A 72,089-nucleotide genomic window follows, 5' to 3' on the forward strand; every position below is an offset into this window, starting at 1 on the left:
CAAATGTCTCCTCTTCCGCTGCGTAGCAGTCATCTCCGTGGAAAATAACTGTCTGAATGTTCTTTAGCTAGTCATGCAGACCAACTACTGACCACGTTTTACACTCTTGTTTTGTAAAAATAAGCTGACAAAGTCCTAGCAAATCATATTATGTACATTTTTACTGTCAAGTAACCTAGTGCAATACGTTGGGAGCCTACAAGTCAGGACTAGTTGGCTAATTCCACACACAAAATGGGACTCCTTAGATTATGTTCCATGAGTTGCACTTTTTTAAAGAATTAGATGCATGACGGAAAATCCTGTGTGATAAAGTCACATGCTTGCTATCATTTCCTGGCCCGGACATGCAGCTTCTTTTTATGCATAATGTGCATAATATTTGCAGCTCCATAAAAAAAGGTGAGCTTGCTAACATATCCAGAGTGGCTCCTTGAGTTGCAGGAACCTCAGGTTCGAGGCCTTGCTGCGCCATAGTCAGCTGTCAGTCTGTCAGCTCTGCTGTGGGAAGAGCAGCCCGTCGGACCCTGGGGAAATAAGGGCAGGCCTTGCACCTCAGGCCGCACTCTGTCTGTGGTGTGCTGTTCACACTTCTTATTGGTTGCTTCAGATTGCTCTATCAGAGAAACAAAACAGGGCAAGGTGGCCATGCTCACCTTGAGACCATGTGGCCATATCCTGTGAGTCTGCTTAGGCGGCTACACTGACATGACGATGGAAATGTGAAATGCCATAACCAGTCAAACGTGTGGCATTTACAATATATCCACAACGCATGCATTGCTGTGGTTTTACGCACAGGTCAGATGCAAGCCAACCAAGACAGAGGGCCATTTGGCTGCTCCCCTTTCCTTGCGGTGCAGCCAGAGCTGGTCTTTCGAGTCCACCATAAAGACATTCCATGTGCCTCTATGCGTGTGCCACCAAGACATTCCATGTGCCTCTCTGCGTGTGATGCCCTCGGCAATCATCTAACGGGCACCTATTGTGGCATGGGCCATTGTTATGGGCATGTCTTATACTGAAGTGTGGTATGTCACATTGCTTTAATGTTCTTTATTAAACATCCAACATCCTAAATTCAAAGTGTAAAGTATCCGAGTGTTACAGATAAGTGATTTCATCAGAAAACAATATGAATATTACTCCAATGTGGGTAGACTTCCCATCCCCAACGGTGCCAAGCCCCTTTTAAGTTTGTCATCCATACCTCTCTTGATACTTTCCCCAGACCTTTTTCAGAAGTGTTTAGATCACCTCTTCCTGAGTAGCTTACACTTTCCATGTTAGCCCCTGCCCTTCCCCATTCCCCCTCTCTCTCTGCACTTACACGCTCTGAATGCTCACAAGGCCTAGTAGGACCGCTTCTTTCTTTCTCTTTATTGTTATTATATTTGCCTTTCATTCCCAGGTTCCCTCCCCGTTGTCCTGTTGGCGCTTTGAAACACACATTGGGCCTCATTACGACTTTGGCGGTAGCCATGCCATTAATAAGGGCATGGCTGCCACCAAAGCCGGGTCCGGGTTCCCTGAATGGGGAATTACCAGGCCATTCCAAGTTTGGAGGGCCCGGTAATTCCTCCTTCAGGCAACCCGGCCCCGGACCTTCCCCATTCCCATTTGAGCCCCCATAGGGCTCAATGGGAATGGGTGCAGGGAGCTAACAACGGGCTGATTACGACGGGCCCATTGTTAGCTCCCTGGTCCCCTCGCGGGACTCGGTAAGGATGCCTGGTTTTACCGGGTCCCGCGAGGGGACCTCGTAATCAGGCCGGATGGGTTTAACTGGTCCGCATCCATTTGCGACACCCGTTAACCCATTCCGCCAGGGTCGTAATGAGGCCCATTATCTGATGTAGAAGTGCCTTACACATGCACAATAAATAAATAAAATAAATATAAACATATTAGTCCATTTACTCATGTCTTAAAGCCATTCCTTCACATGGGGCGTACTGGTCCTCTTCCACTGCCTGTGGATTGGTATCCAACATCTAAAAGGAAAGGCACGTCATTGTTTCATAAAATACAAAAAGGATGCAATTTGCACAATGTTTGCCTGGACATTGTGAGCAGAGTTCGGCTTGTCGCTGTAATTGCACACAGCAACATTATAAATGACCCAAAGGTAGCACATATGTGCCTCTCACCTCCAGTACAGCCCAAGTCGAGGGACTTTCCCCCAGTAGCTTAGGAATACATAATCACTGGAAGGACTGGGAGGGCTCTGCCCCCTGCTCCAAAGTAGGTGGAAGGGGGTTCTTTAGTAGGAAGGCTAGTGGGAGGAAAAAAACCTGTGTGCCTCTGGAAAACAGCACTGTGGGGATGTGGGATGTTTGGAGTACTGGGGCAGTATAGTGTTGGGGTGTCTGGCTACCTATAATCAATGGCCCGCATATATTGTATCTGGGCTGCTTGGATGTCTGGGATGGATATCTCAGCTGGTGTCCCTTCAAATATAAGTGGACAAAAAGGGTTCCACAACTATAAAAGATGCGTGTGCCTCAATTGTATATTTTGTTATGATTGTATTCCCTAACAGTGTTTCTCCTAGCAAATCGGAAATATTACACATCTGTATTGTGTATACACTGCAGTGATAATCATTGTGCCCAAATGTAATATGAAATAATCTGATTAACTGTAAGAAAAAGCGAGTGAGTATAGCAAGCGAGCTGCCAGAAATGTGAGTACATTGGGCCAGCAGTGTTTTTTCACTGCATTGGCTAACCAGCTAGAGAATTGTGACACTTATGACGGGGAGCTAATGCTTCAATTCAGTACTTTAACATGCAGCACAGAAGCCTGTTTCTACCGCAGGAAAGAATGTCATGGATGTACCCATCGAATCCTTCTGCTTTGCAGTAGGCAGCCTGGGACAGAGCAGCAGAGCAAGCATGGCAAACACCACTGCAGAGGTACAAGTGTTCAGCCCTGGGTTCAAAATAAGTACCAGAGCTGAGCACCTGACGGTTCCGGCACACATTAAACACTGGATTATTGTCTGTCTAGGGGCAATATTCACAGTTGACTTGCCATTCGATTCCCATTGTCCCAGCCTGAATAGACATCATAACATTATTAAGAAAATGACTGTACAGGCATGAAGGCAATAGGCAGATTAGTGGAATGGATTTCTACCACAAATGGGTGAGTGTGCACATTCCTGCCTACAATGTCCTCTCAGATCTATAGACCACCTTCTTCTATGATGGCAGTGGACATGGCACTTCTTCACAGTAATCTTCCCCTCCACCTGTATGGGAGGGATGGGGGGGGCACATGACATCGGAGCTGTTGGATTAATTGTAGGAAGGGATAGCCCATTGATTGCTCTTCTCTCTCTGAATGTGCGGTCGCAGCATAGCTCCTCTTTATAGTTGCACTGTCTCAGTGGCTGCTTGCCATGTCATCAGATGTGCCTGGTGCTTCAGTCCAGAGGTAATCTGGCTGACATATTTTACATTGCCTTCATAGCACTATAAGGCCTTTGGGGAGTGCCCCACCACCCATTAAATGCTTTTAAGGGGTCTTACCGTAGTTGCATGTGCGGCGGGATGTGTTGATACCATGTTGTGCTTTTCAATCAGAGTGTACATCAGTTCTTTTATTGATCTGGTCCCCTGCGATTACATGTGAAAGGTGATATGTCATAGAGAGGAGGGTTCTGGTGAAACATGGACTGCACTGCTTACAGGGGAACCACCCCATGCTTAATGCCCAGCAACCCAAAAAGAAGAATATATTGTCCTATTTCACTAACCCTTACTTTCAAATTCAAATATCAATTCCACAACAGTACACAAAGTGTCTAAACAAGTACACAGACAGTGGTTGAAGTGTATGAAAGGAAGTAGTGAAACTATGATCTGTGAGGGGTCAGTAATGCAATGCGGACAACTGTTTGATGATTTATCAAAACATGCCATTTTATTCTCAAAACAAATATGACCAAAAATACCTCACTATCCCTACTCCGCTGAGGATTTCCCTGCCTATCCAAAGCTAAGAGGAAACACTCTATTACAGGATAAATGCCCTCACACTAAGCAATAAATACACAAAGAAAATATATGGCAGTACAACATGACTTGAACACAACATTCACAGTTTCTGAATAACCTACTAATGCCATGTGCAGTTTCTCTTCCCAAGGATTCAAAGCCAATTTTGTTAAGGTTCAACCAAAGAAAGACATGTCTAAAATTAGTTCTTGATGTTTCAAAGTAAAAGTCAAAGTTTGTTAACCAAAGTTCCAATGGTAGCAAATCTCTTCTCCTTGGTGATATATCCACTTTCCACTTCCACCAAAGAGCATCAATGGTAATTCCAGCCACACTGCTTTGTCACCCCTTCAAGAAGATTTGCCACAGTTCAAAAGAAATGCAGTATTCACACCGGTATAGTTCTTGATTAACAGTTAGTATTTCCTTAGTTACAGTTTTAGAATTCACAATGGTATATTTGTCAGGTTGGCTTCTCAGTGTTGCTGCTTCCACTTCAACAACTTCACTTCTACATGATTTACCATGTGAAGAGTCACCTCTGTCTCACAGTACTCCACCTTGGTTAGATTACTACAATATTGCATCTACTAACAACCAGAAATACCACTACAGCTTAAATATTTTCTACTACTACCACAACTTCAGTAATTTGGACTTCTAGACAGGCTTCGTCAAGATATACTTTAAAGTACTTCAGCCTCTTCAGGTGAATATCTCTCTTCAAAAGGGGCAGCCTCTTTGCCTCTCTTATCTGCCTGTCACAATAACAACATTGGTTTGCCTTTAAGACACACTTCTCTCTTTCTTCCACAGTCTCTGGCACTACAGGTTGTGTCCACTTCAAAAATAGTCTTTACAAGCAGCCAGTTTCCCTTCCCCAACTTTACCTGCACCTTTCTGCCAGTTATCAGCCCAAGTAATTATCCAGAAGTCTTGGTGCCACTCTCTTCGCATCCGGTAATGCATGCACACCTCTATTTTAGGCCAATTGAACTGTTATCAACTGCAAAGTAACAGTTAGATTGCTTTTTAACTTTGAGAAAGTTTGATTTCACCACTACTATGGGGAGACTCTTGGCGTGGGTAATGCTTGTGCACTTCTTCGATAATAAATACACTTTAACTTCTTATATATACAAGGTATGCTGTGTTAAAGTAAAGAATACAGTTCAGTCTTTCTTTAGGAATCACAATTTGGCACACACGACCACTCCTTGATGTAGTTTTTAGAGTTTATAGAGTGGTATTAAATTGTATTCCTGTATGAAAGTGAAGGATAGAGTTCAGTCCTCCTTTGGCAATCATAATTATGCACACACAACCACTTCTTGATGTAGTTTTCAGAAGTTAAAGGTTTCAACAATTGTGTTATCAAGGTTACGTTAATGTTCACTCTTTCAAATTAGTGACATGCAACCACTCCTTCAGGCAGTGACATTCTTTTAAGGGTTGAACAATGTAAAAGGATTTTAATTTTATACACGAATGCTACATTTTCATTGTTCCGGCATTACACCTACAACAAGCAACTTCTACTTGCTTTAAACCATACGCGAGTGAATAGGGAACTGGATTTAGTTGCCGACAATGCTCGTGAAAGGTATTCCAACGCTGTGTTTCATTCACCCGCTTCTTTAACAATTGCTTTGCAGGTCGCACTGCTTCCATTACTTCTGCCACAATGTCTGCTGCTTTTGGCTTCTTAAGGACCCACACCCTTCCTCTGTGAAGGTGTCTCTGGTCCGGCCACATGTTTATGGAGTCCCTCTTGCTCCTGCGACCCACGGCGTGACAACTGCTCCTCACCTCGGTCTCCAGCACATTCTCTGCTCTGCAACCACAGCAATCAGGCTCACATGGGGAAAACAGCTCTCCTGAATGCCTTCTGCTGCGCAACCTCTGCACTTGAGAGTTTAGGGGAACAGGAACCTCTCAGAACAAGCAGGTGAAATCTGCTGTCTTCCACATTCTGGCATCACTCGTGTTCTCCCACTTCTGCTTGGTTTGCCAGCCTTGTGCCTTCTTCCTTCTGCTACAGCCTGCAGTCCAGTCACAGTTCCAGCTCCTTCCTCTCCTTCCAATTGCCTGAACCTGAGTGGCCATTGTATGCCTCCCAGGTTCCTTCAGGTGTGTGCTGTTAGGCTTAATTGCATGACTACTGCAATTGCATGACCCTGCATCCCTTTTCTTCATCCCAGTACTCATGGGATAATGGGACTTGTAGCCCCCTTCAACAAAGTATTTTTTTTAACAATTTTTATTAATTTTAACAAACAAAACAACCAAAAAAATACCTTACAGCGAACATCAGTCATAGCTTCCAAATATTATATACAGTATCATATTATATCTACCGCTGTCCCATTTCCCTCCCCCCTTCCTGAGCTTACACCACCCCACCATCTTCCACCGCTTTAACTGGGGGTGCCCTCCCCTCTGCACCCTCCGAGGAATCATCGTCTTCTAGGCTAGTCAGGGCAGACTCAGACAGTGTGGCCACTAAGTGCATCCAGGCCATCAATGTCACTGCTTCTTCATCCCCCCCTCTATTAACTGCTTCACTCCACACCACCGCTTCCACATCCACCATTTATGAAGGTTGCGCCACCAAAGTTCTGCCTTTGGTTCATTGCTTGCTTTCCAACCCATGGCGATCCTGCGCTTGGCGAGTATGTAAGCCAGGTCATTGAGTTTGCTCTGTGTGCTAGTTTACGTGGCTTAGAATACCCCCCACCATGCATGCCCACAGCAAGTCCGCCTCCAGCTTAATCCCCTTCTCAGTCAAAAGGTGGGCCACCTCCCCCCAGAATCCCCTTATTTCCGGGCACACCCAGAACATGTGTATCATTCCTGCAGTCACCTCCCCACATTTAGGACATGTTAGTGGTCCAGCATTCTTGAATCGTGCAATCCTCTGAGGGGTCATAAAAGCCCTATGGGTAATATATAAATGGATTTGTTGCAACCTCGTATTCCTGGACACTGTTTTGTGGTATCTCTGCACCCTTACCCACAGCCCGTCACTCATAGCTTCCCTGGCTTCCTCCTCCCAATCCCTTCTCAGTTGGAGCACTTCCTTCCCCACCTTTGACATCAGCAGTTCGTAAATTTGGGAGACCTCATGACCTCCATCCGATAAGTCGTTAAATGTTTCTATGGCCGCGTCAGGAGGACCCTCCAGCTCTATTTCTGACCAAGTGTCTTTTATTTTCCGCATCAGTGTAGTATAGGTGGTATACTGTGCCCGGTGCAGACTGGTGTCTTCCACCAGTGTGTCAAACTCCACTGCCTTCCCTTCTTGCCAGACGTCCCCCAGCATTGCTATACCAATCGGTTCCCAATGCCTCAGAATAATCCTCCTCAATTGCTCATCCACTCCATTCAGTGCCACTAGCGCATGATCCGACAAACCCTCCGTCAAATCTCCCACCCCAGTTCTAGCATTATTGTCCTCCCTACTTGCTGTAATTTTGGCAACCATATCCACTCTTTAAAAAAAAGGGACACATTCAGCCCTCAACAATCTGGACTCTGATGTGGAGTCTTCTGATAACCACCTAACTACATATTGTAGCTCGCTAACCAGATAGTAAATCTCAAAGTTGGGCAATTTAATGCCCCCTTGGTCATACGTGTTTTGCAGTTTCCATAGTGCTTATCTGTTTCTAATGTTGTGCCATACGAGCCCTCTGCATATACTCTGGAGTTTAACAAAGAATCGCTTAGGTATCATATATGGTATATTCGCAAAGAAGTGCAATAACCTAGGCAGCACTACCATCTTCAACAATGCTACTCTCCTCATCATAGTCAAAGGGAGCTTGGCCCAGAACCTCATACTGTTTTCAATGTTAGCCACCGCCCTCTCTGTGTTATGTCTACATTCAGCCTCTACCGTGTGATATACATCGATTCCCAGGGGTATCTAAATGTCTTGGTCTCCCATTGTATTTGTAATACCGGCAATTCCTCCCGCGGCATCCCTTTATATCTACCCTGCGGAAATATGCATGATTCCTTGGGATTCACTGTTATCCCAGACACCACCGCATACCTCCCCAGTACTTCCAAAATATATTGTAGGTTCTCCTCAGGATATCTTAAATATAGCAGCATGTCGTCAGCATACATTGATATCAGGTGTTGCCCGTGCTAATCCCCACCTCTCCATATTGTTGCCTCCGGTATATCGCCAGGGGTTCTAGTGCTAAAATAAACAGAAATGGGGACCACGGGCATCCTTGTCTAGTACCTCTGCTGAGCTGCCATCGATCTGAGATGGTCGCTCCCGTCTTAACTCGGGCTAGTGGTGCGTTGTACAGCAGTTGCACCCACCGCAGGTACGTGGGCCCAACCCCATATTCCTTCAAGCCCGCCATCAGCCAAGGCCATTTGACAGAGTTGAAGGCCTTCACTGCATCTAGTAAAATTATTGCAACCTCCTGTGGGTCCGTTTCTGTTTGTTCTATAATGTAATGGAGCCTTCTAAGATTGTCCGATATGTTCCTGCATGGAACATACCCAATCTGGTCGGGGTGTATAAGTTTATTGATAACTGGTCTCAGCCTATTTGCCAACACCGCCGTGAGTATCTTGCTATCTTGATTAAGCATGGATAGTGGTCTATATGACCCACAGTCCGTGCACAGTTTGTTAGGCGTAAGAAGTGGGATAATGATCGCCTCCCTTAGAGATTCCGGCAGCATCCCTCTCTCCAGCGCTTCATTCAGCATTGCCAACAGCGGGGGGAGCAACTCCGCCTTGTACGTTTTATAAAACTTGCTAGGGAGACCGTCCGCCCCTAGAGCCTTACTAGCAGGGAAAAGCTTGATCACTGCTTCTAGTTCCTCTACCGTAATCAGAGCCTCTAGGCTCTCTCTCTCCGCAGTCCCCAGTTTAGGAAGGCCAGTCTCTTCCAGTGTGTCTATCACATCAATCTCCTCGCCCTCTCACACATCCCTGTACAGTTGCTGATAAAACTCTAGAAAGTCTTTGTTCACTCCTTCTTGAGTATCTGGTATTTGTCCATCCATTCCCCCTATGGCTCTAATTGTTTGCCTGGGTGTCCCACTCTTATATAACTAGGCTAACAGCCTGCCCTATTTATCTCCCCCCGCATGCTGTCGTTTCACATATCTTTTATAGTTCAGGTTACATAGTCTCTCCCAATACTTCCCACAATCCTGTTGCAATTATCTCATAGCACCAGCCTCCTCAGGGGAATGCCTTCTCCTACGCATAAGTGTCTCTAGTTTCTTTTCTGCTGCGTGTAGCTCATGTACTATTCCACCCTGCAGACCTTTGGATTTAGATATTGCTGCTCCCCTTACTACTAACTTAAATGCCACCCATAACGTGCCAGCCGAATCTACACTCCCAGTGTTATGTTCAAAGTATTCCACTATTTCTTTTTTCAATCCTCCCGAAACACTGTATCTTTCAAAGAATCGGCCCTAAGTTTCCATGTCGTGATCCGTGTTCTGGGTGGTGTGTATTGCTATGTTATAACCAGTGGCGAGTGGTCAGAGAGGACTCTCGCTTTATATTCCGACCTCACTAGTTCCCCTGTCAACTCCGGTGCAGCAAATATGTAATCTAAACGCGAGTATAGGTTATGTGGGGCTGAGTAGTGAGAATAGTGCCTGTCTTGTGGGTGGTGCATCCTCCATACATCCACCAGATTTAAATCTCTCACAAGAGTCCTTAGGGCTTTGGCTTGCATCTTGGTTTGGGGTGTACGTGTTAATAATACTCAGCTCTCTATTTTCCACTAATCCCTTTATTAGCACCATCCTCCCATCTGGCTCTATGGTAGACTGTAACAGCTTAAAGGGGATGTGTGGTGCTATTCACGTAATGACCGCTCTGGCGTATGCTGAATATGTTGCTCCGATGGTGGTCCCTCTCAATTTCCTCCCCACAACTTCTTGTTTTTCTTTAGTTAGATGAGTTTCTTGTAACAAAGCAATGTCAATTATCTGTCTCTTCAAAAACATCATGACCTTATTCCTCATCAACTAACTATTGAGGCCCCTGACATTCCAGGTCACTATCTTAAGATCCCCCATCTTATCCATACCCTGTTCCACCTCTCTCCTACCTTGCCTTACGCCCCATGTGCGGTGATGTATAGGTGTAAGCTCGCTCCCTACCTCTTAACGCCTCTTCAAACTCCCCCACTCCCTGTTTCTCAGTGCTGCCGCTCTGATGCAGCTCCTATATCTCCTGCTTAAAGCTTACATTTTACCACTCAGCCATCTTTTTCTTTTTGTGTTCGGCTATATTCCAGTCCCAGAGTCAACATTTCCCACGCCCACCCAATCCCAGCAACCGCAGGTTCACTTATCCTTCACACTCTCCGTCTGGTCATCCGCTCCCGCCGGGCAGTTCTGTACATCTAACCATTCCGCTGCATTCTCCGGAGTCTCAAAAAATAGGGCCCTGCCCTTATGAGACATCTTCAGTTTTGCTGGATACACCAACATGGATTTGTAGCTCGCTCCGCGTAGCCTCCTCTTAATTGTCCCATAGTGCCGTCGCTGACTCTGTACCTGGAAGGTATATTCCGGGTAAGCTGTTATGGACGCAGATGCTCTCTGTATTGTTCCCCCTTTTCGGAAATGCTCCAGAATCTTCTCCCTGTCCCTGTAATTCAATATTTTGGCAATTATCGGCCTTGGTGGGGCTCCGGGTGACGGCTTCTGCACTTGTGCTCTGTGTGCTCTCTCTACTGCGAACCCTTGAGTGAGCTCTCCTCCTGTAATTTCTGTAGCAGCATAGTCTCAACATAGTTAGTTGGGTCCAATCCTTCTGCACCCTCCGGGAGCCCCACGATTCGTATGTTGTTCCTGCGCACCTGCCCTTCTGCTTCCTCCACCCGTTTCTCCAGGTTGCGCACCTGCTGTTGTAGTGCGTGTACTTCTTTGGAGTTCATCGTGCACGTAACCATGTTGGCTTTCACCTCTTCTTCCAGTCTGCTAGTGCAGTCTGCTAGCGCTCTCACATCTTGCCGCAGCAGATTGACATCCACTTGCACCGCGTCAATCTTAAACTCCAGTAAAGCCTTTAGTTCAGTCACCGCAGCATCTAGTTTACCTTCCCCCTGATGTCTTCAGGTCTGCTATTGCTTTCAGGAACTTCTGATCGCTCCTCAGCAGGGCTGACTCACTTTGTCCCTTAATTCGCACCACTTCTGCTGTTTGTGGGGATTTATCAAACTCCTCCATCATTGACTGCTACCCTTCCCTTTCGCCAGTTTAGTGGTCATTGCCGGTACAGGGAGGGTGTGTCGTGCCACCTTGACACTGTTCTGCGTGACACTCTGATCTGCTTCAGTTTATACTCTTTGGTAGGGTTCGTGGCTGTAGCGAGGCTGCACGAGTGTGTCGAGTTCCGTCCCTTAATTGTGCCTCCCTCCACCTCTGGTGCCAAAGCTGCAGGTCACAACCTTCTTCTGTGGGCAGCGGCTATTATCCGTCCTCATTGGTGCCCGACTTTGTCTCTTCCGGCTAATCAGTTTTCCAAGTGTCCTACTCGTTTCCACCCATGTCCAGGGTGTTGTTGTGCTTCGCTACCCCAGTCTAGCGGCCTCTTCTGTGTCTCCAGATCACCCACAGCCACTCCTGCAATCACTGTGCTTTCCTTGCTGCATTAGAGCCAGCACCGGAGTATTTCAAATGTCAGACCTATGTTGATCGTTTAATGCATCGTTGGGCTCACTCCGGGCTGACCGACCAAGTACTCGATGGGTCGGGGTCTGTACACTTTCGTTTATTGTTTATTAAGTTTCAACCAGCTTTTGCTTCGGGTCGCTGTAACGTTTCTCTGCTGTTAATGTAGCCTTTAACATTCAAGCATGTTTGCAGTTCTTTCTCATGCAATTTGTGCCTGTCAGCGCATCTTTGTTATGGGTGAGGCATATCTCCTAATATAAATGTTCTGGTTGCCTGCCTGATGCTGCGACTCACATCATGTTCCAGGTGCCCACCATTTCTCTTCAGCAATCCCCACTGCCTGCACTAGGCACCTTGGCGTACCCTCCGTGCGTCATGCCACCATCCCAGCCATCAGTCTCATTAAGGGTGTTCTACACCGTTGCGCGCGGGGTACCATGACCCAGCGTAGTTGTCAGGGCTACCTTCTTTCTGATGCTCTCCCGTATTCCTTCACTGCAGTATCAGTGGTCCTGCCCCTGTCTGTCCCATAATGCTGTACCCATGGCCACTGATCAATATGGTGTGGTACAGCGTCGTGGTGTGCTTCGTTTCAAGTGGTCCTTTTGTGTGCAGGCTCATTATCCGTGCAACGGGTGCATCATTCCATTTCTTATCTCACGAGCTTTGTGTGAGCTGCCTTTGTCTCCGTCGACTTTATATGTCGGAGGGCTCCTCACGTGGCTCTGCTCAGAGTTACTTGCAGTCCGCGCCTGCTGAGCACTATCAGTGCTTGAACTTCTCCTCTTTGCTCACTTCGTTACTGTGATTGTAGTGCCGTGGCGCTCCGTTTCGTTTCTCCTGTGCGGGTCTCTTGCAGTTAACGTCTGAATCGCTGCATATAGAGTGCGATTGGCATGCCGCTCAGAACCGGAGGGGTCCTTTGCTCATTGTCTTTCAGTAGCTCTTATCGCCCACTGTAGTAGCACTGTGTTACCTCTGCAAAGCGTCTTTGTCCGGTTTCGTCAGTGTCCCGCGGATGCTTTCTATTGTTCGGCGCCGATCGACATTTTGTTGTGTGCCTTAACGAGGTCACCCAGCTTCCATCCTCGTAACTCCCGTTACACGTTACGGTTCATTGAGATCGTTGAGAACAAGCGAGCCCAGCATTCCACACACTTTCCCATTGCAGGGTCTTTAGCACATCTTTATGGGCACGGTCTCCATCACTCATATACGGCCGGATTAGTCAGGATCAGTGGGAGCTCTAGGGAAACACGTACTATCCCATGGCCCTCAAGCCACGCCCCCTCCCCTTCAACAAAGTTAGTTCTTTTTGGTATCTGCTTGTCTTTGAGGGTAGATTCACTTCCCTCAAAGTCATTTAAAACTTAATTGTTAGAATTAGATGTTACAGAGGAAGGTAATTTATTTAAGACAACATTTCCAGCTTCCTTTACATTATACCCTTAGGAGTAAGGAGGGTGTTTAGCTTGGAATACCCAAAAGGATATTTTCATTGGTCAGGCTTGTTCAGATTTTATAATACCTGTGTCCATAACCTTAGATCTTATATGTGGGTCAGGGAGATTATAATGACAATAAGCCATTACCTCTTTTGCTAACCTAGAAAGGTTTTTCTGTCCAGAGGAAAAATACTGTGTCTCATCCCACGGAATCTCCTCACCACACTGGGCCGATACCAGGTAATAATGTCCCCATACATAATGTTGCTGGGAAAATCCATTGGTGACATTATATATATGATGATTATGTATGGGGCCAGGTTGCTGGGATGCCCCCTGCACCCCTTGTAAAAAACAAAATTCAGGGGTTGCTGCAGTGTCCCCTGCATGTTCAATGTAATAATGTCTCTGCAAAAAACAGCAACTTTTTTGTCAGTAGACATTTTTGCGGGGACATTGTTAAAATGGAACCCCTGGGCCTTGTCTCCTCCCAGGTGATCCTCCCACAGTACACCCCCCCCCAATGTTAGGATCAGGAAGCGTCTGACTTTTCCTGGCCACCTGTGAGGAGACTTTAGGCAGAGTTTCTGTGAAGGGATCCATAGGATTGTTCACAGTTCCCTGTTGCCCTGCCCCAGCTCCCCACAAATCCAATTGGCGTGCCCCTCCCATGCGCATTCCAAACCCCCAAACAAACTTGTCTGCTGTTTAAGGGAACATTCAGTGCAGTGCACTGAAGTGCAAGTTTCAACTTCTTCCTACACTTTTCATATAAAACTAAGCCATTCTGGAATGTTTTATTTTTAAAATAAAAGTTTAGGAACAGTAAAACTTAATTTAAAAAAGTAGAAGAGCACCACTCCGAAACGCCATATGAAAAATTCAGTGTTAAACAAGTTAACTTCTCACCTAAGTTCGTTTCTGAATGTCACTTGATTTCCCTGCTTACCCGCCCTTGCTGCACGTCTGTCCATTCTGCAGATCCTCATTGACAATTTGCTGCATGTGTTTGAAGGTGGGCTGTTAGCAGGGGCGTCCACTTCATCTGTTATTTTTCTATCTCCCCCTCAACTAAATCCAATTTCAAGTTTCTGCCTCTCAACTGAACTAGCAACCTCCTACCCTTGCCTCTGTCTAAAATGCTGATCACAAACCCGAACAACACATTTCCTATTTATAACATTTTATTTTGCACTCGCCGGAACCACTCTGTCCGTACCATGAAGAAAGTTTAATAAACTTGGGCTTGGCTAAACCACCCAAATTCCAGGTGATTTGTATTTGTATTAATTTTCATATATTTAGTGATTTTGCCTACAAAACACTTTACAGTAATGATAAATGAACTGTAAAAAGTTAGCAATAATGACAGAGGGAAAAGTTAAACAGTGAAAGAAAATGGAAAATCATTAGCTTGAAAGAGTAGACAGTAGGTACGTTTTAAGCCGACTGTGAACTAGATGGATAGAAGGAGATACGCGGATGAGTGGGGGAAGAGAGTTCCAGTGTTTAGGTGCTAAAAGAGAAAATGATGGAAAACAGGAAGCAGCACAAGGAGTTTTAGGAACAGTAAGCAGAAATTGTGATTGTGATCAGAGAGATCAAGAGGAAAAGTAGAAAGAGAGAAGAGAGAAAAGGCAAAGAAGAGCAAGACTATGGGTGCAGGGACGTCGTTTCACCAAAATGCCAGGGGTAGCGGAAGTGACATCACATGACCCTTGACCCCATGATTACATCACAGGAAGTGATGTCATTTGACCCCACCCCAAAGTAATATCGCGGGAAGCGATGGAACACCACCTTTCACCCGTTGACAAAATAGGAAGTGGCATCACATAGCATTGTAAACTCCGAAAAATATGGTTACGATATCACTATAATGTGATGTACATTTCATAAAAGAATGGATCACCATATGTATCATTAAGATCAGTGTGTGTAGGCCCATATTAGCAAATTACTGTGAATGCAAGCAGATGTCCATGACCAAATGATAATGATGTGTTATTATAAAGCACTTACGCTTAAGCACTTTATGTAGAAAAAAAATACACCCAATATTACCCAACCTGTGTTGGTACTCATTTATCAACCTCAGGAGGATGAAAGCCTGAGTTCAGGCGTTTAAGAATACACTAAATCAGTGACTCACCCTCTAAAGTGTGCCAGAAATAAACCTTTAATGAGTCTAGCAATTATTGTATAGAATTCCAGAAAGACACATTATTTGGTATTCCTATTCTTTCTTATTTAGGGTCACTGCTGACAGTGTTAGACTTGTGGCACTCCTGTTCTTCTTTGTCTTCTTTTTAAAGGGGCCTGAACAAGAAAGCCAGCCACGGGACACATGGTGCTGGTCACAGCCCAAGAGGTTGAATTACTACCAAAAAAAACGTGTTTTTTTCCTTTTTTTTAGAGGTTGCAAGGGAGACCTTAGAGGTCGCAGCTGCGACCTCTGGCGACCCCTAAATGACGTCACTGCATGGGTGTATTTGTAAAGAATGGAGAGAACATGGAACAGATTAGGAGAGTCAAAGGGAAGAAAAGAGATGTATAAGGGATGCAATGATATAAGAGATGGGCCAGGTAAAAAAGAAGATGAATAGCAGTGTTATATGCCGGACAGAGCAGGGTAGTGTGAGAAGCAGGAAGGCCAAGGAGAAGAGCAGAACAGTGGATCGACACACGAGAAGACAAGAGAAATAAGACGTATGAAATGATAAAATTTGATGAGCTTGACGAATGTTAAAGAAGAAAAAGCGACAAGTACGAGAAGTAGCTCAGAGAAGAGCAAAGATAAAAATGAAAAGTTATCCCAAGAATGTAGTTGAGGAATAAAAGGGGAATGAGGATGGGGGAAGGAGAGCTGGTGAGGGATGCGTTTGTAGCAATCTTTAAGGTTCAGAAGGGTAGATCATGACAATGTGTGCAGAATGCCCACCCTACTCCTGTGGTAGTTAGACATCAGGGTGAGGCTGGGAGGAGGGGGGATTCAGGGTACAAGGTGGGCTATTTGCAGGACATTTCCAAATGATTAAGAATGTTCGGTCTGTGTGATCTTTTTTCAACATATCCAGACATATTTTGCAGCCCATATCTGGAACCATTTGTCTAACGCAGGAGCCTAACAATACATATCGAAAAGTAATGACTGGAAAGCTATGAACTAATCACAAACAATGGCATTCCTCTAAGCAGCTTTTCGATCAATGGTGGGCACTAACATAGCAGGTTGCTTTATAAATCATGCACAACATCTGGTCAGGGAAGGGATTTTGAAGGAGGTTAACATAGTTTCTGTTGATTTATCTCTAGCTTTTGATCGGGAAAATCTAAATAAATTGTGGAAGAAGTTATCAGACTGTGGGCTACCTCATGGACTGTTGGCACCCCATATCCATTTGCGTGACCACTCAACTCTCAGAATTAGGTTGAATTGTGAAGGAGCATTGTCCTCAAAGTTTGAGACAAATAATGGTTTAGACCAAGGATGCATATTGGCACAATTTTTGTTTAATGTGTACATGTCGGACTTGTGGGAGCACCGTAAATCCTCTTCTTTTCTTGCCCCAAAGGTGTTGGGCACTAAAATACACTGGTTTGCGTATGCAGATGATATTATGCTCCTTGATTGTACAAAGGTGGGCATTCAGAGAATGTTGAACAGTCTTGAAGCGTACTGTAAAGAAAACAACCTAATTATAAACAAATGGAAAACCCACCTAATTACCCTAACAGAAGGGAAGCGTGCGAAAAGAAAATCATTATGGTTGGGGGAAGATACAGTCACAGAAGTTAACAGCTTGTAGTATCTGGGTTATGACATACTGAGTACCCCAAGTAAAAGTGGAATAATGGAGGGTTTTTATGCAAAGGCATTAGTGGCTGTGGCCCAAATGAGAAACTTACATTTTAAGTTTGTTAAATTCTCCATTATTCCTTTTAAAACATTTTATACATCCAAGATAATTCCTATGCTGATCTACAGGGCTGAAATCCATTTTTGTCTATTGCAGGAAAATGTTCTCCAATTGGAAGGTTTCCTCTGGAAGAAGGTCCTTAGGCTTCTTAAATCTATCCCAATTACTGTTATTAGGTTTGAGCTAGGACTACTATCTTTAGAGGCTCATATCATATGGAGACAAATACGGCTATGTGATAAATGTAAAACCCGTCCTCCAAACACAATATTTGCGGAATTCAGTGAGAACGAGGCGTTACCAACAAATTGTTTCAACACCAGTACAGTTAAAAACTGGGAGAGTGGGGGATTGAATGAGATTTATGGAATATCCGTCTTAGAAGTTATAAAGAAAAAATATGGCAAATTGATTGGTGCCGCACGTGTGATATGGTGGGCAGTTATGATACATTACACATTATCAGCTTGACTTATAAAAAATTAGGGGTGGTTTCCCAATACCTCTGTAAATATCCATCATGGAAAGTTGGAAATACCTTACTTAGATTTAGGCTTGATATTCTTCCTACAAGGGCAAACAGCGTTAAATGGAGAAGGGTAGAAAACCTGTCTGATCTAAGTCGATTTTGTGCCGAAAGTAGAGAGATTTTGGAACATCTATTTCTACATTGTGAGGCCTTAAAGTCGCGAAGACTAAGATGTTTCAAAAAATGTATTCATATCTATAGTAACCATATGAGGGCGGTATTATGGACATTTTTCTGGTCAAAACTGCTGTATTATTTGAGCAAACCTATGTTCCAATTTTTAAGTCTGATTACACTGGTAGAATTATGAAATCAGAATAAACCTGAGAATGAAATTATGTCCACAATATCCATTTAGTCCACCTGTTTGATTGTGCCTCTATCTCTATTTATTTCTATTTATTGGGGTGTGTTTTTAAAGATTGAGAAAGGTAAAATAATGTGGTTGTTTCTAATGGTTTTAAGATTACATTTTGTTTTTTTATATTTAATGTTTTTCATATGTGTTGTATTGATGTGTTGTATTTTATGACATTTTGGATGTATTTGTGTAAGGTTTTAACAAGTTTTAAAACTATCTGCACAATAAAGATTTATTATTATTACATGCCCTTATACAATGTTGCTCTGTGTTGTTTGTATACCGTGCATCATTCTGGACTGAAGTCCCCATCTGTATTCATGTTCCTCTGCCACAAACGATGTGTGCCATCCACTTTATCTTTATCATGAAGTCCCTCACCCAACCGTTCAGAAAAGTCCTTCTTAACGTGGCACTGGCCGTTATTAGTTTGTACAGCGCTGGCAGGCAAAAACCTAGAAGCTTTCAATGTGGAGCTCAACATGGAGCTCACAACAGTTCATGACAACTAATGATGGGCTTGTGTAGGTAGCAGTGAAAATAGAAGTGCATTATCAAGTGCAAAAAAGGTTGCTATATTGGAATGGTGTATTTAACATAAGACAAACAATTTCCCTTGCATGCAAATGCTCACCAGTATGTTTACAAAAAACCCTCATAAGCAAATGAATGTGTGTTAAATTGCCACATAATGGAGCAAATTGGCATACACATTTTGTTTGTTTGTTTGTTTATTTATAGTGCGCACCGAGCCCGAAGGTATCTGGGCGCAATACAAGGATATGCATTTTCTTAGTTACACACAGTAAATATACAGTAGGCAGTACAGGAATACAAGGGTACATGGAAATACAGTTTGCATTATTTACACACTAAGCAATATATAGTTAGTCAGGCGATGGCAGAAATATACAGTTAATGATTACAGGCAGTATAAGTTGTACAGATATACTATACATGGTTCAAGTTGAGGAGGGCTTACAGGGACTAGTAAGGTGCGCCTTTGGAGAAAAGCCAACCTTTCATGTCTTTCCTGAATTTATAAAAGGACTGGTCGGATCTTAGTGTGGTAGGTAGGGAGTTCTAGAGTTGAGAGCCATAACTGGGAAGCTGCTGCCACCTGCTTTTTTAAGTTTATACCTGGGCACTTGTGGGCCGCTAGAGTTAGATGACCTAGTAGGTCGGGCGTGACGTTTTTTGGTGAATTTTTCAGTAAGGTATGGAGGTGCTGAGTTGTTGAGACATTTATAAGTCTGGGAGGCTGTTTTAAGTTGTATTCTCTCCATGACGGTAGCCAATTTATGTTGCTTGTAGTTGCAGAGATGTGTTGTCTACGAGGTATGCTCAAGACAGTTCTGAGTGCATTGTTCTGTAAGATCTGGAGTTTCCTGATAATATGTTTGCTGGCACCTAGGTACAATGTGTTACAATACTCAATTTTGGATAATACGAGAGCTCTGGCCAGAGTGGTGCAGCTGTTTACAGAAAGACAGGGTTTACAGGATTGGATAAGCTTGCAGGTGTATGCTGTTGCAGAGGCTGTTGCACTGACCTGTTTGTGCATATTCTGGGAGGGATCTAGGTAGAAACCCAATGTTTTACCTCTTTGGCGTCCTTGATATTATTTCCATCAATGTTGACGGAGCGGTATTGATCGGTAGTTTTTTTTTTTGTGTTGATAGGAGTGGCTAATAGGAGTAGCTCAGTCTTCTCAGCATTCAGGCAAAGACCATGTGTGGCCATCCAGGGCTGAAGGATGAGGTTCATTTGGTTTATAAGAGATAAGTCTTTATCATAATCGCCTGTCAGAGGTATTAGGATCTGGGTGTCATCTGCATAAGACGTGTAGGTGACACCCCGATGGTCCAGATCATCAAACAATGGTTTTGTAAACACGTTATACAAGCTAGGTGATATACACGATCCTTGTGGGACTTCACAGGATATGGTGATGGGGTCGGCTGCAGCCGACGCAGAGAAGACTCTCGTAGATCTATTGTTTAAGAAGGATTGAATCCATCCATGCTGTTGCTTCTGTTGAGAAATGTGCCACTGTGGAGAGGTGCTTACACAGAACCTTATGATCAACCAGATCAAAGGCAGCAGACAAATCCAACAGAAGCAAGAGGGCTGATTTCCCTTTATCTTTCAGATCATCGATTTGGATCTTTAGGTTGATCACGGCTGTTTCTGTGCCTTGTTGGTGCCTAAAGCCAGATTGATGGAGCAGCTTATTGGTCTCCAGATAATTTTGTATCTGATTGTAGGCTGCTTTGTCGATAATCTTTAGTAAGACGGGACTGTCGTGATAGGTCTAAGATTTGTAGGTATGTTAGGGTCCAGGAAGGGTAAAGTGAAGGTTTTTTAAAAGTGGGAGTACCCATGAGTTCTTCAGGTTGGTAGGAACGGTGCATGTGTGGAAGGAGGCATTGATTTACAAGGTGATGAAGGGAGCAATTACACTCGCCACTTCCTTTATGACAGTTGTTGGACAAGAGTCACCTTGGCAATTGGAAGGTTTGAGTGAGGCTATGAATTTTTGCACTTCTTGGGGAGACACTGGGGTGCATTTGAAGCATTGAGCCGGTTTAGGGAGGGTAGGGCTCTGATTCTGGGCATTCCCTTGAGGAGGCAGGTTGAGTTTTTTTGCGGCTATTTTGTTTTGGAGCAGAGTGATTTTATTGGCTAGGGCATCTTGAATTTTGCTGCACCACTTTTGGTCCTTGATGCTGTTATCTGTAGGGGTGGGTGGGAGATTTGAGTTCTCTTAGGATGGTAAAGAGTTATCTGGTACTGGAACTAGCTTTATTAATCCTATCTTTGTAGGTGTCACGTTTTGCTAGGCAAATTTATTCTTTATAGTTTGCTGTATTTTTTAACAGGGTATCTTTGTTAGCTGTAGAAGTGTTATTTTTCCAGGTGGTTTCACATTTCCTTTTTTAATTTCTTAAGACTTTGAGTTTGGGAGTGAACCAAGTGTTCAGGTGTGCTATGAGTTTGCTTTTGCGCATTTTTAAAGGTGCAATAGCGTCTAAGGCTGTGGTGATGATGTTGTTATAGAGATCCACTAATTCCGCTGGATTGGAAGAAGCAGGTAAAGGTTTAAGCAAAGGTTGGAGAAAAGGCTTAAGTTTATCTACTGTAATGTTTTTCTCATTCCTGGTCGGAATGGGTAGAGCAATCAGAATCTTTCTGATGGGACGTATGCAATCTTGCAGATTAAATGTCAGTAGGAAGTGGTCAGTCTAAGATTGTGGCTCGATAGAGGTTATATTAGTTGCACAGTTGAGGTCTGCTACCCACTCTAGGATTCTTCCTTTTTCATGTGTGAGTAGGATGGCTCTCTGAGTGAGGCCTAGTTCAGATAATGAGTTGGCCAGAATCAGTGCAGATTGGTCTGCAGGGTCATTAAATCCTAGTTTGAAGTCACCTAGTATGAGGATTTGCGAGGAGGGCTTTGTGTTAGTTGAGATCAAGGTGTTAATTTCTTCTTCAAAGGAGCTTATGGGTCCAGGGGGTCTATAGATTAAATGCATTGTTATAGTGCGTGAGGTGGTGACGGGAAGTTTCACCGTCAATAGTTCACATGATATGGTGGGGTCATGTTGACAATTCTGAGTCCCATTGTGACTTTGGCGGTAAACGCAATGCCACCACATCTAGAGGATTCTCCGTCCTATCTGAGGACCGTAAAGTTGTCAGGTGTCGCGATAAGGAGGGATGGGCCTGCTGCTGCATGTAACCAGGTCTCAGTGATAGCAAGGAAGTCCAATTTCTTTTCTATAATCAGGTGGGCCATCTCAGCTGCATGGGCTACCAGGGATCTGGCATTGATCAAAGCCCCATAAAAAGCATTAGGGCTATTACTGTGGGCAGTAGAGTCAGGTGTGGTCGATGTTGTTCTCGTTCTCTGAAAAGCTTTATGATTTTTTAATGGGACTTTTTTAGGCATTGTGGGGGGCTGTTAATAGGTAAGGTGGCAGGAGGTATTTTCCACGATTTGCCCAGTCTGGCGCCAAGCCTGGCATTTCTTGCTGTGGTTGGGTATGGGTGATTAGTGGGAGGTAAGGTGTGGGGGGGCTCTGGACTAGTATTAGGAATGCTATGCCTGGTATCTTGTATGGTACCCAATGACATGTTATAGTCATAGAAAGCTTTTGTATCTAGTGGTTGAGGTGAGGATCTAAAGGATAGGATGGAATGCATTAGCTTCAGTGGTGGTAGGAATGGAGTGGGCTTAATTCTACCAGTGAGAGTCATAGGTGGGAGGAAGATGGTAGGTTTGACGCAGCAATCAGTATAAGAGTGCTTCGACATAATAAGGGAAGTTGTGGGATTATGGGACTGTAGGTTGATGCTAGCAAAAAGAGATTTGGACTGGGTGGTGATGGCGCTTATAATGAAGACAATAGTATGAAGGCTAATCGAGGGTAAGGCATTACGGTATTTGGTAAGGGCATACATAGTTACAAGATCACAGTAAATGAGAATAGATTACAGGCCTTAGTTACTCTTGACTACCCAACAATTGCCATATGTAGAGGTGCGCAGGCATAGTATGTTGAGGTAGAAGTAATACAGACAGATCAGGCTGTTTAGAGTCCTATTGGGCACGCATTTAAGCTAAGGAATACCCAAATGTGAAATCAAACTAGTCAAGGTAAGGCGCATATGTCTTAGCTGCGCTTGGCAGCGGTTCGAGACAGTTTAGAGTTACACGTAAACAAATAAACGAGACGTTTCTGGTGACACGTAAACAAATAAACGATTACAGGTAGTTTAAAATCCTATGTGGCATGCCTTGGGCTAAAGTGCCACCAGAGATATACACAAAAAAGTAACTTTAGGGCGCACATAGCTGGGAGTGCAGCTAACAACAGATTGAGCTACTTTGTCATCTGTAGTGTACATTACAGTGTACGTTGCGTGTGTAGTCGGAATTACGTTGAGGACAGTTTAGGCATTTTTGCAAAGCATTGTAGTTTGCTAGTCATAAGGGGCACACGTATAAACTTAGAAGGTGATCAGTGAGAAAATCGTGGTAGTCACAGCGCAGTGGGCGGATGTACTAGGATGCAGCTGGCAGCAATTCGAGACGATTTAGAGGCAATGAAGTGTATATGCAAATCAGACTACAGCAGTAACAAGCTGACTACATTCGGATGTATGCATTGCAGTTAAATGCAGGCATGGTAAATTGTCAGAGGTGCCGGGTAGGTGTCGGGCACAATTAAGTAGGGTGATCTTGTGCAGGTGGCTGTGCTATGCGGGCCACGCAGTATGCTCGGTGAGAGCCTCGTGTTAGGGTCTCTCGGCTGGAATGTTGTGGACAGAGTTTGTAGGTACAAGGGGACAATTAATTGGTATGACTCTTACCCTATGATGGGATTAGTTTCGTGGGTCGGTCATACGTGAAGATGCACATGAAGAAGCAGAGTTCTGCGTCCCGCGGCCTCGGTCGGCCCGGACAGGCAGAGACAGGCACAGATAGGCCTGGCCTTTTAAGGAGTGCCTTCGAAGCAGAGCTGGCTCACACCTTCCGGTGGAGGCTGGTCAGAGAAATGCAGGGCATCAACCAATCAGGCACATCGGCCGGTTGCTTGGCAATGGCCAAACAAAATCATGGCAGACATTTTCTTGGCAGCACGCAGTGTGCAATACAATTCAATAATATTCAATGCTTCACCAAAAGGAGCACAGGGATCAGCTGAGCAGGGTGTGCAAGTGGCACACAGGGTCCCCAGCTTGCAATTACCTTGATAGGCCAGAGGCAGGAGCACCATGAGGATGATACCTCTGCAGGCCCAAATGCCGGAGTGTTGCTCTTCTCCCGAAGGCAACCGTCGGTTTCTGATGAGGCAGGATGGGCTCCAGCCCTCCCCCAGGAATTGTTGAAGCAGAGTGTGGAAACTGGCGCCTGGCCTTTTAAGGAGTGCCTTCGAAGGAAGGCCAGCTCACGCCTTCCGGTGGAGGCTGGCCAGAGAAATGCAGGGCATCAACCAATCAGGCGCTTCGGCCGGTTGCTTGGCAACGGGCAAACAAAGTTGCGGTGGCCATTTTCTTGGCTGCAGGCGGCAGTGTGCAATATGATGTCTATTGCTGATGTTCATAAATTAATTTGAAATCCACCTGTCTGTTTTCTATGCAAGCCATCATACTGTGATGATTGATATAACGTTCACCATTCTTTCAAAAATAGAGAAAGATCAAAAATAAAAATGGAAATAACAGGTGGAAGCAATACAAAAAAAGAAAAGTGGAAAGTAAAAAATAAAAACTGAAAAAGAATGACAATTTAGAGATTGACACATCACTTCCGTCCAACTGTGCCAGTTAACGAGATTGCGCCTATACTTTCTATGTATACTATTACCCTTATTGTCACTTGTAAGCCACAATGGTTATTAGCAGAGATGACAGCTTCATGCTCTATAAAGGAATATTTACAGGAAACAAGACAATTCCCAGTCTTCAATCATTCTGGATGGATACATACTTTGTAATTTGTAAATCCAAATGCCTCTTTCTGAAGTAGACTTTTTTGTCGATCTCCCCCTCGTGGGTGTAATGGCACTGTTTCAATTACTTGACATTTTAGCTGTGAAACATGGTGATTTTCTTGTCTCCTTTTTGTTCCCCAATGCATTCCTTTGTGGATCTTGTGGTTTCTTCAACGTATAGTTTCCCACACAGACACTTTAGACTAAATATTGCATATTTTGAAACGCATGTAGCATATTATTTTAATAGTATTTTTCTCCCGTCCATGGATAGTAAAGTATATTTACATCATTACAATGTATGCAATTGAGACACAAAAAGGTTCCTGTTTTGGGCTGTTGCAGACAGGTTTCATCATCTGTACCTCTGCATATGTCTGCATGTACAAATTGTTCTTTGAAGTTTGTCTTTTCTAGGCAATTTTAGGGACAGATTTACAGATCATTTGCAACAGGGTTTCTGTTTATAATATTGTCCAGTGTTTGTGGACAATATTTATGACATGATGGGATACTGGTCCGTAAACGATGGGGAAAAAACAATTCTGACTCTTGGGATGTTCTAGATTTATATTGTAAGAGTTCCTCACATGATTTTAATGGGGCCTTGGTGTGTGCTTGTTGCAATACATCTGTGGATAGCCAAGATCCCTTAATTTATTCTGCAGATAAATTGCCTCTTTATGAAATTCACTAGTGTCAGAACATATTTGTGTGGCTCGTAAAAATTGTGCATAGGGTACATTTTAAACAAGGTGTCTGGGATGGAATGAATTCCAATGTAGTGAAGAGTTCCTGTCTGTGGATTGAACCCCTTTCTCTGGTGTTAACATCACAATGGTGTCAAGGTAAGTAATATTCAACTCTGAAATGTGTATGTATATTTTATGGTTTTGTGAATGGCATTAATGAATGCCAAATATCGATGCAACACTGTTTCTGAGCCCCTTCACAAAAGGAAAATATCATCAATGTATCTGAACCATAATGCACTGCCTTCCAGCCATTGTTTAGATTGTAAAATTACATTTTCTTACATATCTTGCATGAATACAGTTGCATATGTTGGGGCAAACTGTGCTCCCATGGATATTCCTTTCATTTGTTGAATTTTTTTTTATTGATTCTGAAATAACTTATTATGAATGACAAAGTTCAATAACTCACAAAAAACATGATCAACTTCTGCAATTTGATATTTCTCTAATTCCTTCTGTATCAAATTGATCCTTAGATCATGGGGACATTGATGTATAAGCTTGTCATGCCCAATGTGACAAGCAGATAATTATGAGCTTCCAATGTGCTTCTCTCAAGTATTTTGATCAAATCTGTGGTGTCTTATATGATGTGAATTCTGAATGACCAAAGGTTGTAAGGTGTTGTCTATGTAGATATAGATTTCTTCAAAAAGGGAATAATTCTGTGCTACAATCGGTCTTGCAAAAGGTATCTATAAATGTTTATGTATTTTTCTTAGAAAATAGAAGACTGGGATGGTACAATGTTTCTTCAACAACTGTTAATGCATTTTATTGCTGATCCAACCTTGTTCTTCTGCATTTGGCATTATTACTTTTATTTGTGGTTGAATTGGAAACATTGGATCATAGTCCACATTTGTGTATGCATGTATGTCATTCAACTGTTGTTTGCATTCTTCTATATAGTTGTCGCTGTCTATTATTAGACTGCTTCTTACGTTTGTGTTGGGTTATGTTGGGACTGTACACTTTTTGCTTGTATTGAATTTGTTTAAGCCCCATTTTTCCGTTAAGGAATTAGGGCCTCATTACATGGATGGTACTAAGGGATTACCGGCACCGGTAAGGGCACTGGTGCCGGTAATCCCTTAGCGCCATACTACGAGGTCCCTCATCGGGTCCCGTCCTTAACGTGTGGCCAGACCACACATTAAGGAAGGGACCCGCTGAGGGACTTCAGGGCAAATAACGGTACCGCTAATAGGGATGCCGTTATTTGCTCCTTCTCCATTCCCATTGAGCCCTATGGGAGCTCAAATGGGAATGGGGAAGGGCCTTGGTGAATGGGGAATTACCGCCCGCCAACCTTGGAATGGGGCGGTAATTCCCCCATTCACCAAGGTGTAATCAGTAAAATACCGGCGGCAACCATGGCGCTAATAGCGCCATGGTTGCCGCTGTCCGTGTAATGAGGCCCTTAGATTGGACTGATGGGAGATGTGTGCTTTACCCTGTGTGTTCTTTAAATCCTCCAATAAAGGTTTATTGTATAGGTTGTTGAATCATTTTGCAGTTTTAAGGCCACTTTTCTGGTGAATTTCTCAAAGTCAATAACGATGCGAAAACTAGAATTGTTTGATAGTGGAACAAAACGGAGTCCTTTTTGAGGACAAGTTCATTGTGTTTTGAAATATTGTAACTTGAAAGATTGACCATTAACTTTTCTTCTGTCGTAGATGTTGGATTTTTCAGTTCTTCTTTCTACCCCTGTGGGTAATCCTTTGTCTAAAAAAGCAACCACTGACCTAGAGCTGGTACTTGCAGTTAAGGGTTGCTGTTGTACACCCTGTGTAACTCTTCTTCTACATCAGTTGATGAACTCATAGGGTTTGAAGACTGTGAATTACTTTTATACATTTGTCTGTTTAAGAATTGGTGTTGTGCTGTTGATGGTTTGTTGAATTAATAATCTAGTGTATCACATTTGGATTTTCAAAATGTGGCTTTATGGAGGTCATCCCGGTCATCAAGTAATTAGTTGAGGAGCTTAAGGGCCTCTGGCAATTCCTCGGATTGTAACTGTTGGTTTAAAATATTTGTTGTCTTCTCAATTTCAACTTCTATTTATCAACGCCTGCCGACAATTCTTGAATAGTAAGTAATAATAGATTCAATGCACATTTATTCAGGATCATTCTCCATTTAATTAAGAATCCTTGATTCCAGCAACATAACGTGGGGTTTAATAAAATGCATAACCCTCACAGGATTCTGTGATCTTGGAGGTTTTGTGCCAACATTGTCGCATGCATGCTGATATTTACTGGCTTCTTCATCAAGTATCCTAGTTGTTTTGTGGAACTCCTCTTTGGTTGGTCTTTCAAAAAAGATCCTGTTTTGTCAAGAATCTTTAAAATCTTTTTATATAAGATGGCACTATGTTCAACAGACGAGTAGGGTTGGTGGTCAATACTACCGGTAGATGCAAGCATTTGGCTTAAACTCTCTGATGGTGACTGACTGTGATGAGGTGAAACGGTGTCTGAGGGAAGGAAGTACAGCTTGTAGAGGTAGGAGAGGTATGCTCCTTTCCTTTCTGTTTCTTGCAGTGCAGTCCTTTGTTTTACAATAATAGATCTATTGGGATCCTGAGAGGGGGGAATAATGCCATACTTATGGAAGAGAACCGATAGAGTCAACTTTAACAGTACATAGGCAATCCCTGGAGCCAACAGGATCAGGACAAGAAAGGGCCTGTTTTACAAAAAATTTTAACATGGGAATGGCCCATTGAAAATATTTTGTAAACCGGGCCCTAGGTGGAGGTTGCTATAAATTAACCAGGTCCTCTGCTATGCATGCAAAGTGGAGTGTTTATGTCGCATCGGGATTCATCTATATACAATAAAATCACAGACTGGGTTTACAGTAGCAAGCTTTTATTTCTGGAACTAGAATGTGCACTTTTCATTTAATGTATGACAGGAGTGCCTGGAGCTCTCGGATACGGGATGTGCAGGATCATGCAGCTGCAGGGTTACCGCTATTAAGACACACATTCAGCACTTTAGAGGGGTTTTATTTTTCAGAGCATAGGTGACTCAGGACCCTGGTGAAACCAGAATACCTGAATTTTATAAATCGAGTGCTTAAGATAGGATAACCAAGCCTGAGCCCAGAGCACAACAGATGGCTTCAATAAAGGTGGGGCACATGTGAGACCTGAAATCTAACTATTGCAGCCATAGAGCTCTGCAGAACAGAAGTTTCTTTAGTTTTTCCCGAGAGCATGGAGACTGCCTGGGACCTGGGGAATAATAAACAACCAAAACAGTGTCCCAGAGTATTGGGCCCTCCCATACCCTGCACACCGTGGTGTTTACTGATATTAGATCAGTCAAGATTTCTTTGCGTTTAGGAAGTTACATCTTTTTAAACATGACAAAGTATTCTGAAGCAGTGGTTTGCCTTTGTGACAATATCTTTAATTCATCAAAACAAATTTAAACAAAAATAGATAAAAGAGCTCAACACGTTTCGGGGTATCCCTTCATCAGGATCCTTCTGTCAGCTTCAACTATCTGAAGTGTAACTAGAATGGGAATTATCAGATGTTTCTACATTAGGCTTGTTTCTTGAGTACACAAACTGTGTTCACATCTTACATGGTACCTTACCGCCATGTACCTGGCTGACTCTCGAAGTGGGCGTATTTGTGTGGAGATGATCTGTCTCAACTTCAACAAACGGTTTCCCTATTCATCAGATTCCACCATTAGGGTGTGTGTGTTAAAAAATTGAAAAACAAGGCGCTCACTACTGTGATCTTGCTCTCTATTGGTGTAACAATAGGTATTCTCTATTTAGGTGACTGATTCTTACCTTAACAAAGTGGATAGCCAACTAATTACCTAGTCTCAACTGCTATTTGGTCCATGTTCAGGTTCACTATTTCGATGGCGGCGCGCGATGGGGGATGAGATTATAGGTTTCAGCCCACGAACCGCAGAACCTGATTGGCTGCGCCCGTCGCCCTGGGTGCTAATATTATTCAATTTAATGGTACTCAATTTAACAAACTAACATGGATGAAAGGCTGAGTCTGCCTTTCTGGGATTCCAACTTGTGAAAAGCAGTCTCCTGTCAGAGGTTATCGACCCAGTGCTCAAAATAAGTCTACCACATTCCCCCAAGACAACTCCAGACCAAACGTACTCCGAAATAACCAACACCTCATCCGATCCATATCCATTGTATTGTGATGATTAATATTAATATTTACTTGATGACTTGTAAAATTCTTGCTACCAATTTTGTGTTCTAGGACCTGTAAAGCGGTTCACTGCTCCTGAGCTATGTTTGCACCATAAAAATATATAATAACATATAATAAACTATCAGAAACATGCACCATCTCAGACTCCATAATCCTCGAGAGTGCCATCCCGCTGCACCAAAAATCTTTATGCTCCCTCTCCACTGACCAATTACAATCTTTTACTCAAAATAGTTTCCAAAGAGGGAAAAGAAGAGGGTGGGTGTGGCTGGAGTAATGGAATTAATGCAGTGTGAGGCTGGAACCAGAATGTGGAATCTTGGTTCAAAGAACAGCATATTTGAGGACATTAGTGAAAAAGCAGGTGAAGGAGGGTTAACCACTGTGCATGCGTGCTGGGAACTAAACTGTCAAAGGGAAACCGCCCTTCCCTTTGACAGCTTAGGCCAGCCCTGGAGCCCTCCCTCAGCTGCAACAAGTGGGTGAGAGTGCGCTCCAGGTTCACTTGCGCCACAGTGTAATTTGGCAGGCAGGTGTATCAGGCACTGAAGCTACATGTTACTGAGAAATGAGAGACTCTGGCCCTCATTCTAAAGGGAAGATAACGAGTTGCAAAGGCTTTTTCATTGCAAGATCTGAGCTACATTTGTTTGCAATTACATCATATTCTGTTGCAATGCTTGCAAATAGAGTTCCATTATGCCTTCTTTGCTCCTGGAAACCGGATCTGTGATTCCATAGGTACCATTTCAAGAGCAGATTAGCTCAGAATTAGTACAGAGTTAGCCTAGAACATATAATACTGATGAAGTGCTATCAATAATGATGAAGGCTAACCCCTCTTGTGCCGCATCAGACCCTCGTGATCTTCTGCTTGCTAAGCCTTATGCCCATGTAGTGGCCTCTCACCTAGCTGAACTCTTCAACCTGTCCTTCGACTCCACTTGCATTCCCTCTGTTTTCAAAACAGCAATGGTCATTCCTCTCCTAAAAAAGCAAGGGGCTGAACCGACCCTACCGGCTAACTTTTGCACTGTGTCTCTCCTTCTGTACTACTCTAAAGTGCTCAAAAGAGTTGTATTCAACCATCTAACCCATTTCTTAGACATCCATAACCTTCTAGACCCCTTACAAGCAGGTTTCTGCTCCTGTCACTCCACAGAAACTGCTCTCATGAATGTGTTCAACTTCATCGCCTCTGCTAAGCACCCCAACGTATCTGTCCTAATTCTCTTTGACCTGTCTGCTGCCTTTGACATTGTCGATCACCCTGATCTCCTTAATACTCTCTTTCTTCTTGGGTTTCATGATTGTGCCCTTGTCTGTATTGAATCATGCCTTGCACCTCACCAATTCACTGTCTCATTGCTCTAACTTTTGCTGTTCCACAAGGCTTTGTCGTGGGTCTGCTCCTCTTTACACTGTGCACCTCAGCTTTTAGGACACTAATCTCCTTGTTTGGGTTCTCGTACCACCTTTTGTGGACGACACCCACATCTTCTTCTCTTATCCTGAACTCTCCTCTGATCTCTCTATCAACATTTCTAACTGTCTCTCAGCAATTAAATATTGGATGGCTTCACACTCTCTGATGTCAAACTCTACTGAAACAGAGGTGCTCTTCTTCACTGTCAAAAGCTCTTTCTCATCTCTTCCTCTGCCTATCCAGACTACCCAATTTGCACCTGACACTCTCCCCTACTCTTTTTCAGCTAGAAACCACATTTTCATCTATGACCCTTTTCACACCTTCTCTACTTTCATCTCCAAAACTGACACAGCTGCTCACATCAACCTCTTAAATATCTGGAAAATCAGGCACCTCATTCCTTTCAACACTGCCAGGCATCTTTTAACCAGTCTTGTCTTCTCTAAACTGGACTACTGTGCCAGCATCCTCTTTGGTCTCCCCAACTAAGCTTTCTGCCTTCTCGACAAGTCTCAGGAGGATAGCTCAGCGGCAACTTGCTCGCCTTTGAAGCAAGACGACACAGCGCAACACAAGTTTGATCCCCATGAGGTATTAAGTGCGTTATAAATAACCTATCATATCATATCATTAACTTCACTACCAGGGCTCTATTTGAACTCCCTCACTTTCCACCTACTTCCTTGTACCGTCAACAGGCTGAATGACTGATGTTACAGAACAGGGCCAGATTTTAATTTCTTCTCTCTTTCTGCGAAGCACCAGCCCAGGGCTGATAAGGCACAATGCCTCCTCCACTCGGACAAAGGTGTGTTATCTGTCTGCCAAGCAAACTGTTTACATAAACTTTCTTCACACTAACTCATAACATCTCTCCGCACTCAGCAGCACTATTGTGTGTCTCATTCGAATGGCTTCATAATGCCATAGGCAGAGGCGTTGCTAGGGGGTGTTAAGGGAGCTATAGCCCCTGATCTTTTTGTTGTAGCCCCGGATAGAATCTCAGGAGCTACAACCAAAAGGTTAGCTAGCCACCAGTCCCGTCAGTTCCAACATCAGCCTAGCCCCGGGTCTTTTTCAGACCTAGCAATACCCCTGGCCATAGGCCTCATTCTTTCTCTAGTGCTTACTCTCTCACTCGCAAACCCAAGCGCTATCTATAATGCAAACTTCATGCATATTCTAAGTACACACTCATGCGTGTCTCTCTACATGCATACATAATACATAACACATCTCTACAAATATAACGTGTCTCTAAATGGCACTTCAAATATAACAGGCCCCATTCTATAGCAAATTGCAAATGCATACAAAGTAGCAGAATAATGTGGATAATCTAATGTCACTATTTCATGTCACTACTAATCAGTACTAATCAGAATGTATGATGGATAACTGGATCCCTAAATAGGTAATGATTCTCTAACAATGGGTAATGATTCTGTAATGATAACAAACCAGGCTTCTCCATACTATCAGGTTTTGCCGTAGGAGGTCAACTTAATACCAGGAGCCAAGATATCACCAGACAGGAATCGAAGAAGTGCACGAAGGCGAAGACCAGAAAAAAAGCTCTGGAACAACCTTACTGCTAATATCAGTCTGGTTCCCTCCTACAATTCTGGAGAGATCTGAAGACCCTTCTCTTCAAGGAACATTTCACCAAAAAAGTAGGACCATAGATTAACAGGACGATTTCCCATGTTCCATTTCCTTTGTTGTATGATATGATTGTTTATTTATATAGCGCCTATACACAATGTGTTTTAAAGCGCTTCAAGGCAAGGGAGGGAACAAGGGAAAATACAACCACATTCTTGCAGGCCATGAACAGTAAGGATGTGAAATTAACTATCGTACTTGGCCTGACGACATTTCAGATAGTGCAAGAGCTAAAACATAGATAAGGAAGGGAGGGGGAGAGTGGGAAGGAAATGGAAACAGACAGGCGACTACCGTACGAGGCCTGACGACATTTCTGGTAGAGCCGGAGAAAAACAAAAGGTGTGGGAGAGGGGTGCAGAAAGGGAGGGGAGGAACAAAATAAGTGACTATCATACTAGGCCTGACGACATTTCAGATAGTGCTGGAGAGGTGGTGGGGAGGAAAAAAACAGTAATGGGAGGGTGGAGGAAACAGACGAGGTTGCTATTATATTAGGTCCAGGGACAATTCTGATAGAGTAAGTGCATAGAAGAAAGTAAGGGGAGGAGATAGGAAAAGGGAGAAGGGAAAGGAGGAGAGAAAAGAGAGTAAGCAGTCTAAAAGAGTGGAGAAGCAAGAGTGGAGAGCGAATACAATTGCAGAAGTCAGTAGTAACACATAATGTTGCCAGCCAGGATACAAGATGAATATGGGAACAGCATGATTCAGGGCCACCATGAGTACAAGATTCAAAGGAAGTCCAGCATGAGAGTTGAGAAAGATTGACGCACCGTGAATGAATGAAGTCCATAAAAGTCAAATCCAGCATTGGCCACAAGACAGTGATGGTGAAGGAAGGCATCAGGTGGGCAGGTCTTGCTAAGTGGTGAAAAAGAGCAGTAGGCAGGAAGGTACCAGGTGGGCGGGGCTTAAGCCAGGTGACCTAGATCCACTTGCACCTGCTCCCCATCTGCAAAGGAAAAGAAGCTGGAGGGATCCTTAAGTAGGTAAACAGAGCGTTAAGCAGGAAGGCAACATGTGGGCGTGGCTTGCTAAGTGGTGAAAAAGAGCGAGAAGCAGGAAGGCACTAGGTGGGCGGGGCTTGCTAATTGGTGAAAAAGAGCGGCAAGCAGGCAGGCACCAGTTGGGCAGAGCTTGCTAAGTGGTGAAAAAGAGCAGCACGCAGGAATGCACCAGGTGGGTGGGGCTTAGGCCAGGTGACCTAGATCCACTTGCACCTGCTCCCCATCTGCAAAGGAAAAGAAGCCCTCCATTGATTTCTACTTAGGTTTGTGCTATGTAAACCAGCTACATACAGGCATAAGAAAATATAGTCTACTCTGCTGTCTACATTGTAAACTGTGGAACCAGGAAACCAGGGATCAAATTCTGGCTTGTCACAGTGTGCTATCGTGAGAAAAACATGTTACCCCTATGTGCCCTTATTTTTCTCAACTACCAAAATCACCCAACAGGCATTTAGTTGAGCGTGTGCTGTAGAGAAAGTCTCATTCACATGAAGTAATAGCTACAGGGCTGCTCCATAAGGAAATATAATATTAACCATTCATGTAGAATGCGCTGGTGGGAAGGTAGCAAGCCAGGTATAGGTACAGGTTTTGTAATGTGGGGTGGGCAGGAAAGAAGCCTGTTTTGGGACATTTGCTTGCTCACCCTGTGTTTGACTCTCAGTGGGAAGACATAACCCTTGACTTAGCTTTGGCTCAGCTATAAAAAATTATTTCTCTGGCTTCCCCACCTTTATATATTGGTTTAAAAGTTCAAATGAAGTGGGGACAGATTTTGCCTGCAGCCAATTTGCCAAATGTTGACCTAGGACACTGGGCTCAAATGCCAAATGCCCCATTTCACCAAATGATGCAATCCTGGTCATATCAATTTTCTATAACTTTTAGTAAGTGTGTAAGCTACCAGTGACCTGGGTCACCGGAACCAATGAAATAACCGATAGATGTGTGGTATCCATGCTAAAATTTAGCAAGGAAAGTCATTTCAATAATTTCCACTCAGTGCACAATACATATCTGACAATGTGTTGGTGGAGGAGAGATTAGAATTGTGTATACTGGCTAGGGACTATAATCCCTGTCTGCTCGCATGACCCAAACTGTGTGATCCCGGGAGAATTATCTTTTACTTTTTGAACGGTGCGTTGTGGCATCTCCTTCGGAGGCTGGAGCTGATGTATCATGGCCCCTTTGCCTGTACTTGCCCCACAGGGCAAAAACATACCGGTCCGGCCTGCAAGTTAGAAGAGAACCCATTGTGACACCGGACGACATCATCTTGAAAGGAGTGAAAATTGTGTTGCTGCACTGCACGTGGGGAGAGAGCGTATGTCTTGCTCATGATACTATTTAAGATATAGCTTAGACTGAAGTAATCCTTTGGGAGAAATTGTGGTTCTTGAGGATGAATAATCTAGTGCAGCAGTTGGTGAAACATTGTGCCCTGTGCCAGGCCCCCCCGTGATCCTCCAGTACCTCCACCCATGAAAACAAATAAATAGACAAGCAATGGGTTCAGACAGATGTTTTTGTGAGTTCCCAGATGGCCATTTATTTCTGGTGCTGATAGATGAGTTATCACATTTTCCAGTTGCAAAAGAAATAAAAAATAATTCTGCAGAACACGTCATGCCCATTCTAAAAAAATATATTTGCCCTATTTTGCATTTCAAAATGGCTGCAAACAAACAATCAACCGCCTTTCCACGGTGCAGTCTTTGTAGAGTTTGTTAGCATCATGGGATTTACTCACCACCACATAAATCTCTACTGCCCCCAAGCAAACAGTGAGGTGGGGAGCTAGTGCGAACGTTAAAGAAAAGTCTCTGATTGACAACAGCCATGAATTGGTCACTGATGCTAGTAGTGGATGGCTTTGTGGAAACATTCAAAACAGTGCAAGCGTTTTGCTTGGTCTGGAAAAGATCCAGGGCTACGCTAATGTACGGAGTGTCAGGACTCAGGGCTAGCTAGTCTTTTGGTTGTAGCCCCTGAGCTTCTGTCCGGGGCTACAACCCAAAGACCTAGGGATATACCCTCCTCAGCCCCCCCTAGCAACGCCTCTGGCTGAAAGCATGACAGGAGTCGCCTCCGCCAAAGTGATGTTCAAACGAAAAGTAGGCGAATTGCGTATCGTGCTTATTTACGCATCTAATTATGGGAAATACGGATGATTTTTGTTTCTACTGCATACCATGTATGCTGTGTTTATTAATTAAAAAGAGCATACTTTCCACCACTAGATGGCACTGTAGCAAGCTCCTGCCTTGAGGCAGGTAGGCCCTTCCCTTGCCAGTCTCACTAATCCAGGGCTCAACCCACCCCCGCGGCCCTGGAAGACCTTTCCAGAGAGGCACGTGCCTTCTGCTACGTTTTTTCATTTGTAGAGTAAGCTAGAGAGGAGGCCACAAACGCGGTGACACCAGCCAGGTAAGCAACCCGCCCTTCTGCTGCAGGCGCTTTTCAATGTCATTTTTATTTTCTGTCTGACAGCCCGGACCGCTATCTGATCGAATCTCGCATGGTCCGGGCTGTCAGAGAGAAATAAAACTGCAATTGAAACCAGTTCAAAGTATTTTGTTTCTTCCAAAGCAAATCCATCTGCTCGGGTCGGATGATCAACCAACTGCCCGTTTCCCAGAGTCACAGTCCCCCTGAGACACAGGCTGTGTCCCTGATGAACTCCACCACAGTGTTGTCGACACAGCCTGTGTGTCTCGGGGGGGCTGTGACTCTGGGAAACACGTTTCCTTTGTCATCAGCAGCATAGCCCGCCCCCTCGCCCTGTGACTCTCTGTTGCCCCCATGCCCCCATTACCATGTCATGCCTCCCCTCCCTCCCCCCGTGACTGTCTCTGTGCCCCCTTGCCCCCTGTTATGTGTCATGCCTCCCCTCCCTCCCCCCCAGCCCCCGTGACTGTCTCTGTGCCCCTTTGCCCCGTTACGTGTCATGCCTCCCCTCCCTCCCTCCCTCCCTCCCTCCCTCCCTCCCTCCCCCGTGACTGTCTCTGTGCCCCCTTGCCCCCCGTTACGTGTCATGCCTGCCCTCCCTCCCCCCGCCCCCTGTGACTGTCTCTGTGCTCCCTTGCCCCCGTTAAGTGTCATGCCTTCCCTCCCTCCCCCCACCCCCCGTGACTGTCTCTGTGCCCCCTTGCCCCGTTACGTGTCATGCCTCCCCTCCCTATCCCCACCCCCTGTGACTGTCTCTGTGCCCCCTTGCCCGTGTTACTGTGTCATGCCTCACCTAAACCCCACCCCCCCGTGACTGTCTCTGTGACCCCTTGCTCAAGTTACAGTGTCATGCCTCCCCTCCCTCCCCCCACCCCCGTGACTGTCTCTGTGCCCCCTTCCCCCGTCACGTGTCATGCCTCCCCTCCCTCCCCCGTGACTGTCTCTGTGCCCCCTTGCCCCCCGTTACGTGTCATGCCTCCCCTCCCTCCTCCGTGACTGTCTCTGTGCCCCCATGCCCCCCGTTACCCTGTAATGCCTCCTCCCCTCCTCCCACCCCCCGTGACTGTCTCTGTGCCCCCTTGCCCCCGTTACGTGTCATGCCTCCCCTCCCTCCAACTGCGACTGTCTCTGTGCCCCCTTGCCCCCGTTACGTGTCATGCCTGCCCTCCCTCCCCCCACCCCATGACTGTCTCTGTGCCTCCTTGCCCCGTTACGTGTCATGCCTCCCCACCCTCCCCCCACCCCCGTGACTGTCTCTGTGCCCCCTTGCCCCGTTACTGTGTCATGCCTCCCCTCCCTCCCCCTACCCCCCTGTGACTGTCTGTGTGCCCCCTTGCCCCAGTTACGTGTCATGCCTGCTATCCCTCCCCCCGCCCCCCGTGACTGTCTCTGTGCCCCCTTGCCCCCGTTACCGTGTCATGTCTCCCCTCCCTCCCCCCACCCCCTGTGACTGTCTCTGTGCCCCCTTGCCCCAGTTACCGTGTCATGCCTCCCCTCCCTCCCCCCACCCCTGTGACTGTCTCTGTGCCCCCTTGCCCCCCGTTACGTGTCATGCCTCCCCTCCCTCCACCCACCCCAGTGACTGTCTCTGGCACCCTTCCTTGCCCCCCTTTATGTGTCATGCCTCCCGTCCCTTCCCCCACCCCCGTGACTGTCTCTGTGCCCCCTTGCCCCCGTTACGTGTCATGCCTCCCCTCCCTCCCCGTGACTGTCTCTGTGCCCCCTTGCCCCCGTTACGTGTCATGCCTCCCCTCCCTCCCCCCGCGACTGTCTCTGTGCCCCCTTTCCCCCCCGTTACGTGTCATGCCTGCCCTCCCTCCCCCCACCCCCGTGACTGTCCCTGTGCCCCCTTGCCCCCCCGTTACGTGTCATGCCTGCCCTCCCTCCCCCCGCGACTGTCTCTGTGCCCCCTTGCCCCCCATTACGTGTCATGCCTGCCCTCCCCCGCCCCCGTGACTGTCTCTGCCCCCATGCCCCCCGTTACCGTGTCATGCACCCCCCGACCACTGTGACTATCTCTGTGCCATCTTGCCCTCCCCCCGTTACGTGTCATGCCTGCCCTCCCCCGCGACTGTCTCTTCCCCCATGCCCCTGTTACTGTGTCATGTCCCCCCGCCCCCCTTGACTGTCTCTGTGTCCCCATGCCCCCGTTACCATGTGTCATGCGCACAACTTATTTTTTGGTGTGTTTTTATAGCGCTGAAAATAAAGTGGCTAAATCAGGATATTTTTCTTTTGCATCATATCGTTTTGCATTCAGAATGTGGAAAATAAAGGTACAGTGATATTATTTTGCCCCAACATGCTGCTATAAGGATTTACATGTTGTCATGATGCTTTACTATGCAATTTGGGTATTTTGCAAGTAAACTCTATAGGACAGTATTTTTGTAGGTCTTGACACCCAAAACTTAAATATTTGTAAGTATGGAATGGAAGAAAGTGGCCATGCCCAAATTGAAAGAGTGGGTTAAAATCCCTGTTTCGCTGTTTAGCGTAAGTGTGTGATCCTGGGCAAATATTGTAATCTCACCCTAACTTCAACTGCAAAAAATGGAGTGCTTATGAATGATTACGTGTACACCCTTACTACAATAGGACAGTTTTAATAAGTGTAGGGCCACATTGGTGTACGCGGGTGCTTCTCTGCTAGTAGCTCCAATACTGCCGCATGGAAATGCATTATTTTAAAGGTTTTTATAAGCCAATAAAAAAAAAAAAAGAAATGCATTATTGCTGCACTGGCCCGCCTCCAATCTCGTAACACTGGATTTGACAGGCAGACAGTCCCACCAGCCAGTCAGTGCACCAGAAATTCTAGGATAGCAGACAGTGGTAGAACCAACATTACATTTTCTCCCCTGTTGCTCCCAGCAACTGAAGTGGTTTGGGCTGTCCAGAGTACTGCCCCCCACTCTGCAATGTCCCCGTTATGCTATGATATTGAGTCTTTCATTGCACACCATCTGCCATTTGGACACTTTCTAGGACCTTCAGGATCTGCAAGAAGTGGGTGTTTCAGACTTAAAAGAGAGAGTTAACTGATTGTAACATTGAAGCTGCACTAGAATAGTCTCATTACAAGTAAGAAGTTAAATGCCCTTACACAAGTATGTTTGCCACCCCTCCACCTTCTCTGAAGTTAGTGCTTCTCCCAACATTTGAAGGGTTAGTCCTGTCTAAATTGTACCCCAGGTGCACCCCTGGATGTGTGCACTTGTACTTACAAGTTATTTCATGGCAGAATATTTTCCGCAAGTGTAATAAAAGGGTTAAAGGCAAGCCAGACAACTTTGAGCGACAACTCTTTTTGTCTACGGGTCTGATTTTACATATGCACTGGGTGTATATGTTGGATACGTTTTACTCTCTTGCAGAGGAGAAAACTCATTTTTACTCTCTTGAAATTGCATTTACTCTCTAATTTCAAAAATCATGCGTAAAATACTCCCACCTCAAAATCTTATCTGGAGCACTGGCGAAGAGCTGAATATCTGTAATAGAGGTGGGAGAGTTGGCCATAATTAGAAATACCAGGCAAAATGGCTGACTTTTGATCTGTGTTCGTATGTAGTGATACTAATAAATTGGCCAAGAAACAGAGCTCAACACAGACCACCTATCAAGTTCCAACTGGGTAAAACGCATATAATGATTTCACAAGAAATGCCACAAAAAACATGCTTCTTTTTGACCTACAGCCCGTGGTGGCTAGATGATACAGAGAAGAACAGGAGATCAGAAGCCCTCAAGTATAAGGCCTGATATTCAGTAGACAAGAAGGGACAGCAGAGCCAGCTCAAAAGGTGCAGATATCCATTCGACAGAAGTTGTTCCCTGCCAGACTAAAAGGCAATGTGACACAGCCGGTCAGACTGTTCCGTATTTCATTGCTCACACTTCTATCAGTAACATATGGACAAACAGTGACTTTGATGTGTTTATACCTTGCTTAAGAGTTGCATGTAATGTGGTTAATGGCTCACAGACTCTACCCATTATTGGACTCATTCAAAGGTAGCGCCATATTCATTCTACCTTGTCAGGTCAAGTTCATTGTTTGTTGGGGAGGGTTGTAGTGGAGCATCCTATCAAATGTGTGTTAATCTTTACTAGAGGTAGCAGCCATTTTGAATGGCAAATCTCTGAACGAATGTTCGTGTTATTGCGTCATCCGTTTCCCTCCCCTTCTTACGATGCCACACCCTTTAACAGTGCATTTGTCCTTAGAAAACATAAAGTGAGCCCGAAGTGACAGGGCTGTTTGGGCTGGAGACTCTGCTTCAGCTGTTCGTGGCGTCCAATGCGCAGGAGGAAGGAACGGCACCTCAATATACAGCGAAACTACACTGAAATGAATTCAAATCTCCCACCTCCTATTGCCGGCTGGCCCCGCCTACCCGTACTCAGGATTTCCATTTCAACGTGACGCACCAGCACGCGCGCACCAGAAGTGAGCCCGAAGTGACAGGGCTGTTTGGGCTGGAGACTCTGCTTCAGCTGTTCATGGCATCCTATGCATAGAAGGAAGCACCAGCACCTCAATACGTGGCGATACTACAATGGAATCAATTCAAGTAAATATACTTCATTTTGAACTCTGCGTGTTCTATGTCATTGAAGGCTACGTTTTCTGTGGACTCTCTGTGGACTTTGTTTACAATAACTGCCTTCTCCCTTCACCTAGATTTCCCGCCACCTATTGCCACCTGGCCCCGCCCACCCATAATCAGAATTCCCATTTGAATGTGCCGGACGCGCATCAGCGCGTGCGCACCAGAAGTGAGCCCAAAGTGACAGGGCTGTTTGGGCTGGAGACTCTGCTTCAGCTGTTTGTGGCGTCCTATGCGTAGGAGGAAGCACCAGCACCTCAATACGCTGCGAAACTACACTGAAATCAATTTAAGTAAACATACTTGATTTTGAACTCTACGTTTTCTGTGTCATTGAAGGTTACGTTTTCTGTGGACTCTCTGTGGACTTTGTTTGCAATAACTGCCTTCTCCCTTCACTTAGATCTCCCGCCCCCTATTGTCGCCTGGCCCCACCCACCCATATTCAGAATTTCCATTTGAACGTGGCGCATGTGCACCAGCGTCTGTGCACTAGAATTAAGCCAGAAGTGACAGGGTTGTTTGGCTGTTCGGGTGTGGCGGGTGCTGGGGGCAAAATATTGACAATTTGAGGTACAGACATGCACTGCAAATGTTTTCGTATTGAGTTTTTTTGATGGTGTGAGTAAGGCAACTATAAATTGGTTTCAATTTGGTACAGGCTAACCTCTATTGCAAACTAGTTAACTGCTTAACAAGCTGACAAACTGGGTAGTGGATAAGACTTTCCTGGTGTATTATTCCAGCAAACACGTAACAGGTAAACAAATGAATGGTGTGTAACTCGATTTAAATTTTGGTAGCAGATACACTTTGGCTCATTTATGCGGTATGGAAAAACAGGGCTGCAGACCTGATGGGTGGATTTCCCACATAACATAAGCTAGCCGCTGTTAACAGTTGTACAGCAATATTGAGGATGAGGAAAAAAATGTCAACAATTAGAAAACAGCCAGTGATGGATATTTTCGCTGCAGCCAACACGCGAAGCAGCAGCATTGCCTTTACCTCCACCATCTGAAAATGAAGAGGAACTTTTGCAATGTGCACAAGCGTGTTCGAATGCCCTGACATCAAATGAACTAAACATTATTGACACTACGGATAGTGAGGACGCTTCTCAATCACTGTTTGTGGAAGACAGTTTGAATGCGATACCGAAGGGCTTACCTAATTCCAGTTTACTGGTAGGTAGATATATATTGGTAGGAGGTATTCGCCCTTGTAGATCCTTCATAGATACTCCAGAAATCTTTCAAAATAGTGAGTTCAATTTACTCGGTATTTCCACCCAGACTGATGTATATGTAGAAGAGGGGAATGGAAAAGAGAAGGAGTCCGAACAATCCATAATGTTGGGCATACATAATAGACTAATCTTGCAAGAATTACTCAAACAGACCGAAGTGCTGAATATTGTATTAACTGAATTTGGTCTGTTACTTAAAAAAATATATGAAGTAATCCAAGTTCTGGGCGCAATAATTAATTCTGGTAAACAAACCATTAACATTGATACGAATATAGATCATATGGAAAAAAAGATAACAACCCCTATGATAACACCTGAAGAAGTAATATTTATTAGTGACTCGACACACAATGAGTGTTCGATTGGGCACAAAATTAAAGAAGGGGTAACTACGGGTGAAGTAATTGAGGAAGTTCCGAATTGCGACATTCCGATTACAGTCCTAGACGAGGCCTCTAACTTTAAAGTAAAATTAACCAAAAATAGGAAAAAAAACAAAAACAGAAAAAAAGTAATGATGTAAAAAAATGGAATATATTGTCTAGAAAATTTCTTAGGGATAAGGTCGTAAAGTACAGAACTGAAGAGGCTCATCATGAGATGGAGACACCAATTAACTATTCTCGGGAACTGGAAAAAGCTACTGCTGGTTGCGAAAAAGATGTCGCCACCTCTAGTATAATAAACAAAAGTAGTCAGTCTACCAAAAGTGAATACCACGAGGGGGAAAACACTACGTCGGAGGTTATGAAAAAGAAAAAAAGATCCTTGTAATATTGAAATGCAACTTAAAACCATAGAATATGTTTTCAATGATATTTTTGAGATCTTTAAAAAACCATCGTCCCTCTCTAGAATGGTGACACCTACATCTGTGAACCCCAATAGTTGGGCACTTGATAATAATGGGAACAACACAGCCCTGGAAGTTACCAAAAATAATGTGCCACCTAAAACCACCTCTGTAGAGCCAATACCAATGAAAAGAAGGGTCATGACTCATTCTGTTAATTCTGGGCTAGGACACAAGGATTGGAGACAGTGAACAATATACCTTATATAAACTCCAATCTTCAAGCAGAGTTAGAACCGCCTGCTGAACTCAATAGCTATGACAACGTTGAAACAAGTAACCTTGGAGAAATGGTCAGTGATGGTCAGGCAAATCTACAATTAGATGAAGAAGGAGTCAAACGCATTGTAGAAAATATATTGGCTGAGATGAAGTCCACTAGTGAGAAAGTGCAACTAGTGATTAATGAGAAAAAGCAAGAAACACAAATATATGTGGATCCTCAAGCGAAGGTACATGTTAGCAGAGGTAATGTGAACATGGAACATGATCTAAGAAGGCTGGTTTTAACTGAGCTGACAAGTCTAATATTGAACTCTTTTTTCAACGAAGCAGGACGGATATCGCTGAATAGGCCATATATTTTGTCCCTGTTTGCACCAATTCCAGAGCTGTTGAGCCAATGTAATGTTGGTTGATTTTATTCATAAACACAGATATGATTATGGGGTTCATTATGAGGTTGGAGGTAAGGGGTTAACGGCGCCGGTAATGGTGCCGGTGCCATTAACCCCTTACCTCTGCATTACGAGGTCTTTTAGCGGGTCCCGCTAAGGGCGGCTGGTTTTACCAGGCGCCCTTAGTGGGAGCCACTAAAGGACCAGCATGCTAATAACGGGCCCGTTATGAACGGGCCCGTTATTAGCATGCTCCCCATTCCCATTGAGCCCTATGGGGGCTCGAATGGGAATGGGGAGGTACCGGGTCCGGGTTCCTTGAATGAGGAATTACCGGGTCCTCCAAGGTCGGAATGGCCCGGTAATTCCTCATTCGAGGAACCCGGACCCAGTATGCGGTAAGGGGGTAGCCATGGTGCTGTTAGCACCATGGCTACCTCCAACCTCGGAATGAGGCCCTATGTCCATCTCATCATACCTTCTCCTCTAGTGAGGTCACTGTTGATGAAAGAAACAGAGGCATTGTAGAGAAGGGGTTTTGACCTCTCACCCTACGCAACATTAACTCACCCGGGGTGGGAAAGAAGGGGACACGGGGAGAGTAGAGGGGATGGCACAACCAGCTAAAGAGTAGTCCTCCAATCAAGACAATGTAACAGGCTCGGACAAACAGGATTGGTGATGGCTAGCACTGTCGTTAAGAGACTCAATCAATAGGCTAAAAGAATTAGGAAAACCTCTCTAGCACAATAGGGAAACTGAGTTTACTCAGTTGGAATTCTCAGGGATGTTTCCATTTATTGAAAATGATACATTTATGCTCGACTTATCATGTTACGATTTGATTCTATTACAGGAGATGTGGCCTTCGAGGTAAGTTTTTATGGGAAGGTTGTCATATAACAGACCTGTGTGCTACTGGGGGTGAGAGAGGTCGACCCAAAGGAGGGTTACTATTAGCCTATAATCAAGCAACTCATATTGAAAAAAGGGATGAGTGGTCAATATTGAACTCCATGTTAATAGTGACCTTCAATGTAAATGTTCTAGGTGGCTGTTTTCACCTCTTAATAACTAACATTTATTGTGATACACTGGAGTACTCTGATAACCATCTTGAGAATGAATTGCTTAATCTGGGGTGAAAATTGACCAATGGCTTTATGCCAATGAAGGGGGCCAAATTGTTATAGCGGGCGATCTGAATGCCGATTGTAATGTTAATCAAGCCATAGGCGATGTTTTGAGAGCCAATATGGCTATCACTACTGCAAAGGGAGGCAATATGAAACTCAGAGGAGCCTTATTGTTAACCTTTGCCAAGATTTGGGGACTAGAACTGGTCGTGAATAAGCTTCCAACTTGGAAAGCTAGGGGAACTGTGTCAACCATTGACTATATATTTTTATCATGTCAATTGAGTAAGAGTAAGTCTAGTTTTATACTGAAAGATATTCCTACTAGTGATCATTGTATGCTCTCAATAGATTTTGAAAGAAATACACCTTGAGAAATCTTAAGCTATTATATTGGGCCTCATTACGACTCAGGCGGTAAGGGGTTTACGGCAGCGTAAACAGCGCCGACCCTTACCGCCTGATTCCGAGGTCCCTTAGCGCCATGGTGGATTTAACACCTGCTTTTAGCAGGTGTTAAAATCCATGGCGCTAAGGGACCATGTTGTTAATTACGCCACCGTAATTTACGGTGGCGTAATTAACGCCTTCCCCACTCCCATTATGCCCTATGGGGCAAAAATGGGAATGGGGAAGAGTAAATGGGGATTGGGGACTTACCGCCCCGCCGACCTCGGAATGGGGCGGTAAGTCCGCCAACCACCATGGCGTAAACGTACGACCCAGGCGGTAACTTACCGCCTGGGTCGTAATGAGGCCCATTGAAGGTTTTCTGTTAAACCCTAGAGGGAATAGAATTAAGTGGATCCATAATACAACTTCCAGATTTATGTCAACTAGAATTCAAGACTATGATACATTGTCTTTAGAAAGATGAGTACAAAGATATTCAGCTACCAATTTTCTGCCTTATCTGAATGAAATAATATATGAAATCGAAGATAAGACAGTCTTAAGCAAAAACTTAAAGAAGTCTCATAGACACAATATGGACACAGAGATACATGACCAAAAAGCCTTAATGCGGAAAGAAGTAAGATACCTCCAGAAAAGGGGGAAAAATTACCCAAATATATTGAATAAGATTAAAAGAGTTAAACAACGATTTAAGAACTGGTTGATAGGACATAGAGGAAGAATGTGTCAACGTGATGGTGAAGAGATGCTGAACTCGTTGAAGGGATGTAATTCATCCAATTTTTGGATACGTATTAACAATCTGGAACATACTAAAAAAAGATATGACTCTAAATACCATTGCTGAATCGATATGGTTAGATCACTTCTTTAAGCTATATAGAGGTAATGTTAAGGTTATTATGAAAGAAACTAAAGAATAAATGGATTGGCTATTGAAGAACTCAATAGATACAGTGTCTAGACTGATTATGAGATCCAAGACTTCAAATGATCCAGGCCCAAACAATCTTGAAAATGAACACTTTATACTGGGCAAGGATACTTTGCATACTCTTCAACGATGTTCTTAAATCTAATATCATACCTCAATATTGGAAACGGTCTATTGTTCTGCCGGTCTTTAAAAAAGGCCCCCGTCTAAACCCGACGAGTTATGGACCTTTTGCAATTGCAGATCCAGATTCTAAAATGTTTGCATCAATGGTTCTGCTAGATATTCAGAAATGGATTAATGCAAACCACATATTTGACAAAAAACAAATTGGCTTTAAAAAAGGTATGGGCATGGACTGTGGGTGATTGATAATTCGCAGTGTTCAGACTAAAGCATTGAAGAAAGGTGCAATGCCAATTTTTATTGCTTCCATGGATCTTAGCCTGGCTTTTGACATGGTGGATAGATCAACCTTATGGCTTAAACTGAGAGACGTGGGCATGCCTGACTATTTGCTGCACATGATCATAGCACTATACTCTTCTATGAGATTGGAAGTTTGTTTGAATTCAGAAGGTCTGCTGTCTACAGAAATTGATATATCTAATGACCTGAGACAAGGTTGTATGTTAGCCCCCACCCTTTTCAATATTTATGTTAGTGGTGCAGGGAAAGCCTTGGAAGATAAAGGAATGGTTCCGCCCAAATTGGGAGGTGGCAGCATAGGATGGATTGCTTATGCAGATGATTTTTTGTTACTAGGCAGTACTAAGGTGGGCTTGCAACGCCTGATTAATGAATTTGGGAAATTTGTTGGGGATCTAAAACTCAAAATCAATCATGTGAAAACTATCATTTTGCGTTTGGGAAGAGCAAACAGGAGTCAAATGTCCTTCACGTGGCTTTGTGAAGGCAAACGTGTAAAAAACTCAAAATGTTTTAACGTATTTGGGATATTACTTTACTGGAACAGGTTTGATCCCATTGGTCAAAAATCATCTGAAGCTAAAGGCAGACATAGCATTGAGGCAAATGCGCCTAGTAGAAAACATATATGGTAAATTCTCCATGCTACCGATGAGAGAATTTTATAGAATGAAAGTTGTGCCAAGACTGCTGTATGGATTGGAATTTTTCATGCATGAATTTATGGACTATCTAAAGACGGTGGAGGGTATTGTATGGAGAGGGATCCTGTTCTTCCTCCCTAAGAGTGTTCCAATTGAACTAATCAGGCATGAATTTGGGGGCCAATCACTGAAATCCTATGTACTGTGGAAAAGAGCACTATTATGGAGGAAATGTCTAATTAATAAAAAGGAAGATGTATATGCTATAGAAGCACCTGAAACTTCAGGTGCCTTTATGAAAGAACTGAAAATAGAGATAGAAGACTTATTACTGAAACTGGGAGTGTCTGTTTCTACACATCTTCAAAATCCTGGAAAAATAAAAAAAATGTTGATAGGCAATGATTGGAATGACAATAATATAGTTATTTCACAATCTAGAATTTACTGCCAGGCTAACTCCCGAATTAATATATGCGCTTTAGGATGAATGTTATGCATACTAACTACATAATTAACATCCGTAATAGGAACAGTGATACATTAAACTGGTGCCAATTTTGTAAAATTGATGGTATAGATGAAACAATTGAACACATCATACTTGTCTGCCTCGTTTTCATCCCCCAAAGAATTCTGTACTTTGCACAATTTGTAAATTCTATCAATTTGGTTAATAGAGAACAACTTTGGTATCAAATGTTGAATGGGAATACAACTGCTCTAAAGATTTGTTTACTTGTTTTTTTGAAAAATGTTTGTGCTTTGATGTAATTAAGATCTGTGTTTGTCGGTTGGCTTAGCAGAAACCCAAATTAATTGACTAGAAAACCCAGATTAAATCATTGTTAAGGGAAGGTCTGATGTAAAGTAATGTGTGATTGGAATATTGAGGTAGAAATACTGTTTATGGAAAAAAGTGTTTAGAATATAAGATGCAGTCAAATATGAACATGGAAGGGCCATCGTTTCTCTGAAATAACTTTATAGGTATGTTCTGCATAGGAAGGTCATATATAATGCTATTACGTTTTTTACACACAATGGAAGAATGTGTATGTGTTTGGCAATTGTTTTATACTGAAATTGATGTACTTTTTATTGGTTTTCTGTGTAAATAATTTTATACTGTTTTGTAAAGGTTTAAAATAAACCAACACAAATAAACATAAAAAAACATAAAATGGAGAAGCTAACAAGATTTTTAAAAATTAAATAAATCTATCCACAAAGCATATAATTCAATGTTTCTTACAGTTAAAATGCACAGACGTGAAGTACTACGCCTGCAAACAGCATCACCACTGGTCCTCTTAATTTCAATTGTATTCTTATACCATTATGAACTTCAAAGAAAGTAGAAAGTAGAAAACAGTTGACGATTCAATAGAATCATAAAAAGAGATAACATACTCAACATAATGTCAATTAACTTTCTTTCCTTCGCAATAGCCAGACCATCACCAAGATAGCAAAACCACATATAGCATCATACATGCAGAAGCTCAATGATGCTTTCTGTGAGATTACTAAAGACATTAATCAACACTCTTTAAAAGAGCTCTTCTTGTAATCGGAAAACAACAATATTGTTCTAAAAAACTGTTGCAAATACCATAGAGTCATATGCAATGCAAGCTATGGAAATATGCTCACTTTTTGCGTCAGCTTGCAGTTAATGAAATGTATCAGTGTAAAATCTGGTGCTTGTTGTAAAAAGTGGTTTCAGCAATAAATCCAAATAAATCTTCAATAAAACAACATGGCAAACCCTGGTGATTTTAAATGTGGTGTGATTTTAAAGTGATTCTCATTGCTGGTGGCTTGATGGGACTACATTAGATGTTTCTAATAATCCGGTGTACTTAGGGTTTCCAATTTAAAAGAGGCCAAATTTGATCTTAGTTACAGAGATTGCTACTGAAAATATCAGCTCTGGCATTCAAATGGTAGTGATGAACAGGAAATACGGTGCGGTGCATTTTCATTCATTACGTTAGCAAACTTTTTATATGTCTTGGGAGGATAGCTCAGTGGCAACGTGCTCCGCACAGTCTGCGCTTAGAAACCTCTTGGTATTAAACGCTTTATAAATATCATATCATATCGTCATAAACAGAAATTGATTCCAATTATAGTTTATGGTTTGGAGATCCTGCAAACTAGGTCTTAGGTCCATTAGAGGGAACATTTTGGAGAAGAGTTCTTGGGCTGCCCCAATGCGAACCATCTGCTGTAATTAGATATGAATTCCGCCTCGTTTCTTTGCTGATGCACCTAAGATGACAAGCCCTTACTATATTCTCTAAATTAATATCATCTACATCTGATTCACTATAGGAGGATCTACACTTATCCATGTTAACACAAATGTTGATCCCCCTTCACGTTTTGTGGATACATGTAAACTGATTCTTCATTAAATTGGGGTAGACGTGGCATTACTTATAAATATTCAAGCCAGAGTACAGTAAAGACTTTGAGAGTCTGACTGGCTCAATACCTGATCTTTGCCACAAAAATACTAAATATTTCATGTCATTGCTGGAATGGAATAAGTGATGGGTATATGTTCCCGAGTATATGACTACATTTCCATGGCTGATCCTATAGGCAGACGTATTTACGATTTAGGTTTAATCTCTGTCCTACGTTTGAGGTCGTTGGACAAAGATCATGTCTTGCTCATAACTTTGTTCTTGTCGGCAATGTAAGCTCTCTGGTTCTATGGAAGTCATATATCATCTCTTATTGCATTGTCATACATTGCAGGATTTACAAAGGATCACACATTTTGGGAAATATGTGCACAGCCCTTCATTTATTTCTTCAAGCAGTTTTTGGAACCACATTGTGTTTGGAAATTATATGGAACTAAATAGTGCAATAGTCAGATGTATCCATGAATTATTTTCCTTCAGAAAAAAACATATTCATGAGTGCATTTTTAACATTTGCAGTTTTTAGTGATGGATATTTTATATTGAAAGTAGATTGAATGTCATGGTTGGATGTATGTATTATTCAGCTATTCTTTGTTTCAGTTTTCTATTGTGCTATTTTGTGTAAGCTTACTTGTTTTAACCATTATAATATATATGCATATTCCATTGTGAATCTTGTTTATCAAACCGAGTATATATTTGCACAAAATCCAGACTGCTCATTTTTTCATCTGGTTACTTGAAGAAGTTAATCTGGCATGGAAATAATTCAGTATGGGACTGAATTAAGGGTTATCAGGACATGTGTTGCCTGAACAGATATCTGCAAAAAGTTGGAGGACCGAATATCCTTCTCTTGAGCCGCTTCTTCGTTTGCAAAGGTGTGTGAAAGTGGCTCCTTTGCCCACTTCAAGCCCTTGCGGCAGGATGAAATGCTGTTCTTTGGCAAAGGTGTGAGGATGATACGATTGGCCAACGATGCTGAAGCCGAGTCTTCACCTTTAGTGTATAGTTCTACACCAGTTCCCGTTGCCAAATCTGGCTGTTCAGTTGCCTGAGTTGAAGGCTTGAGCTGGAAGACAATTGTTAAGATTATATGATCTAGTACTCCATGGCTGGGCCTGCTAGAAAAAAGTTGTATACCTTACATTGACACAATAACCAACCCGTCAGTGGACACATGAGTTCCCCCGGAAAATATAAAATAAGACCAATAATATATTGGTGGTGAAAATGTCCCATTCTGACCCTGCTGACTGCAATGAAGGATTCTATAAAATTAGCACCTGCATTAACTATTCATGAACCACTTCTTTGAAGATAGTAAGGGAGGCATACAGTTTCTCCAGAGAAATCTATTCCTCATATTGTTCATCAGAACCATCAGACCAAGACAATACAAACATGAAGCATCACATAATTCTGACATAAATCTAAAACAACTACGACAACTAGGAAAGATCATTCAATAGCCATAACATCAAGAGCCTGGCTGACCATCTAGTGTTCACGCCCCAAAGAATCACACTGTAGTGGCCACAGGTCAATGGAATGGCAGAAAGATTCATGGCTACAATCAAAAGAACATTGCACTTCTCCCTCTATCCCCTTCCCCCATGGACTTAGCTCCTTCTCATGCACTTGCACAATAGGATTGTCACAAAGCCAATGGTAGTTCTACATTTGGTTACTCTACTTTGATTCCCCTGCTCCCCCACCTCCTTCTTGTCTTGTGGCACCTGGAAACACAGGTGTATAGTCATCATACACATGTCCAATAAAATTAAAATTAAAATAAACAGCGCAAAGAGCTGTGTTAGAGCAAATATCCCTACAACAAGCAATCTGCAGCGCATGCTACACTACCGCACAATGCCATGTGATTCAACAGGCGTGACCCCAGCTGAACTAATGAGGGAGGATCCACTAATAAGAGGACTATCCTGCCAATCTCTCAACAAACATGAGAAAGACAATGGCATCAGAATGAGAGCTACTGGTTAGTTAACACCCCTCTCACATCGAAACCGAGGTGTCACAAGCATATGACAGGGTTGTTCCTTTGAGCAAACATGGCCAGAAGGTACTTCTAACAAAATATTCCAGTCTAAATACTTGCTATAGTGGTCCTACAATATTCAATCAAGCTAGACTGTAGCTCTAGAGCAAATATTCAGTTTTCAAAAAACATGACGCAAAATATTTTAAACATGTTTAAACATCTAGCATGTGTACGTCTCTAGCATGTGTACGTCTGTCCCAAATCATTGTCAATCGATGGTGCCCATTTGTATCATTTATTTCACACAGTCTATCACATTCGACATTAATTCATGCAATATACATAAAAAACCATCACTAAATGAGAAAGAGAATATTAACAATGGCACATGGTGATCACTTATGGAAAGTGGTGATCACATTTTCAATACATAACACTTCTTTTTTTAAAACAGTAATTCAGCCTTTTACTGGGTCAGCTATCATTCATATACTAAATTCAACTATTCACATGGCAAACTAGTTTCAGCCTAGACTATCCATTTAGATGTAGTTACAATAGACTCTTCATCAGGCCCTATTTTCTGATGGTAATGGAAGACCAAACATGACACAGCATTCCTTCTATATGGATAAAACGCCCAGGATTGCCTGCATCAGTTGAAGTGCAAACTAATGATGATAGACGAGAGCCAGTCCCAGGCTGCGATCACAGTTAGTTACACTTCTTCGTGGCCATCCATTCATCCCGATGCAATTCTTGCATAGGTAGTTTTCCACAATGGGTTCCAAAACCTGTATTGAGGTTACTGAAATATTGGATGTTTCTTTTTACTCAGGGAGTGAACTAATTTGTCCCTTAGATTTTGCCCTATGTGAAAAGAAAATAGTGAGCAGGTGGCGACGACATCCACTGGCGTTAGTGCAGTTCAATTACTTGTCATACATTTCTTAAGAGTTGTACTATGTCAAGAATGTGGTAACACAAACTAAGCGTTGTATAGTTGCAGGTTTAGGTAGAGGATTGATCACCGCTAACAGCAAGTGCATCAGGCACATATGATGACCTGCCTGAACAGTATTGTTACAAGGGACATTTCTGAACTTTCTCATTTTAATTCCATTTTGGAGGGAGTTCCCCATGGTTTGCCTTGACACCTCAGGTGGGGGCATATTAAAGGACTAAACAGACAACACTCTTTATTAGAAATGTGAAGCATATACTCAGTCCAGCCCCCCGTGCTTACTCGTGAGGGGCTCCTGTGGTCTCCATAGCAGATTGCATCGTTTCTTTCATACCACACTACCGCTCAAGTAACAGGCTTCAAATCACCTTTTTTCTAAAATGCTGCAACAAGGCCGGCGGAAGGTATGCAATGTTGGCACTGCACCACAGTCACAAAATAGCAGCTCATTTTACACCCCATGAACTCCTATCAGAAACCTCATTATCACACGCAAGTCCTCCAAACAAACATGTTTCTCTACCTAGTAAACAAGCTGACATCGTTATTTATTTATTTATTTATTTATATTTATATAGCGCGCAAGAAGCCCAGGGGCATTGAGGCGCTGTTACTTGCAATAACTTAGTTACATGGTACAGGCATGAAAGCGATTGATAACACATTATGAATACTACAGGATATCATACTGTTGTTACAGATATTGCATTGGGACGTATATTACAACATATATGATAAGTATTCATGCTGGTGTGTCGGGTTTTATGTGAAGAGGGTAGTTTTCAGAGTTTTGCGTAAGGTGGTGAGGGAGGCCTCCCCTCGGATAGTGGGAGGTAGGGCATTCCAGTGAGTGGGCGCTAGATAGGGGAAGCTGGATCTGCCCGCTTTTACTCTTTTTACTAGTGGCACCGAGAGCATGTTGGTGTACGGTGATCTGGTTGGCCTGGTAGTGGAGACGGGGTGGATCCTTTGAGAGAGGTATGCTGGAGCAGTGAGGTGAATGCACTTGTGGGTCAGGGTCAGGGCTTTGAATACGATCCTTTCCTTTATTGGGAGCCAGTGGGCTATTTTTCCTGCTTCAGAGATGTGTTCTCTTTTAGCAATGCCTTGGGCTGCCCGGAGAGCATTGTTCTGTATTACTTGTAGTCTCTCTAAGTTTTTGTTGGAGGTTCCTAGAAAGAGTACGTTGCAGTAGTCTAGCCTAGAGCCGGTGATGGCTCTGGCTATGTTGGTGCAGTTCTCTTTGGAGAGAAAGGGTCTGACTGCGTTGATAAGTTTGGCATGATATGCAGTTACTGAGGCTATTGCGCTGACTTGTCTATCCATGGATAGGCTGGAGTCCAGGTAGACTCCCAGAGTTTTGACAGAGTCGGAGACCGGAATTTTAATGGAGTCAAGGTTAAGTGGCTGAATTGGGCATCTAGATTTTTTAGTGTGTCGGGGGAACCTACCAGGAGGAGTTCTGTCTTGTCAAAGTTGAGGCATAGACCGTTGTCTGCCATCCAGGCTTGGATGGTGTTGTAGAGGTTGTTGAGGATCAGGGAGTCAGTGTCATAGTTCCCTGTGAGAGTGAGGAGGATCTGCGTGTCGTCGGCGTAGTTGGTGTAGGATATGCCCATAGCGTCGAGGATGAGGAAGAGGGGTCGTGTGAAGATGTTGTATAGGGTGGGGGAGAGACAGGAGCCTTGGGGTACACCACAAAGTATAATGGTTGGTGATGCGGCGGCTAGGTCAGAGAATGTTGATCAGCCAGACCTGCTACTGCTTTGGAACTTAGCATACTTAAGCCCAAATGACTGAATGTCTACAAAAAAGATTCATAGTGGCACCCGCCACCTTTAGAACTCTCTCCCACTTGACAATCAATTCCAACCGAATTGAAATCCATCTGTATGAACTAACCATAGCAACAACTTAACCACAGTTTGTGTCCAACTAGGATCCCTGCTCATTCCGACATACCACCTCTTCCCCTCCTTTCATTCACTTGCTCTCTTCCTACTGCCCACCATTAACCCCTATCCCACACCAAACCTACTCATTCAGTGTGGCTCCCCGACAAAAGCACTCAAACACATCTTAAAAATACAGTACATTTGAAAGTATATATTTATTTTGACTCTTGCCTGCTATGCCATGTTGGGCAAAGCACAATTAGCTGTTAAAGGATCCGTGTGCTAGGTATACGTATGTTCCAGAGAACACACCAAAGAACAGACATTTGGCAGGTCACACTCTTGTTCAAAATGGTATACTTTCTGTGAACTAACTTCCTCACTTCAGTTCAATAATCATTATTCAGATTCGTCCACCACACACACACACACACACACACACACACACACACACACACACCCCCCCCCCACCATTTTGTTGACTATTATGCACCTACATTAATATCACATTAAAAAAGCAAAATACCAGTACATTGTCACAGTGTGAGATGAATCGTTCTTCCATAAGCTCATCCAATTCTCTCATGAGCCTCCCACCTGATTTGTCCTGCTTGATCCATTAGATGAAAATATGTTGCATTCATTGGCCTGCACACCACCATCATGGTTTTTTCTTTTGTTCTCTGTAGATAGACTAACATCCCCTATGCCCACATCTTAAATCTTGAGCACTCAGTTCGCGTTTGGTAATGTCGGAAGTGGAAGAATGCACCTGCAAACTGAATGGATCATTGTAGGGTCAAAAGGAAATCGATGACTCTTTTAGACGACTCCCAGATCAATTCTGGTTTGCCATAGTCGAAGGACTGCCATGATTCTTACAGTTGCAAACTGAGAGGCATGGAGGTTTTAAGAACATGCTCTTAGGCCTATTGTAATACATTGGCCTCCAGCTTCTTTTTTGGGGGACAATACCCCAGTCGCTTGCAGTGGCATAACACACAATGAAAGACCCCTTCAGCATGTGGTCAGCGGCTCAGTGCCCTGGGGTCGTTTATTACATATCGTGTAATCTCTTCCGGTACCAGATGTGAGCATACCCACAGGCATGGTTTTGTATTTTGCAAAAGACCTGTCTGTGCCCCCACGCACCCATGAATGCCCAAATACACATAATGCTTCCATACTGAATTGGTCAATTAATCCAGAATTTATTTACACAAGAAACCCTGAGACTGTAGCTAAACTCTGCCTTTTACATTCCAGGCATTTCTACTCTCAGTGTATGTGGATTTTAACTGCCAATTACTGCAGTAATTTGCACTTTGGCTAATAAGCGGTGCATGAGGCATCATCGTTCCTTTAGGAACACGGGACTGTGGGCTGCATAGTAATTGCTGTCTGATTGCATAGAACACAACATAGAAAAGCACCATTTTTTGCTAATTAGCTTTTCAAGATAGCAGACAGGGTGCCGCAAATAAATTATACCCCAAGGACATTTAAGCGATTCAAAGTCACATTTGCTAAATTTCGGTTCCACGTAAATTAAAATAAGTTTAATTCAGCGAAAATGTGTGTTTTAAAAACGGTGGCTATTGTGTGATGATGATGATGGTATTGATAATAGGCACAGACACACTGGACCTTGAATGAGGGTTTCATTAGAAAGAGTAAGACACATTGATGTAATGGCCAGGCACAGAGACTTCCTATTATGCATCTTAATCTCTTCTAATTCTGGCATCAGGAAACATTTTTAAACCATTTAAAAAACGTTTTCCATTTTCCGGAGACTACAGGCCCTCAAGGCCTTTCATAGCCATAGACAGGGGTGGACTGGCCTATAGGGAACTCTGGAGAGTTCCCAGTGGGTCCCTGAACCCTGGGCCTCTTTTGTGTGGTATTTCCAAATGTTCTCATAGGAAAAGCATCGGGCTTGCTGGAAATGTGAACTTTATTTCCAGAGCCTCTTTTAGTTCCCAGTCCACCCCTGGCCATATAGGCAGACAGGTCCAGCTCGTTCACTGTTGACCATAACAGGGCACCTTCACCAAGACACCTCCTCTTTTTTGACGGAGTTGATGAGACCCAGGAACGAATGTTCCAGAAGCAGTTTGCTGAGCCCAGTTTCCAAGAAAGAAAAGGGAACAGGACCACCAGCAGAACCACCAGAACTTGGGGTGGAAATTACAATAGGATGAAAGCAGGGTGGGTACAAAAGAAATGTAACTACACCGGGTGGGGGGGATACTTGAGTCCACGTCCTTAATGCAATCTCACCTTTCAGCTGTACACTAGCAACATTGCTGTTCAATGGCAGGGCGCAGAGGCTTCCTGTTATACAAGTTCGAAGCATTGACAGAACAACAGAAGGGTCACAGTCAATAGGTTTGCAATACAAATGATGTACACATTTTTATCAGACAAATCAGCTGCCCTAAGGATATCCTCTAAACATCCACCAGCACAAAAGGCCTTGGCAGCCGTGCCGCTCTGGCAGAGTGTGAGTCATGAGAACCAAAGTCAATGCCTCTCTGGACCATGACGCAACAGCCATGAGAACCAAAGTCAATGCCTCTCTAGACCATGACGCAACAAAACCCCCCAGCAAGGGTAGGTGAAGAGGTGGGTCTGTGAGGTTTCATTTTGGAAATAAATACTTGAGCACTGGAACCCCTCACATCTCGTATTCTGGTTTTGTAATTCATGAGTCAACAAACCACACATAATTTGGTGAAATCAGGAAAGTCTGTGGTGCAATGGAAAAGTATACCACACCTGGTGAGATGAAGCAGCCTTTGAGGTCCTTAGTGCTAATGTCCAAGTCCGTTTGACTGACATTAAATAGAGAAGGGTGACTAATTCAGCGGACAACGCTGGCAAGGGAAGGTCCTTATTAGAGCCCCAGTCCAATAAAAGTGAAAGAACCCAATTCACAGCCTAAAGGCAGAATATCTAGGCTGCATAAGGTGCTCGCAGCATATGCTGCACAGTAGCCTGCAACTAAGGGTTTCTGTCCCATGGATCTGCCCCGTACCATATCCTGATGGGCAGAAATGGTGGACCTATAAACGCTGACAGTCCTACAAGAGTGTCTAATCCTTCAATTGTATACCTGTAAATACTTATCAAAAATATCTCTGAAGTCACCATTCTGGTTCCTCGAATTTAGAATCACTTTCTCCAATGGGGGCGAGCTTAGAGATGTCCTCTATGCATATGCACTTTCCTCTCTTTCCAGAGGGGCAGTATCATGTTTTCCTCCTGTGATGATTTCCTTTTTGAGCCAAAGGCGTTGTGGATTTGGTGACATTGTGCCTTCGCGATTACAGTTTAAAAAAGATCAACACACCTCATATCAGTTTGTGATGACAACCCTAATTCTCTCAAATTTCTCATGCTGGAAATTCTGTCCAAATTTGCCCTTAAGGAAGTGTTGTAAATGCCTCGCCACACTTCCAACACCAATGTGTATCGAAAATATTCAAACTGCCCCTGCGTTTGAGGGAATCTGACCGCCTCCTGTGAGAGGCACTTGCCTGAATAGGGATAAGCTACCAATTTTGATGTTCAGACTAGACAATACATTGTCAAACGATAACACCATGCAGTTTCCCATTTTCAATGATAGCCGAGTGCGTTCTGGTTTTATGTTTACATTTTGCCATCCACTTGTAGAGATATTGTTGTGGTAAAATAAAATAGGTATGAGTCGAAACTCAAGTTAAACTCATGTATTGTCTGAAAGAAACACCTAGAAAGGCTTCCACCATCCTTATCTCCCTTTAATCTCCGACCGCCTCGGGCACATTCCCCCATCCCACATTCTTGGATCATTCAACCTTAGAACCATACATACAACACATCTCTCTTCCGAGCAATGTCGTGACAGCAAACCCTTTAGCGTACTTCTAAGCAGTAGAAAACTTTATATATGTGAAAACATTAACATATAATTGCAATGTAATTATAATATAACAAATGGTGCCTATGGGTGTCTAGTCAAATGGTCGACAGATAAATGGTCGACAGACAAATGGTCGACACAATTTGGTCGACAGGACAAATGATTGAATTTATTTTTTAATTTATATATATATATTTTAGGTTTTCGTTTAGGGAAAAAAGGGGTTTTTAGCAAAAAAAAGGGGGTAGGGGGACACACCCCCCCCCACAAAAAAAAAATGCGAAAAACAAAAAACAAAAAATTCGACCATTTGACCTGTCGACCTTTTTGTGTCGACCATTCGTCCTGTCGACCATTTAGGTTCGACCAAATGACCTACAACCGTGCCTATGCAGTGGGTGAACAAGGCATTAAGATAACTAGACACAGGATATAACTTCACAGACACAAGCCAGCTATGCTTGAAACTAATTTGTGCTAAAGCCGATTGCATTGGACTGTGTGGCGCTCATTCAATGCCTTTTGTAGTCCTTTACCGGTTTGGTGATCTCTGAAACCTCCTAATACGAAATGTCATGGTGACATGGTCTCCTGCAACAATGCTACCACTTCATCTTCCTCTTCATTCTTGTCTTCTTCACTACCCACCAGTAACCATGATAAAAAAAACTGCAACTCTTTTTCTCACACCCTGTGCATACTTCACTGTAAAATAATAATCTTGCAGTTTTAAACTTAATCTTGCCAAACTGACTGTTGCTCTTCCCATTTCCTTTACTGTAAATAATTCTGCTACAGGTTTATGATCGGTGCATGTAGTGAAAGGGTTGCACCATAAGTATTTTTGGAAATAATGTACTCCCCACACACATGCCAATAACTCCCGCTCTTTCACTGAATATCTTTGTTAAGTTTCTTCAATGGCTCTTCACGTATGACACACCATTTTCCCCACACTATCCACTATCTGAGAAATAACAGCTCTCAACCCTGTCCCGCTGGTGCCAACTGTTAATTTACATTCCCTATTGTAAAGCTTGCTAAATTTGGTGTATTACACGTTCCTTCCTTTATGCCTCTCATTGCTTCTTCACACCCCCTTTGGGTAGGGTGGGACCAAGCCTGATTGGATATGGTCCTTCCCCTTTTGTAATGGCTTGGCAGGCGAAGAACAATGGTCTGGAGGGTTGCCCAGAGCAATGACAGTGATTAAAATTAATTCTAAACCTTCCAGTCATGCGTCCTGTGCCTGCTACTCCTCACTGATGAGCCCCAACGAGGCTGAAACATGTCTGGGGGTGCTTGTGGTCTCGTGCAGAAGGGGGTTGTGACCCAGTAGTTCAGGCTGGACTTCCTCTTTTGGGGTGGGTCCACGTCTGATTTGCACATGGTCTTTCCCCTTTTGTAATGGCTTGGCAGGAGAAGAACAATGGTCTGAAGGGTTGCCATTATCTCTTTTGTTTTGCTTAGTCACCCGAGTGGGACTGGTTTGCCCAGACGTGGGACCTGTGCCTGCTGGGCCTAGCCCAATAGGCGGAAACATGTCCGGGGATGCTTGTGGTCTTGTGCAGAAGGGATGTGACCAAGCAGTTCGGGCTGGACTGCCCCTTTTGGGGTGGGACCAAACCTGATTTGCATATGGTCTTTCCCCTTTTGTAAATGGCTTGGCAGGCAAAGAACAATGGTCTGGGGCATTTTCCAGAGAAATGGCTAAGATTAATTCTATATGATATGATATGGCATTTATAACATGCCTATACACAAGTGTATACCTTCCAGCCATCACCTCTTTTGTTTTGTCCACTTCTAATCTGTCCAACTAGTTCTCCATTTGTTCTCTGAGCAGGGGCGGATAGTCCATAATGGGTAAGGTGACGTCGACCCACCAGTCGTGACCCCCTCTCATCCATTATGGAGGAGCCAGCCCAGTAAAATCCGAGCACTCCCTCAGTTGTTTTTTTCATCTGAGGGAGGGCTCTTAACTGTGAAGGGGAAACTCAAATGCGACGCTGTAAGCCGGGAATTGTTTTCTGTTTCACACAGTGCACACAGCAGAGAGAAAGCATTTTTGTTCTTATTTAAATGTAATCTCCTTCAGTTTTAGGACAGTGAAAGTAGGATATATCTCACACTCGCAAAATGCAACATCATATTTTCATTCTGTTATCGATAGTGGCGGCTGGTGAATTGTTTTTACTGGAGGGGAATCAATAATTCTCCTTGATATGGCTAGCGACCGAGCGCAGCTAGGGATCCCAAACCAATCTAGTGCCATTTGGGGACATTCTGCCCCCCAAGAAAAAATTGAAAAAAAGGTATGCATTTTACAGTACCGTTTTCAAACAAAAAGACTACAAATTTATTAGTTTTACAGGCAGTTCTTAAGAATAAGAATTAAGTATTCCAGTATTCCTACTTTGTAAAATGCCACAAACAATCACAAACATGCCTTTATGTCACACGAAGAACCACAACCAAATTGTTTTTCTTACTTTCTTACCTGTGAGGTAGGTCTGGCTCTTTTCTATGTCAACTGATGCAAATAGATCCTGAGGTCCTTTTATGTCTGAAGAAATACTGAACATGCATGTTCTGCAAGCTACATTGAATGTCAGCACTGGCACAATTATCTAATGAAAGAACACCTTACTATTTAGTCAAAAATGTTTAGCTACTGAAAACAATTCAACCTTTTCATTGTGATATACAGATGCATCATGTATGTATAAACCTAACACACACACACACTAAAAAGAGAGAACAATACAAAAGTGCCCCTAAGTCCCCGACCAAACAAACATGTACGTATGGACCCATAAGTGGTACCCTCAGTACAACGGCACCTCCCTCCGGAACAGCCTCCCTGCCTCTGTGAAACTTGACCAGAACCATCTCCGGTTCTGGAAGCAGCTCAAAACTTTCCTCTTTTCTTCTGCCTTCCATCTTCCACTTCCCTGCTGATCTCCTGTCTGATACTGCACTCGTTACCTGGCTATCCTCTGAACCACAGACCCAGGTCCCTGCCCTCCCAGTTGCACACTTGCACCACCTCGCCTCCTGGCAACACTGTACTTGGGGCTGTTTCTGCAACCCTACACTTATCTAACACTTGTTGTTCTCCTCCTCCCCTTCTCCAGGCACTTTTCCCCCTTACATCTCCCCTGCACTTACGCAATCTTAATGACACTTGGCCTAGTAAGATCATTGTCTTGTCCTCCCTTGTTCCCCTCCCTTGCCTCGTCTTGCCTTGAAACACTTGTTTATAGGCGAGCTATAAATAAAATATCATATCATAACAAAACATAGGGCCTCATTATGAGTCCGGCGGTAGCCATTCTGGTAAAAATGGCACGGCTGCCGCCGGAGTCATTTTTTTGCTAATAGCGCCATGGTTTGGCGTCGGTGTTGTAATGAGGGCCAATAGCAACGGGGAGGACGGTAGCACCGGCACCATTCATGAATGACGCTGGTGCTACCGTCAAGGTCTGCGAGTGGGTGCCACAAACAATCACAAACATGCCTTTATGTCACACGAAGAACCACAACCAAATTGTTTTTCTTACTTTCTTACCTGTGAGGTAGGTCTGGCTCTTTTCTATGTCAACTGATGCAAATAGATCCTGAGGTCCTTTTATGTCTGAAGAAATACTGAACATGCATGTTCTGCAAGCTACATTGAATGTCAGCACTGGCACAATTATCTAATGAAAGAACACCTTACTATTTAGTCAAAAATGTTTAGCTACTGAAAACAATTCAACCTTTTCATTGTGATATACAGATGCATCATGTATGTATAAACCTAACACACACACACACTAAAAAGAGAGAACAATACAAAAGTGCCCCTAAGTCCCCGACCAAACAAACATGTACGTATGGACCCATAAGTGGTACCCTCAGTACAACGGCACCTCCCTCCGGAACAGCCTCCCTGCCTCTGTGAAACTTGACCAGAACCATCTCCGGTTCTGGAAGCAGCTCAAAACTTTCCTCTTTTCTTCTGCCTTCCATCTTCCACTTCCCTGCTGATCTCCTGTCTGATACTGCACTCGTTACCTGGCTATCCTCTGAACCACAGACCCAGGTCCCTGCCCTCCCAGTTGCACACTTGCACCACCTCGCCTCCTGGCAACACTGTACTTGGGGCTGTTTCTGCAACCCTACACTTATCTAACACTTGTTGTTCTCCTCCTCCCCTTCTCCAGGCACTTTTCCCCCTTACATCTCCCCTGCACTTACGCAATCTTAATGACACTTGGCCTAGTAAGATCATTGTCTTGTCCTCCCTTGTTCCCCTCCCTTGCCTCGTCTTGCCTTGAAACACTTGTTTATAGGCGAGCTATAAATAAAATATCATATCATAACAAAACATAGGGCCTCATTATGAGTCCGGCGGTAGCCATTCTGGTAAAAATGGCACGGCTGCCGCCGGAGTCATTTTTTTTCTGGCACCTGACAATGGGGACTTACCGGGGCATTACAGCCCCGGCAGTCCCAGTAATTCTCGATTGCCGGGCGCTGAAAAAAATGACTGATCATTTCCATTCGAGTCCCATTGGACTCAATGGGCCTCATTACGACCCTAGCGCTAAGTGGTTAATGGCGCCGTAAAAGGCTGCGGCGCCGTTAACCACTTAGCGCCTTACTACGAAAGCCCTTTGCGGGACCCGACCTTAACAGTTGGTCTGGACCAGGCGTTAAAGTAGGGACCCGCAAAGGGACCTTGCAGGCAATTACGGTACTGCAATTTGCGGTACCGTAATTGCTGCCTTCCCCATTCCCATTGAGCCCTATGGGGCAAAAATGGGAATGGGGAAGGGCCATGGGGAAATGGGGAAATACCACCCCGCCAACCTTGGAATGGGGCAGTATTTCCCCATTTCACCATGGCGGACTCATTACAACACCGGCACCAACCATGGTGCTAATAGCGCCATGGTTTGGCGTCGGTGTTGTAATGAGGGCCAATAGCAACGGGGAGGACGGTAGCACCGGCACCATTCATGAATGACGCTGGTGCTACCGTCAAGGTCTGCGAGTGGGTGCCGTTCCGCCCATCAGGTCAGACCTGGCAGGCTGAAAGGCACCCGCTCGCAGAACTCGGAGTATGCCGGTCCAGTAACAACGGTGCTGATAGCTCACCGGCACCATTGTTACCAGTCCGGCATACTTATAATGAGGCCCATAAACTTTAAGTGCAGTAAATGTATGTCAGCAAAATTAAGAAAAAATATATAAAGACGTTTTTTCCTAAGGGATTTGCTCTGTAAAAAGCCAAATCAAGATTTTACATGTGCAGAGGCTGTCGGCATAATGAAGAACTTATGGGCCATCCTACATGTCTTAAATACAATTGAAAATGCACTCTCTGTTAGGAGTCACTCTTGCTCACTTCTTGTAGAGACATTTTTCAAACCTATCTTTAAGACATGCACACCTCTCAATTACTTGCTTATTGAATTCCGGAATTTCATTGATAAGTTACTTTTCAATAGACAGCATAGCCAGTGCATTGAGTCTGTCTTCGGTCATTGTATTTTTTAGGAAGGTTTTAATCAGTTTCAGGGTTGAAAAGCATTGCTCAGATTCTGCTGTGGTCATTGGTGTGGTCATGAGAATCCTCAACCAAATTATTGTCATCAATAAATAGCCTAAATAAAGCAAAGGCACTGTTAGCACATTGGAATGCAGGCCTTTCATAGATTAAGGATAATGCCGTGTGCAGTTTGTCTTTATTCAACACGGGGTATGCTTGGACAGTTTTACTTAGTACTTCAACAGGAAAATATGCATTGTATCTGTGAAACTGGTCACCCTGCAATAATGTGCTACTTACTAGATGTCCAGTAAACGCAAAGCGTTCTGTGGCATCGACTATTATAATATCACACACTTACTTGGCGACTTGGTTCAAGTGCTGTAGCTTTGATCTGTGATTTGAAAACTCAGAATCATGTGGCAGTTAACATCTTTATTGTGAGTGGCTTCTCTTACCTTTTTGATCCTGCTGACAAAGTGCCTCATTACAAGTCCGTCAGTAACCCTGCCGGTAGTACCGGCGGACTGCCGCTGGACTTGCACTATTTACCGGCACCTGGTTTACCGGTAACAACAGGGGATTCCAACACCGGCGGTCCGGGAAGTCAGGCGCTGGTAAATTGTAAATCCACATTCCCATAGGACTCAAATCGGAATGGGGACCACGGAGCACCGGCACGGTAATAGCGGTGCGAGAGCTTCCGTGAAACTCTGCGGGCGGGTGCCGTTCCACCCGCCAGGTCTGACCCTGGCAGCTGGGACAGCTCCCGCCCGCAGAGTCGTACTGTGTTGGTCCGGTAACAACAGTAGGGTTACCGGACCGGCACAGTCGTAATGAGGCCCAAAGTCTTTTGTGGCTTTTTCGCAATACAATATGTCAATGACTCTCTTCTGTAGTTGATTATAGAGAATCTCAACATGGGGTGTAATATCATGGAATAGAAAGAGAAAGAAAACAAAGTGCCTGTCTTCCAGGAATCAGAGACACCCTTGCGACTCGCCCATCATGACTGAGCCAGTGTTCTCCCGGGCTTAAGTTGTTTGAAGGCATTCAATAATATCTTCCCTGTATTGGTAAACCATCCCAACTATCCGTACATGAAAGTTCCATCTAGTTGGAGCCCCCCTAGGAAGTCTTCCATCAACAATTTCTTGGAGAACGACAGTCTTTTTTGGGGAATGTGAAAAAAAGCTTCATGTTGCAACCAAATCAGCAAATACTATTTTGATTTTGGTAATTTTTGATGATGCTTGCTACATGATTCAATTGGTGTGCGTAACAATCGATATAATGTGCATTCGGGTACATATCCCTGACTTTTTTTTGGACCCCACCAGCAGACCGGCGCATAGCACTAGCACCATGGTAACTTTGTGCAATCCATTTTTGTCTGTTTTGAAGGTCTAGAAGTAGGTTTACTGCATGAAATAAAGCTGTAGAAATAGAATCAGCTGAGGAATCTGTTAATTGAAGAAAACAATACAATCATTCAACTACCATATCATTCTCATCAAGATACCGAAACACTAGCACAGATTGAGTTTCATTGGACACATCAGTTGTGTCATCAGCTTAGATAGCACAAAATGTAGTGCGTTGTATCTGCCGCATGATGCATTCTCTCATATCCATCATGCAATCTAGAAGCTCATTCGGATAGTTTTAGAGGTTCCTTTAAATACAGTTGCCGTTTTTAAATGAACGTCCATTGCACTGGCTTGAAACAAAATCCACTAAGCCTCTAAATACTCATGGATTGAATGACTCCTCTGTTTCATCGTGGCCTCGCAATGCCAATTCAAAGGCTCCACACAACCGTATACAGTCTATGAATGTTTGATAAAATGTATCTGTTTTTGTCCACTTCCTCATTATGTTTCCCTATGCTTACACGGTAGCCTTGGTTTACACGACAGCCTGCTATATTTACGCGTCCAAACATGCCCAACTCTAACGAGTTATTCATGCGGGATTTGCAAAGTTTGTGTTTTTTAATTTTCTCAGACAGATGTTTTAAGTCAGAAACTCTACTTTTTGTCCAGGCTGCCTCATCGCCGAGTAGCAAGGAGGGAAAGCAGAATAATGCATTTTTGGAAGTGCTGCATGTAAGCCAGTCCTTTTTCTCATACCAGGTAGCTAATGACTTTCGTGTATACTGTTTTCCCCCGATCCTTTACAGCTTGTTTAATATTTATTTCAGGTTGATCGGGTCCCAATTGTATCCCTTCCTGTTTCTCCTGAGCGGCTAAGCCCACAAATGGCTTTATTAAAAGCTGATCAACTGTATTCATTTTGTCAGACAGTAAATTAAGAATGTGATTTGACACTGTCGCTCTGTGGTGGTGCTGGTTGGCTACTTCTGCGTCTGTTAAATGTAAAATAAGAAGTACGCCTTTGATAGGCCAGACGCTGCAGTGACAATTGCAATGTTTGTACCTGACTAATGTACCAGCAACAGAGGCCCCCACACATAACAGATCAAAGATCTCTTGTTTTGAGCAAGCGCTTAACTTTATAGACTGTGTACTTAAACAAAACCCACACAGCACTTAAATATGTTGCACACTACATTGGCCCTGTACATTTAAACTCAAAAATCGTTGAAACATATTTTACTTATAAATCAAACTCCCTGTGGTTCGCTATTATGACTACCCAACCAAAGACAAGTTCTCTTCAGGGCAGTATCAGCATCTGCATTGATGTCTTACCTTGGCTTGATGAATTCCCTCGATCGCAGCAAAGACCCTGACGAGGCAGCTTCAGTACAGACCTCTAGGTAGTTGAAGAGAGGAAAATGTCAAATCACATTTGCTATCATATTCTGACACTAGATGACTAGAGGCAAATGACAGACTTGTTCTTGCCCGATTACAATAATGTACTTCTACCAGGGCGATCACAATCAGAGCTGTCAAGTGTTGTAGGGAAAAAAAAGTTCTCTCCCATTTGCAAACAGATGAGCGCATCTTAGTACTGCTTCTTATGGTTACTCTTACCTTGAATGCCCTCCTAGATTACAGAATACTACAGCAAGCAGCATGCTTCCCCACCGCAAGTGAAAGCTGTCCATTGGAAAAGGCCACTAAAGTGATGCTACTGCAAGACGGAAGAAAGGAGTAAATTAACTATCTGAATGTCAGAAGCTGCATCCCAAACAGAACACCCTCACAATTCAAATAAAAATGCAATTAGAACATACCATTGTATGGGCATTACTAATGTAAGCAGTTCATTGTTAGAAAATATTTGGCACTGGACATATAGCTCGGAGGTATATTTTGAACCTGCAGGTTAGCTCTTTGTGCCCTGGCAGAATGTACTCAGCCTTTCATCATTTAGCATTTGCTAAGCTGCACACCATTAAATCAGGTAATTAACAGCTGTTTATGAATTGAATATGGCATGGGGCCCTTTTGTTGCTGCTCTATTTTCACATCTTTTTTCTCTCGCCCGCCCGTTGATCTCTCTTGTGCTTTCTAGCCTTTCTATCTTTATTGCTGCAGTTTCCTGGTGACCCCGGACTGCCCTGATAAGGATCTCATTTGCACCCCTTTGCTTTTTCCTGGGTCTCACCTGAGGCCTGACTGGGGACAGAAGACTTCCTGCATCTCATACTAGCACCTAAATGCAAAGGGCAGATGTGTATTTTCCTATTTATGCCACACACGGGCCCTCATCCCTTTCCCTGTGGTCGGTTGCCTGGGTTTGACTTCAGGTGCCCTGGCATTGTCCCAGATCAGGGCTGTTATGCTCTGGAGGCCCCGCACGTGGGGCTGGCACCGGTCCAGGAGGCCGCGCGGCCTGGGGCGCGGCATCAGCAGGAGCGCAGACAAAAGACACCCACACGCTGTGCTGGGTTTGCCCGGAACTGCCTCCCACTATCGGGGGCGGGGCTTTTATTAAGCGGCCCTACGTCACCGCGCTGCAGGACGTAGGGCGGATATAACATTCCTCCTTTATTTCAAATAAACTTAACATTAACACAATCAACATACTCAACTTCAAACGCCTGACACAGTTCTCTTTTCACACTGTACCAGCTCCCCCTTGTGTGGGATGCTTGGCGACGGTGTCTGCTCAGCATACATAGTCATTCAGCCTCGCGGGCGGCCTCGTGTTGGCTCTCAGACTATACCGCTTCACCTGGGGGCTGTCCCCGCTCGGCTCGTGAATCTGCTCACCTTCACTGCAGGCGTCCCCACTGCCGGCCAGGCTCTCTGGTTGCCAGCTGCGGTCCCATGCGGCTTCTTCCTCTGGGTCTTGCGCCAGCTCTTCGCTGTCTTGTTGTAAGTTGTCATCGTCTTGAGGGCCCACGCAGTCCGTCCAGAGAGTGCAGGGCACGGGCTTGAACCAGGAGGCATTCCTTGTCACTTTCCGATGCCCCCGGGTCACTGTTATCATGGTCCCGCGCCGGTTGCTGACAGTCCATGGCAGTTCCTCGTACCTGGTGTCTAGCTTGGACTTTGTGGGGTTTCGTAACATGATGACTTGGTCACCCGCCCGATGGTCGGACGGCCTTGCTCTTCGTTTGGCACTCATGTGAGCATTGGCACGTGTTCTCCTCATCTCCATGCGGGCATTGTCGACGTCATCGGGGGTCCTGCTTGGGTGATGGGGAATCGACAATTTGATGATGGTTCCAAACATGAGGTCAGCAGGTGGTATGCCTGTGGTGCTGTGTGGGGTGACCCGATAGTTCCGCAGGAATCGGTATAGGTCGACCTTCCACGGGCTGGCGTTTGCCCTTGACACTCGGAGCACCTTATTGATGGTCCTCTCGACGTCCCCATTGGCTTGTGGCCTCCTCTGCATGATGTGGTGGTATTTGATGCCCAGTAGGCTTTCGATCCCTGCCTTCACGACATATATCTTTGACCACACCTTCTGTTCGCCATGTTCAAGAGTGGTGCAGAACCTCCCGATGACTGGCAGGGGTCTCCGGCTGCCGTAGGCAAATAGACGAGTGTCTGTAGATTTGAGCTCAGGTGGTGGTGTAAGAGTTTGGAAGACACTGGTTGGCATGACGTTTACCGAGGCTCCCGTATCAATGGTCATCTGTACGTACTGGCCTTGGATGGAGACCGTGCATTTTCGTCGCCTGGCGGTTCTTTTCGGCGGTACTGGCCCCTGATTCAGTGCGGATACCAGGTATACCTTTCGGCCCTTTCCTTCGCTCTCCATGCCTGCCGTTTGCCGTAGGGCTGAGAGATCATCCCCTTCCTCTTCCGTCGAGGAGTTGACTACTGCGACCCTCCTTGCACTGGCTTGCTTCTTTTTTTTCTGGGACCCCTTTTCCTGAGTGCCTTGTGGGGGCTGCAGTGGCGTGTTCGCTGATCTGCACACTTTCGCGTAGTGATCCTTCCTGCTGCACGCTCCGCACGTGGTGCCTTGCGCCGGGCAGTTTCGCCTTCCGTGTCTTTGACCACCACACCACCCACATTCCGTGGGTCCTGGTACTCGAGGTTGCCACCTGTTCTGGGTGTGGTTGCCGCCGCTTTCACCTCTCGTAAATGGTCTGTCGGAGATCTGGGCGACCATCGCTGTTGAGAGGGACGGCTGCAGTTTCTGTAGTGTCGCTTCCATGTTGGCGGCCCTGGAGTGGGCAAGCTCCCTCTGTCGACCCAGTTCCAGGATGCGTTGTAGAGGGATGCCTTTCTCACTGAGTACGAGACGCCTCAGCTTCTCCGAATGTATGCCATTTATGATTTGTCGTCTGATCTCCCTCTCAGTGTTCGTGAACTCACACGACATGACCAGTTTCCTCAGCCTCGTGTGGTAGGCGTCTAGAGTCTCATCAGTGGCCTGGATAGTCGTGCAAAAAATGAAAGTCTCATAGTCTGGATTTAGTTGCGGGAGGAAATGTGCCGTCAAGGCGTCCTTCGCACTCAGGTACGCGTCTTGGCCATCATCAACATTTAGGGAGTTGAAGATGCGTAGCACCTCGTCGCCCACACTGAGGAGCAGATGAGCTTTCATCTTTCTGGATGACGTGATGTCCTTGCATTCCATGGCCATCTCAAACTTTTGTAGCCATAACTGCCATCTGGGTCCACTGGACGATGGGTCGGTGAATGGGTCGAAGGGTTGAACCAACGTCGACGAACTGCCCAGCGTGCGGGGTGGTGGCGACGCCATCGACAGGTTTGCCGCGATCCTGGACGGCGTGGAAGGTCCAGGAGTTGATGACCCAGCCGCCATGGTGTCACGTACCCTCGGTTTGTTGATTATGCTGTCGTGCTGGCCTGATGTTGTCCTGCCTCATGGGTCCGTCCGCACATTGCATTGAGGAGTGTTCTTTCACGGCGAATGTGCCCACTGGCACTTGTGCGCCGACCGATGGGCGCCTTGTAGCATGTGCGCCATGCAGGAGGAAAAGCAAACGAAGAGAGAAAAAAAAATTCTCGACCCCTTTTGGATAGGGAATGAACGAGAGAAAAAAACATTTTTTTTTTCTTTTTTTTTGGGGGTGGGGGTCACGTGGTCTCGGTGGCCCCCCACCGGGTGTCCAAAAATTTGTGCGGGACGTCCGTGGGGCGTCCGTGTGTGAGGTGATGTAGAGGGCGTGGTTGCTCGCTCACTTCCTCGTCGCCATTGTTATGTACCGGTGCTCTGGAGGCCCCGCACGTGGGGCTGGCACCGGTCCAGGAGGCCGCGGGGCCTGGGGCGCGGCATCAGCAGGAGCGCAGACAAAAGACACCCACACGCTGTTCTGGGTTTGCCCGGAACTGCCTCCCACTATCGGGGGCGGGGCTTTTATTAAGCGGCCCTACGTCACCGCGCTGCGGGACGTAGGGCGGATATAACAAGGGCTTCCCCTCTTGATCCAATACCTGCTGGCCCCCACCCTGACAACCCTCATCTATTGCCTGTTTCAGCTCATTTTACTTTCACACCTCAACCACCTTTCCATGGTCAGAGCCCACATTCTCGTCCCTCCCGTCTAGTAAAGAGAAAACCCCTTGAGGATAGACAGAGATTTCCCTGAGGAATTGCGACGGTGCTATACATTTTTGCAACCACCAAGGTACACTAAGAATCACTTAAATACATGCATTTTGTGGTCTCTTCTTTTTCTGTACACTTTATGGGCCTCATTACAAGAATGGAGGTAACCATGCCGCTTTTTGCGGCACGGCTACCCCCATTCCGGGTACCGGGTCCGGGTTCCCTGAATGGGGAAATACCCGGCCATTCCAACCTTGGAGGGCCCGGTATTTCACCATTCAGGGAAACCGGACCGGGCACATCCCCATTCCCATTGAGCCCCCAGAGGGCTCAATGGGAATGGGGAGGATGCAAACAATGGTCCCGTTAATGACAGGCCCGTTGTTTGCATCCTGGTCTGCTCGCGGGACGCGATAAGGACACCTGGTTTTACCAGGCATCCTTATATGGCCCCGCGAGGAGACCTCGTAATGAGGCGGTAGGGGGTTAACGGGGCCGGCAGCTCTACCGGCCCCGTTAACCCCCTACCGCCTTCCTCGTAATGAGGCCCCTATGACTGATTTTGAACAGTAATAAATATTCCAGAGGATTTCTGAAACTTCAAGAGGAGTAAGGGGGTGGTTGAGAAAGGTAAAGCTTCGTTTGTGGGTGGGAAGGGGTTCTTTTGTTCTTAGCAGGGACTTGGCCACCCCTCATATCTTAAGCACTGGCCAATATGCACACACACAGTACCTCCTCCAATTTCTTCCTATACCCAGACTCTGGTCCCCCGAGGCGTTCAACCTACAGCACGTTGGGACCATACTAATGGTGAAAGGTGCTATACGAATGACGCACTACTACTATTACTAAGAACATGAACAGAAATAACACGTTTTGAAAGTCTAATAATGGAAATGCATTTTCTTAGCGGCAGAGGGCTTGATTCTGTGCTTCTGCTAAATGTAGTGTGGAAAGCTGACATTCTCCTTTCCAGTTTCCAGCACCACCATTCCTCGCTGGGTGGAAATGTTGGAGGGGAAATGTGCTTTCCATCAGCAAAAGCTGCATACATCTATCGTCTAGATAGAAACTAGTTCCAGTGGCACTACAAGCATTTCCTAAAAGCCTGCCACATTTCTATTTTAGGAAAGTTTTCTTAAGCTTTCATTAAACTAGAAAGATGGTGCAGCAGTCTAGGAAATGCTGTTTTTATAACGGGAGAAGGTGTGCAGCAGAGTTTGGCGCCACCTTACAGGTGACACGTGCCAGGGGAAAGGTCACCCCGTTTCTGCGCTGCGGGGAAGGATGGTCATAAAGAACGCTGTATGTATGAACCTCGGCTTTAAATTCCATGGCTTTCCTTTCATCTACTGGAATCAGGTCAGACTCCCTCTTTGCAAACACGCACTGAAATCTATTCCAGCTGACTGGGGCCCAGACAGAGACATTCGCATTACTGCTGCAGAGAGCACATCATTTGCCAACAGACCCTGTGCCATCAGCTTCATCTTTGCACAACCAGGGAGTTTTAATTAAC

The sequence above is a fragment of the Ambystoma mexicanum genome, chromosome 4p (genome assembly GCF_040938575.1).
Source record: "Ambystoma mexicanum isolate Mex_15411 chromosome 4p, UKY_AmexF1_1, whole genome shotgun sequence".
Taxonomy (NCBI): domain Eukaryota; kingdom Metazoa; phylum Chordata; class Amphibia; order Caudata; family Ambystomatidae; genus Ambystoma; species Ambystoma mexicanum.